General features: G+C 31.9%; 5 protein-coding genes, 1 long non-coding RNA gene and 1 pseudogene across 6 annotated transcripts in view; 5 read left to right on the top strand and 2 right to left on the bottom strand.

Annotated features, from left to right (window-relative positions):
• Nucleotides 1–13,464: 13,464 nt before the first annotated feature.
• Nucleotides 13,465–15,393, bottom strand: LOC121203094 (uncharacterized). The gene has a single exon (XM_041112151.1). The coding sequence runs from the start codon at nucleotides 15,129–15,131 to the stop codon at nucleotides 13,755–13,757; it is 1,377 nt and encodes a 458-aa protein (XP_040968085.1). The 5' UTR covers nucleotides 15,132–15,393; the 3' UTR covers nucleotides 13,465–13,754.
• A 5,659-nt stretch (nucleotides 15,394–21,052) lies between these two features.
• On the bottom strand, nucleotides 21,053–22,907 carry LOC107957543 (ubiquitin-fold modifier-conjugating enzyme 1). Its single transcript, XM_016893076.2, has 3 exons — nucleotides 22,367–22,907; nucleotides 22,231–22,292; nucleotides 21,053–21,466 (listed from the first exon to the last, which is right to left on the bottom strand). The coding sequence occupies exons 1-3, from the start codon at nucleotides 22,697–22,699 to the stop codon at nucleotides 21,337–21,339; spliced, it is 525 nt and encodes a 174-aa protein (XP_016748565.1). The 5' UTR covers nucleotides 22,700–22,907; the 3' UTR covers nucleotides 21,053–21,336.
• Nucleotides 22,908–27,026: 4,119 nt separating this feature from the next.
• LOC107960627 (receptor-like protein kinase 7) lies at nucleotides 27,027–30,803 on the top strand (annotated as a pseudogene).
• A 6,215-nt stretch (nucleotides 30,804–37,018) lies between these two features.
• Nucleotides 37,019–40,800, top strand: LOC107957542 (receptor protein-tyrosine kinase CEPR1). Its single transcript, XM_016893075.2, has 2 exons — nucleotides 37,019–39,671; nucleotides 40,207–40,800. The coding sequence occupies exons 1-2, from the start codon at nucleotides 37,145–37,147 to the stop codon at nucleotides 40,602–40,604; spliced, it is 2,925 nt and encodes a 974-aa protein (XP_016748564.1). The 5' UTR covers nucleotides 37,019–37,144; the 3' UTR covers nucleotides 40,605–40,800.
• A 9,789-nt stretch (nucleotides 40,801–50,589) lies between these two features.
• On the top strand, nucleotides 50,590–53,219 carry LOC107955277 (uncharacterized). Its single transcript, XR_005926452.1, has 4 exons — nucleotides 50,590–50,788; nucleotides 51,008–51,181; nucleotides 51,801–52,554; nucleotides 53,031–53,219. It is a non-coding gene; the product is annotated as an uncharacterized lncRNA (long non-coding RNA).
• Nucleotides 53,220–59,074: 5,855 nt separating this feature from the next.
• On the top strand, nucleotides 59,075–60,143 carry LOC107957541 (uncharacterized). Its single transcript, XM_016893073.2, has 3 exons — nucleotides 59,075–59,308; nucleotides 59,385–59,486; nucleotides 59,644–60,143. Exons 2-3 carry the CDS (start codon nucleotides 59,433–59,435, stop codon nucleotides 60,058–60,060), a joined length of 471 nt encoding a protein of 156 aa, XP_016748562.1. The 5' UTR covers nucleotides 59,075–59,308; nucleotides 59,385–59,432; the 3' UTR covers nucleotides 60,061–60,143.
• A 9,685-nt stretch (nucleotides 60,144–69,828) lies between these two features.
• Nucleotides 69,829–72,089, top strand: part of LOC107960626 (amino acid permease 6) — a 2,779-nt gene continuing 518 nt past the window's right edge. The window contains exons 1-6 of the mRNA XM_016896941.2: nucleotides 69,829–70,201; nucleotides 70,298–70,625; nucleotides 70,723–70,937; nucleotides 71,035–71,180; nucleotides 71,715–71,948; nucleotides 72,061–72,089. The exon at nucleotides 72,061–72,089 is cut by the window's right edge and continues 518 nt beyond it. Of these exons, the coding sequence (XP_016752430.1) occupies nucleotides 70,117–70,201; nucleotides 70,298–70,625; nucleotides 70,723–70,937; nucleotides 71,035–71,180; nucleotides 71,715–71,948; nucleotides 72,061–72,089 (1,037 nt within the window). The 5' untranslated portion in view covers nucleotides 69,829–70,116. The remainder of the gene's footprint in view (nucleotides 70,202–70,297; nucleotides 70,626–70,722; nucleotides 70,938–71,034; nucleotides 71,181–71,714; nucleotides 71,949–72,060) is intronic.

Here is a 72,089-nt window from a genome sequence, read left to right as displayed (position 1 = left end):
CCCAGAGTACCCTAAAACACAATCTGCTCATCGGATGGCCGTATATTCTGATCCTGAGGAGTTGTTCGTGGGCCAGAGATTCGAAAATAAGGAAGAGTGCGTATTTTCCATTAAACGGTATAGTAAGAATATATCAGTAGACTATAAAGTCATCGTGTTTAAACTGACATTATATATTGGTGAGTGTTGGAAGTCGGCGGAAGGCTACAATTGGCGGGTACGAGCTACATTTATCCAAAAGCCGCAGATGTGAGAGATACAAAAATTTGTTGGGCCTCACACATGCACTTCATCACATATGACAAAAGATCATCAAAAACTTGATTCCAAAACTATCTGTACGTGCATCACGCCAATGGTTGAAGACATGCCAACCATTAAAGTTTCGATACTGATTGCCAAAAAACAGACACGATTCCAGTATCGAATGTCATACCGGAAGGCATGGATAGCTAAACAAATGGCAATGGAGCAATTGTACGGAGATTTCGATGCATCTTATAATGAGTTGTAGGGATGGATTGCCACTATGAGGGAGTACGTACCAGGGACTGCCATTGAGTTGTAGATACGACCTTATTACGGCCCGAAGAGCAACTATAACCGAGAAAAAGAATTTTCCAACAGATGTTCTGGATGTTTGATCCATGTGTACGTGCATTTCCCTACTGCAAGCTGTTTGTGCAAGTAGATAGAACATGGTTATACGGTAAATATACACAGATCTTATTTCTTGCGATTGCTCAGGACGGGAACAATAACGTGCTCCTGATTGCGTTTGCCATTGTAGATAAAGAGAATATGGAGCCGTGGGAATTCTTCCTTACAAACCTGTGGAGGTATGTTATTAGTAATGATAGTATTTGCATCATCTCCGATAGAGGGAATGGATTAATTGCCACCATTAGGCGTTCCGATGTGCCGTGGAGATCTGTTTACTACATACAGCACATTGCGTCTAACTTCCATTAAGATTATAATAATACAGTCTGGAAGAGACAAGTTGTGAAAATGGGTAAAGAATAACCTTATCCTTTCAATATATAACCTAATGTTTCATGATGAAACTGTAACTTATATTTTCTTAATACATTCACAGCGTACGAGCTTGAGCCACACATTTTCCGGCAAAGGATGACTTGACTTGAGAATAACATGGAAGGTCAAACGAACACATCTTTCCGACAATGGTTGGGTACCATGGAGCCGTGGCAATAGGCTCAAAGTTTTGACGAGGGCTTTCGTTATGGTCAAATGACCACAAACTTGGTGGAGGGCATCAACGCTGTGTTATTGAAAACACGACATCTTCCGATTTCATCTGTCTTCTCAGCTACATTCTACAGGTTGGCTACCTTGATGCCAAGAATGGGTCAGCAACAAGTCAACCAGATGGAGGCAGGACAGATGTTTGTCGAATATGTCCGGGATGCAATGGTTGCAAACCGTCGGATGGCGAGGTCAATAAATGTAGAAGTATATTCACGACGTAATGAAACGTTTTGCGTTACAGAGACCATCGGTCATCGACCCGGTATACTACCTAGGTCCTACGGAGTTGATCTTCGAGATAGACGGTGCGATTGTAGGAGGTTCCAGACACTTCATTATCCTTGTGCACATGTTGTAGTAACTTCTGCTAAAGTCTCGCTCAATGTAGATCAATTTATCGATGAAGTGTATATGTAACGACCCGAATTTTAAGGTTATCAGAAAAATATATTTTCGGATCTCCATTTCTGAAAAAATGGATTAGTAAATAATTATTAAAAATATTTATGAAGTTAGTCGAGTGGTTAATTAGAGTTTAATGAATTAAATTTAGCTTAATTAGGATAAATGGATAAAATAATTAAATTGAATGAAGTGTGAAAGTTTAATTATAGAATAAAGAAAATTGAGGGGATTAAATAAGCAAATAAGCCAAAGTGAGTGCCAAGTGTGTGATAAAAATATTATACATGTGTGATAAATAATGTATATACATTTGTAATACATGTATGTATTTACTTATTATTTAAGTAAGTATTAATGTATTTATTATTATTAAATTGATATTATATGATAAATAAATAAAAGAAAGACAAGTGTATGAAAATGATTTGATATAAGTGTATAAATAAAAATATACACATTTGTAATACAAGTATTTGATAATAAATAGATATTTATTTAAATATTAAATTATTGCTATAATTATTAATTAATATTAATATTATATTATATTATGAAATAAATTAAAATAGTGATAAATGTGTGGTAATTATAAAATTCATGTGTAATAAATTGAATACATACATTTGTAATATGCATATTTAATTATTAGTAGATATTTATTATTTATAAAAGATATTTATTAATTAAATATTTATATTATAGGATTTTTATGTAATAAATATATTAAATTATGACAAGTGTGTGGATAATAAATGGATACAAATGTAAAATAAATATTTGATATTAATTAAATATTTATTAAGTTAACATATTATATATATATAAAGTAAAACAAAAGAAAAAGAAATGAAAAAAAAATATAGAAAAGAAACAGAATGAAACGAAACAGAGAGCAAGGAAAGAAAGAAAGGGAGAAAAAGGGAAATTTGAGATTTCAAGGTTTGAAAGTTTAAATGTCAATGTGGTACCGGAAATCTCGGCTAAGAAAGGACAAGACAAAGTCAACGGGAGTTAGCTCGAAAATTACGGTTTGTATTTTTATAACCCGAACTTAATATTTAATTACTGAATTTATTATTTATTATGTATGCTAGGTGCATTGATTAAATTATTTGAAATAAAATGAATATTGATTGAAATTGAAGGGTGAATTTAATTAATAATTGTTGTATTTTAATTGAATGTTATGGTAAATAATTAAAGTATGAATTATTGGTATTGTGTTTTTATTGAAATGATTTGATTTGAAAATGTAGTGAAATAATTATGAACATGTGTTTATTGTGAAATTGAATATTTATTAGTGAAAAGTGAAAGGAATTATATTGAATTGAAAAAAAATATAATTAATTAATTAAAATATGAATTAATTAAAAACTGAAAAGTGAATTAAATACCCTATTAACTAGTCGAACTAGTCGGATATAGTTGGCATGCCATAGGATATGAAAGAGTACGGGTTTTTGCCGACTTACTGATCAGGAACTTATGTGCCGACTACTGTTACTGTTACTGTTACCAATTCGGCACTTTGTGTGTCAGATATTGTTACTGTTACTGTTACTGTTTCAAATTTATTCCGATGAGGTACTCTGTGTACCGTACTGTTACTGTTCCGGATTTGTTCCGATGAGGTACTCTGTGTACCGTATTGCTACTGTTACTGTTACTGTTTCGGCTTCAGCCGATAAGGCACTATGTGCCGTACTGGTGTGTTGGTTGGATCCGTGTATCTATCTGAGTCCGAGTCATGTTAATAGGGGTAAATAAAGGAACTGGAAAGATCGACTGTTACTGAATAATTTAATTGTTACTAAATAACTGATTATTATTGAATAATTGATTGTTACCGAATAACTGACTGTTATTGAATAAATAATCGTTCTGATTGACTGGTTATTAATGAATATTACTGATTGATTAATTGCTATTGAAAAATAATAAATGATTTTGAATTTAAAGTAGACCAAAAACATTGGGTGGAAAGTGAATGTTTGAATACTCATTGAGTTTGAATAGTTCAATATATAAAAATTAATATGTTTTATAATTGTTTAAGTGTTCGGATTATAGAAATACCACTGAGTGTATACTCAGCGTACGTTTGTTTCCGTGCGCAGGTTAAGGTTAGACCGTTAAATCAGCATCCCAGGCCGATCCCGAATTCAATGAGGTAAAGTATGTTGAGTATTGGTAATGGCATGTACCTAGGATGTCTTATGAGAGTCATTTAGGTTGTGAAAGTATTGATAAAATAAGTAAATTATGGTTGGCAATGGTATATAGTATGAATTTGAAATTTGAAAGAAAAATTCGTAGTAATTCAAAATTAGTTCCGAATTATTTTACTGTTCATATTAAACTGCGAGGGCCCATTAAAGGGACGACATCTTAAAATTATGATGAGTCTGAACGTTTATATTTAATTAATGTATGTATTGTACTGTACTGACTGGTAATGTCTCGTAACCCTGTTTCAGCGACGGTATGGGGTTAGGGGACGTTACAGTATACCCTCGAACGCACATTGCGTGTATGGGAGAATGAGTTTCCTGTAATTCCTGACCTATCTGCTTGAGAGGTTCCTCCGACGACATTCGAGCTTGTCCTAGACAAAGGGTTACGTAGGAACCCAAAAGGTCGTCCGCAATCATCTAGAATCCGTAACGAAATAGACATTAGAGAGAAATCCGATGGGAAGTTGTGTGGAGTATGCAGATTACCCGGTCATAATCGGAATAAATGCCCGCTCCGAAACTACCATATTGGACAAACGTTGCGATCGGATAGAAATTAAGATTTTGTTAATTACATGTTGGAAGAAAAAGTGCTGCTGAGTAGCATTAAATGGATTTTTTAAGCATTTTAAAATTGATTGTTTTTAATACTCCTCTTTTTTTTGCAATTATGTACTTTAACCCAAGCAAATCCAAAATTCGCCTTCAAAGCACATGTTTCTATACAATTTACATACTTACTCCGAGTGAAGCATGACTATTTGTGTTCATACATACTTAACTCGGATTTATTATGTATTTTATTTACTATTATAATTACGTTCTTCAACTGGGGGAATGATGACTATCCTTTGTAATTAAATGATAAAAAACTCATTACATAAATAGTCATTACATAATTTTCCAAAAATAAATTAAATTGATAAATAAAATGCCAAAAAAATATTACATAAAAAGGGAGTTATTTATATTACAAAACCCCCTAAAATTGATGGTTTGATGGTGTGGTTCTAGGGGTTTATTTTTGTAAAGTCTGACGTTCACGTTGCGGACGACTACGGTGATCAACATTCTCTTAATTTATATGTGGGGGTGTGTGAAACATAGACGAAAAATCATATGTCTCAAATGCCATCTATGAACTTGAGCTGAGAGGAGTAGAATATGGCGATGGATATGAGCCGGGAGAAGTAGAGTATGGCGGTGGATACGGCTCTGGAGGAGTTGAGTACATGGGTGGATACGGGCTGGAAGGAGCAGAGTACTGAGATAAATATGAGCCGGGATGACTGGAGTACTGAGGTGGTAGTGGGCTGAAGATATCAAACTCTGAATGATATCTGTGGCCTGAGGAGCCCGAGAAATAGTTATCGCCCCCTAAATCTGGATGATAAGAACTACCTCCAGAGTGTAGTTCTGGATTTGGTACCTGCTCTAGCTCCGACTTTAGTGCATGATGCGAATCTAGAAGATGTTGCCCAATTCGTGTCTTATGCGGAGGGACTACCATCGACCGCCCACCAAACAAAAATGGTTTCCTATCTCACAGTACCACTGTAGGTACTGTAACGAGGGCTGGAGATCCAAGCCACGATCCATTTGAGGTACCCTCCCAAACCGGTTGTTCCACATCGTAACATATTCTTCATGCTCATCCCCCTAATCAAGCCCATGCCTCCCCCTCCTGGTCATCCCATAGATATCCCCCAATCGTACTGGCGGACTCGGGATATATTGAATGCAACCGAACTGCCGAAGTACTCGATCACTATGATACCACTCTACTATTTGAAAATTGATAACGGGTGCGCTAATGCACCATAAGTTTGAGTGGACGCGGGTAGACGATGGAATAACCGCCATAATTTCTAGAACAGAATACAGCATCCAAATGAACTGTACAGTTAATCACATTTTTTATATTAACGTAGGTCGAGTGAAATAAAATAGTAAAATAAAATTGATATTGGAAAAACTTACCCCCTCTCCAGAATGATTCTTAATCATTAGACGGTATATCAGAACCGTGTATGACCTTCCGATACCCGAATTTGTGCTCCATCCAAGAAAAAAATTGTTAGAACAATATAATCCGAAAAAAAAGTCAACTAATTGTTATAACGCATAAAAATTCATCACTTATTAACGAGTGGAAATATATATGATTGGTGACTAATTGATGCCAAGAATGGCATCTGGTAAAGTGCCCACAATTGCAGTAGTATGAGGCATTTGCCTATGTCCATCACAGAAGGATCTGTCATCCGAAAAAGTTCTCGATACAATATGGCTAACACTGTGGATCCCCAACTGTATGAACGGGTGTTATGCAAATTAGATAAAACGGGTAAGTACATCAAGTGAACAGTACTGCCATTTGATTCCGTCATAAGTACACCCCCTATAAGGTGCATAATGTAAGCTCGAACGGTCTGCATCACCTCCCATTCATTGGCAGTACTCGAAAAATACTCAAAATTGTCCTTTATCCATAAAAACCTCAAACTGGCAAATTTCCCCTCACTTGGTGAGCGTCCAAGTAATTTATAGCAAAGGGTTGCCGACCTAAAGATCGAACTTACGCCCGTGACCGAGTTCCCATCGATGGGGAGCCTGAGCTGTACTACAACGTCTTCTAAAGTGATGGTACACTCCCCGCACAGCAAATGAAATGTGTGGGTCTCCGGACGCCATCGCTCGACTAAAGCAGAAATCAAGTCATATCGCAGATCAAAAGTCCGGATCAATGTTGCTGATTCGAACCCGGCTAACTCCAAGAACGGTATTAGGCGTTCATCTAGCTGAAACCCTATATTATTAACATGACCTCTCAATACGCGGTACGGCTCCTGACATTATTATATTAGCGAAATAGTTAATATAATATAATTTAATTCAACAAATAACATGACTATGAAATAAAAATTTTATTACCATCTCCTTAATAGTACTTGATATGTGATTTGTATTATCAATCAAAGAACCCATTTGTTACAAATCTGCAATTAAAAAAATTGAATTCATTTTTTCTTATTTCAAAAGATACAATAAATTATTTCAAATTTTAGAAACAAACATGGTAAATATCTCATAATTTATCATTTTTTACCTACAATGGAGGCAGTCTCACCTATTGAGGTTGAAATCCCTTCTCTCCGAGTTTTATCAGAGCTGAAGTTAGACGAAGCAGAATAGATCCAATCCCGTTATGACCAACTAAACCTGATTGAACAGAAGAGGCTGAAGGCTATTCGTTATGGTCAAATGTACCAGAAGAGAATGATGCGAGCTTACAACAAAAAAGTTCGCCCCAGGGTATTCCATGAGGGGGACATGGTATTGAAAAAGATTCTCCCTATGTAAAAAGATTTCAGGGGGAAATGGATGCCAAATTGGGAAGGACCCTATGTGGTAAAAAAGGCTTTCTCTGAAGGGGCATTGATATTAGCAGAGATGGATGGCAAGAGCTTGCCTAACCTGATAAATTCGAATTCTGTCAAAGGATACTTTGCTTGAAGCAGTTGAGGTGAAAACCCGTAAAAGGCGCCAAAAAAAAAAGGGGGCCAAGGTGAAAACCCGTAAAGGGCGCCTTGAGACCAAAGGGGTTTTGAATTGAAAACCTGCAAAGAGCAATTCAAGTTTCGATCCAGGCTGGGGCAAGTGATAGTCTCGCTATACTTGAATCGACAAATAAGGGATGGGCTACATCTTGGGGCATCAACAAAATGCTTTAGATCTCTTAAGCACATGCCAAGTTTAGAATGGTCCTCGAGGAGTTCGTGCAGAGAAGCTCAAACTGCGGAATCTGGGGCACTTATTTGTATTTCAAATAATGCATGTTTTTTTGTTTAGTACGTCTTTCGCGAATTTTGACTCGAATAAATTTCAGTTCTGCCTACCTATATAATCTTTTTCAAGCATTTTATATTGAAATAATGATTAATGACCTAACAATGTTTTCAAAAGAGGTTTTACGTATCACTCTGAAAGATTTCTAAACAATACAAGATCCTGAAATAGGACAATTATTTAAAACTCACCGCATCTTCAGGTTATCTTTTATCAAGCTGGACGAAAAGACATATATCAGGGATGTTACCATAGCAAACAACGAGCGATAACAACCCAAACGTTAAAATGATCATTCTCATGACATTAATCATGGCATCCTAATCATCTAGCATAAGCATAAAATCACTCTTCTACAGATAAGATCCCCCAGTGGACAATATAGCAGGATTGATTAAAATGATAAATATCATCAGCCTTATCTTCACTGAGCAGGAGTGGAGCAGGCTAAACATACCAGATCTTATCTTCATTGAGCAGGAGTGAAGCAAATCAAATTTTGGCAAGTCTTATCTCCATGTATCAGCAATGGAGCAGATTTCAGCCACCAGCCTTATCTTCACTGAGCAGGAGTGGAGCAGGCTATATACTAAATCTTATCTTCGCTGAGCAGGAGTGGAGCAGATCAAATTTTGGTGAATCTTATCTCCATGTATTGGCAATGGAGCAGATTTCAGCCACCAGTCTTATCTTCACTAAGCAGGAGTGGAGCAGGCTAAATATACCAGATCTTATCTTCGCTGAGCAGGAGCAAAGCAGATCAAATTTTGATGAATCTTATCTCCATGTATCGGCAATGGAGCAGATTCCAATCATCAGCCTTATCTTCACTGAGCAGGAGTGGAGCAGGCTAAACGTACCAGATCTTATCTTTACTGAGCAGGAGTAAAGCAGATTAAATTACAGCAGATCACATCTCCGTGAAGTAGCAACAGAGCGTTTTGAAGTAATAAGGTGCGGTGGGTTGCGACAAAGAAGACAAGACTCAGCCAGCCTAGGCAAATTTGGCCCGTCTAAAATCTTTGCTCTATTCTCATTACACGACAATGAGCAAAGAGGGGCAGCTGTAGGACCAAATTTATGCCCGGGCCCAAAGCTCACAAACCCAAACCCAAAAACACTACACAGCCCAACTAATTTATGCCATGACCCAATACAAGAAACATAGGCCCAAAAATAAACCCAAACAAGGCCCAAACAAACAGAAATCCAAGGCTGTTGCTTGAGCCCTCGCGCCGCACGCCTCTCACCAGCATCCCACTCCGCCATGCCTCGCGATTTTGAGGTTTTTGCAACTATACCTACAACAGAAACAACAAGAAGCACAGTAACAAAAGGGGACTTGTTTTTTTCGGTTTATTTCCTTAGGCTATAAAAGCCATACGAAAAGCTGTAAAAGGGGAGGTTTTTTTTTGGAAATCAGAAAAATACTAAAATCTTTGAGTGTAATTTTCGTTCAAACAAATAGAAACAAGGTGATGATAGTTTTTTTTCTCTATTTTTTAGTTTACTGTTACGAATCTTTTTTCTTTCCTCTTTTACTTTAAAAAATAAAACAAAGACTCAAAGGGGAAATCGGGGGGGCCTTACCTGTTCTCCGGCCGCCGTTGTGGCTTGCGCGTGGAGAGAGGGTCGCGACGATGGGCGCTTACTGCGCCTTAGCAGAAGGAGAAGGGCTGAGACCTTTTGTTTTCCTTTGATTGCAGCAGATTGCTTTGGGGGTAAGAGGTTTCTTGTTTGTAAAGTGGTGGGGCCTACGCGTTTTGCCCTTAAAGGGTCAATTTGCGCACTAAATCCCCGTGCATTTTCTTGCTGCCCAAATCTACTTCACTTTTGTTTTTGAATTTCGCCCAGCAATTTTGTGCAGCTTTTAATTTGGTCCATATTAAATGCTAGGTTCAGGAATTTGGGTAAATTATATTTTTAAGCCCCCTTGTTTCACGCGCGCTCCAATGTGGTCCTCCCTTCCCCTTTTATTTATATTTTACCCCAGAACTCCCGTTTTGATTCCAATTAAGCCCTATTTTGTTTATTTTAGACATTTTTATCATAAAATTAATTTTTTTGGTATTATTATTAATCTATTATTACTATTTTTTTTACTATCATTTTTTTTAGTTATTTTCCTATTATTTATTATATTATTTTTTTACACTATTATTTATTATACTTATTATATCATTTTCATTATTTTTTTTATTTTCATTTAATTTAATCAATTTGAATTATGTTTCACATTATTATATTATTTATTTATTTATATATTTGTTATATGCTTCGTATATATATATATTTTTTAAAGTAAAACTAATTATTTTATGTATAAATTGTCATTATATTTATTAGATTATTTGTTATATTATTTTTGTTTTTACTAATAATCATTTTTCTGTACTATTTATGTTAATTTTTTTATATATATATTTTATTAAAAGTTAATAATTTTAAATATAGTTTATTATACTTATTATATTTTATTTATCATATTTTATTTATTATTTTTTACCTTTTACTACTATTATTTTACTATTATTATTTATAATTTTATATGTATATATTTTTCGCTAAAGTTTTTTTCAATATAATTATTAATAGACCTACTATATTATTTTTATTATTTTTATATACCATAGTTTTTTTTATCGAATATTTTTATACTAAATTATTATTATTTATTATTTTTCACTTTCACTAATTTAGCATTGTTATTTTAACTTTACTATTATCATTATATATATACAATATCATTCGACATATTATTTTCACTTCTATTATGCATTTTCGTATCGTTAATATCTTTATTGCTATGTTTGTTATGTTATTATATTTATTACTATTATTATAATTATTTTTGATTTTCCTTATATTCACTATATTCTAGGTATTAATTTATACACTGTCAAGTTTATTATTATACTGCTATTTTCATATTGTATGTTATCATTTTTTTGTTAAGTTTCAACCGCCCCAAATTCATTTTTATTCAAAGATTTATCCTCGATTGTTTTCAAAATAAAGGCAATATTCGATATTTAAGATCCTCGGGAGGATTGTGCCCTAACTTACTGGGTTCCAATTTTCCTGGTTGAACCTAAATAATCGAGTACCCTTCTTAAATCTAATTGTATGAGGTTCAAATAAAAACCTATTCTTGAAATTTGGGACATTGCACCCTAACTTACTGGGTGTGTCATCGCGTTATATTGAGGATAGTGATTTCCAAAATCAAGGCAACCTTCGGTATTTGGGAGTTCTGAGAGATTGAGCTCTAACTTACTGAGTTCTAATTTTTCATGAGTCCCGGAGGACCGAATATCCTTCTCTTGAACCTTCATACATGAATTTTAAAAATCGAAGACCAACTTAGTCCCGAAGGTCTGAAATGTTAAACCCTAACTTACTGGATATGGCATTTTCCTCCTTCGAGCTGGGTAGGTCTTTACATTTTATCCAATTTATTCTGGTTTTCTTTTAAATAAAAGGATCGTACTCTAAAGTCTTTTCAAATTTTGACACCAATACATTAACTAATCAAATAGGTACCAATTTTTGGACGTTACGAGGGTGCTAATCCTTCATCGTACGTAACCGACTCCCGAGCTCATTTTCTCAAACTTAGCAGACCAAAAAAATCATTGTTTTAATAGGCCCAAATGTTTTGTTAAAACGATCATTTTTAGGGTGGCCCAATCACACCTCAAAAAGGATTGGTGGCGACTCCATATTTTTAAAGTCGATCCACGTTTTTCAAAACTTAAAAATGGTTTCGACAATAGCTATAAAATTATTTTTTTAAAATATATTACTAAAAAATCACAATACACTAATACACTAAACACTAACAATTTGTAACCTAATCCCATAAATTATTAACAAAACAAATAACTATAACAAAATACAAAAAAACTAATAATTTATAACCTAATCATAAACTACTAACAAAATAATTATACAATTTTTTTAAAAAAATTTACATTGCTAAAAACTCACAAAACACCATAATTTTATAATAAATTACTAAAGTAATGCATTACCCTTTTTTTTTCTTCTTCTTCTTCTCTTTCTCCTTTCTCTCCTTTCTTTCTCACAATGGGTGGCTGCTTCAATATGGGGGGACCATGCTTATAAGGTCCCCATAAAGTTTTTTTTCCCATGAGTGATATGACTCATGCATGGAGAAAAAATGGGCAGCATGCAGGGGCAGCAAAAGTAATGGCAGCAGCATCAGCAGGTGGAGCGGTAGCAGCAGCAGTAGGTGGGACTGTCGCGCCTACCTGACAGGCTCGACCCGTTTCGTGTATTTTTTACCTGTATAAAACCTATATTTTTACATATATATTAATATAAATATTAAAAAAATAATATAATAATAATTTTTTAAACGAAAAAAAATTTAATATTAAAAAAATCGGTTGCGCTTGTCAAGTAGGCACGACCTAAAAAAATATATCATTTTCGTAATTAATTTGGCTGACAACCGATTTTCGTGTATGATTTTTTTTATATAATATTGAGATAAAAAACCCGCAAAAATATCCACTAAGTTATTCTTTTATTTTTATCCATACGAGTATATTTATCACACACGTGTATGATAAATAATTACTTTCAATAATTATTTCTTCACCCATTAATGAGTGCGATAAATTCTAATAAATATGCATTATTTTATATGATATAATATATAATGTACTATTATTTTTAAATATAATATGTTTTCTAATCTATTTTAAATAAATGGGAAACAAGATTCAATTAACTAGTAAAACTTATTAAAAATTAAATCAATATTTTTACTTTCAGGAATAGTCCATTATTTTTTAAATTTAAAAATTTAAATCTATTTATTAATGCTATTAAAAAAATTGTTAAAATTGTTGATTTAACATTTTTAAATTAAAAAAAAACTCAGCTTGATATCTATGTAACAAAAACATATTGTAATGAACTTAAATTTAATAAAAAAATTTAACAATGCCAACTATTTTTAAAAATACATATAATCATTTTGATTAGAATAAAATATTTAAACTAACTAATAATATAATAAATGCTAAAATTAAAGTATAGGTTAAATTACAAATTTAAATGGAATGTAGGAATTAAATTGAAATTTAATCATCAGAAAGATTGAAATTAAAATTCACTCACTATGTTGTGATGTAAAAAAAAGAAAGGGAAAGACAATGGATAGGTTGTGGAAGGCTTTAGTAATTTCCTTTTATATATACTACGAACTGTAGGAAGCAAACGCAAGGTAGACCCAAAGTCTAGTGCAGTGTATTGACAGATCATCAACACAACAGAAGCGGGTATCATCTCAATTTTCTATGCTGCTTGATTTCGTGTGAGTTTTTAACCATTTTAATAATCTGAAAACAGAGAACCAGGCAGGATCATGTTGGTATTGTCACAAAATTCATCCATGTCCTCAAACATTTGTTTGAAGAACTTGATCTTGCCACGACAACTACATGAGCAACGAATCCAACAATAGTAATGCCCATGTATTTTTGTATCGCAAGATAAATATCCATATTACATCCTTGGAATTTGAGTCTTATGGAAAAGAAGCCGAAAACATGCAAACTTGTGAAAATCCCAAAGAAACATGGGGCAACAATAAATATACAATGGTAACCCCAAGATCAGACAGTTCCAGCAGCAGTATAAAATCCCTCCAAACATTGGAGTGCTGAACTAAGAGGTAAGTTTATTTTTATTACTTCCAGCAGTGTTTAAGGATTGGCTTTGCCTAGTTAGCAAGAAGCTAATTTACAGAGGTGGTCAACCATTGTCAAAGATAACGCATTAAACACTAAAACACTCCTCAAAGGACTCTGATAAAATGAATTTAAAAAGGTTCGATAAGAGATTAAAAAATTCACCCGTAAAAGTCTTTGTTCTTATTTAAAGGACTATATTATTATATTTATAACATAATAAACAAAACAATAATAATATCATTTATTTTTTTAAGAAAAATCATACCTAAGAAGTTTGCGGTGGAGCCTTAGCATTCACGGCAACCTTACCGTCCTGATTCAGCGCCGCGACACCACCTGCTGTTGCCGCCGGTGCCATCGCTTGGCATGGTGTTACCGTGTAATAAACCTGTCTTCCTGTCCCATCGTAAGCCACCTGTACATATCTTGACTCAGGAACCCCACCCTTGGGCTGCATAACAGAGGTTGGGACTGCATTGTAAACCGGCTGCTCCCTGTAAACATCCTGAACTACCCGCTGCAACCCGTAGTAAGGCTGGCCAGCGGGTCCAGTTACCTGTCGCAATGTTGGTGGCTGCTGATAAACTCCGGCGGCCGGAATCAGGTAAACCGGTTGGTCAGTTCCTTGGGCCAATGCCATGGCCGTTGCTGGATAACCGGCGGTTGTTACATGTTGCTCCGGGAAATATGGCGTCGGCATTGGCGTTGGCATTGGCGTCGTACCTGATCCTAGAGCTGGTGAAGTGGCGATTTTATCTGGAATTTTGCAATGATCTTGAGTACTGCAGGTTCTAGGATTAGATTCATCCATTTTCCTTTGTAAAATGCCTAGATCTTGAGTAGCAGCAATGTGCATCCTCTGCAATTCCTGGATCTGTCTCTGGATCTCTGCCGGAGACAACTGGTCCGGTGCCACATACCGGTCCTCTGGTCCGCATTCCGATCCCGCTGTCACATCCTTCGCAACAATCTCTTGAACAACCGCCGTCCCCGGAGCAGGGACCGAACCCTGCAAATTCACCTTATCCAAACCAAAGAGGAAATCAGGATTGGCAACCGGCACTGCCGAAGCTGGAGGAGAAACGCCATCAATATTCTGAACCTGCAAAGAATTCAATGCGTCAACGAACCACTGCCGCTCAGACTTGGGTTCACTCCCACCAAACCCCGACGCCACAAGCGTTGGACTCAACGGGAAGAAAAACAGCCTCAACCTGGCCGGTTTGGCAGAGCCACGATGCAACCGATCGTATTCCAACATCATGTGATCAAGATCTTCATCATTCGTAACAGTAATCAACGCGTCAAGATCTTCACCAGGAAGTTGATACTTGAAACAAACCTCAGAATCTCCACCGCACAATGAAGATAACTTAGCTATCATAGCGGAGAACTTGATGTTACGATCAACAGCCAAGATCTTCGTATCTCCACCGACATAAGCAAGCTGATTATCATGTGATCGCGGCTGGATTTTGCCCCCATAACTGCACAAAAACTTGACCCTATAGTTACCATTATTATTAGCAGTAGCATTGGTTGATGGCGGGTCGTCCCATGACTGGTTTTCGGAGTCGATTTCTCGAGAAATAGGCGAAGATTCACCGGATTCCGGATACGAAGAGTAGGAAAAGTTCTCCATTGGAGGAATTTCAAGAGGATTTTTTTGGTCGATTTTTTTGGCTTAGCCTTTAGGGTTCCATTTCAGAAATGAACAACGGCGGAAATTAAGATTTGATTACACTTTAATAACTATGTGGACCCATTGGGGGTTGGGTTGATTGAGAGGGGACATTATTCAAAATCAAAAAGCAAATATTTTTAATTCCCATTTTTATCCTATTTTAAAAAATATAAGAATATGCGTGAAAAATTCCACTCATCTCTATATCATTAAAATCCTCTTCCCTTTTATTCTGCCACTCATTATGCCTCACTTATAAACTTTTGCTACAATTTTTTTCTCTAAATTTGGATCACACATGGCCAGTGACCAATAATTAATGAGTTCGGAAATAACCATAAAGGATCAACCTTTGATGAGATTGATTTAGTAAATGTTCTCTTGAAAAAACCAAGATTCCTAATATCTCAACTGCACACACTATCAAATGAAGAAATAGAAAATTTTGACTACTAAAATAACAAATCCATCCTTTACTCTTCTTATCACACCAAGTTTGTTTACAAATTTGAGAGATTAATGCTAAAATCCTTTATCATAAATTTGGCCATTAATATTTACTTATTTTGTTAAGATGATTTTAATTGTATTTTTGAATCTTTTTTAGCGACAAATTTTTGTTCTTTTCTTTTCAATATACTTTTTCTAACAAATGTAATGATTAAATTTGATGTTTCAAATTTTCTTTTCTTTTAAAAAGTTTCCATCTTTTATAAGTTTGTTTACTGAGAAGTTTTTCTAATAAATTAAAATTTTAGATAATTACATCTATTTTTTAAAATTAAGATTTTTTTTGAATTTAATGTATTGTTTATTTATTTTATTATTTTTCACATATAATTATCTTAATGGGTTATTTAAGTAAGAAAAATGATTATATGAAACTGTGATTCCACTCTATTTCTATCTCTTTCCAATAAGAGAATGATAAATCAAACTTTTCCTCTTGATTTTTATTATTTTTAGTCGAATTTGAATTTTGGTAGTATAAAAAAGCTGAAAATCAGGAGGAAAAAACATTCTCCTATTAAAAAGGGATAGAGATGACGTGGAATTACAGTTGTATTTCATTAAAAATATTCGACATATGAAATTCCGCATCATCACGTTAGTTTTTTTAATGGTACTTTCATTAAATTTGTTAGAAAAAAGCAGATTGAAAAAAAGAAACAAAGTTGATGGCTAAAAAAAGCTCAAAAATACAATTAGGGCCATTTTAAAAAAACTTGCAAACATTAGTGACCAAATTTATCATTAAGCCATTGTAAAATTTAGTACATTTTCTAAAGTAAAAGAAAGAGAATTGGATTGGTTATACAAACTATTTGAAGTAGAGTAAAAAAATTACATTACTTCAAGATTGAACTCACAACAATGCGGTCCAAAGTAGCTTCAATTTCATTATCTTTATTTGGGAGCTCTAAATGTATTCAACAAGAAGTCCATAAATTTTCTTCCCAATTCCCAAATTCTTTTTTAGCTTTTAATTCAAATTATTTGAAAAAAAAATCCCATTCAATAAATATGTAAGAAAGAAAGTTACATTTCTATGAGTTTACAGAAAAAAAAAGTGAAATGAATAAGATAATGTGGATTCTCAAAAACTCTCATTCAAGCATGTTTTTGATATTTGGCATTAAGTAAATGGAAAAGTGTGGTTAGAAGCTAAAGATAATTCTTCGTTCACATATTAATATTAGACTCGAAAGGCACTTATAGATACATAATAAAAAGATGAGAGATTTTTATTCTTAAATAAGATGATACATATTTAATTTTAAAAAGTGTAGAAATTGAATAAATTTTTTATTTGATTAATAGTGATTTAAAAAAATAATAATTTCATTTGGTTTTGTGTTTGACCAACTCTATAACTTACAAGGTAAAATGAAAATTGTAGTTATTTTAATAAGATAGTGACGTCTTTAGTCTTTGCCTTTTAATAACTGGCGTTATGGTTATAATAATTAAAAGATAATATTAAAATAAAGGGAAGGCGGGGGACAACTAAGAACAGAAGGGCTTTGAACCGTATTCCCGGCGGTAATGCCTCCAGCAAATACACCTTTATTCCCTGTTGCTTTTAAAATGGAAGGATTAAATACAAGATGACCTCATTGTATTTGGAATCTACGGTTTAAACACATTCACTATTAAATTCAAATTCATTCTATCCAGGAAATGTGCATGTGTTTTGGGCTAGTTTGGCAATGCTTTTGAGAAGTGATGTGGAAAATTACTTTTAAAAAATTTAGTTTAAAATTTGAGTGTTTAGCATTGCTGTCAAAAAGTGCTTTTGAGAAATAAAATGTTCATTTTAGACATGTTATTATCAAATAAAAAATATACATTTAAATAATATTTAAATTAGTTAATATTATTATATTTTATTAAGAACATAAAAAAATTATTATAACTTCTTGTTAATATTTTAATATATAAAATATAAATTTTAAATATTTTAAGCAATAAATATTAATTATTTATAAAATTTAATTAGAATATTTAAATATTTAAATATAACTATTAAATATTTGTAATTAGTATTTTAAAAAATATTTTTTTTTATTTTTAATTAATGATTTTAACACATTTGTAATTAAGTACCAAGAAAAAAAAAGGAAGTACTATGTTATTGGAGGGGTGAAAAAGTAATTTAGCACTAAAAATGCTTTTGGGTGAGGAAAAGCTAAAAATTTTAGCTTCTCATTTCAGCTAAAAATTTTAACCAAAAGCAGCATGTTCTGCAAAACTTTTCTTCCAGAAGTGCTATTGAAGCTAGAAGTGCTTTTGAAAAACAATGCAGGCTGTACTCCAAATTTTCAATATATATATGTGTGTGTGTTTTCTTTTCAACTCAGTTTAAGCGATGTCAGTCCCTTTTAAGAACTCTTAAATTCGACCAGATTCGTCCACTAGTGTTTTACTTTTGAAAATAAGGGTAAACTCATCACTCGAGTTTACCAGCATTTCTCTTTTCTTAATTTATTTAAAAAATTTATTATTTTAGTCATCCAATTAGATAAATTGTCAAGTTTAATTACTCTTGTTAGATAAATTATTAATTTTAGTCATTCGATTACTAGACGAAATGCTGACGTGACATTCTTCTTATTGATATAATAATAGATTTAGCTCTTAACACTTTGCATATTCTATCAATTTGATCACAATTCTAAAAAAATCAACAAATTTAATCCTCAATATTTACACATTTTGAAAATTTAATCTAAATTCTAAAAATTTTAAAAATATATATATAACTCTTAACTTGAAATATATTTAATTGAATAACAACAATTATATATATTAATATCTTATATTTTTGTATCGTTTTATAATAAATCATATATGTTTTCAAGTTTTTAAGATTATATATTTTTTTGAATTTTTAGAATTTGAATTAAATTGATAAAATGTGCAAAGTGTTAAAGGATTAAGTTTGTTATTATATCAATTAAAAGACGGCCATTTCAACATTTTGTCTAGTGACCAAAAGCCTTTAACGGTAGAGTGACTAAAAATAACAACTTATCTAACGGGAGTGACTAAAATTGACAACTTATCTAACTGGAGTGACAAAAATAACAAATATTTGAAATGGGAGACCAAAATAGGAATTTGAGTGACTAAATAGGTAGTTAACCCTAAAAAAATAAAGGTAAAAGTACCATGGAGGCCTTTGATTAGGAGTCAAATTGCATATTAATCTCTTTATTTAAAAAATGGGCAAATTAATCATTGTACGTTAAATCAAAGAGCAAATTGGTATTTTCTGTTAATAATTTCATCAATTTTTACTATTAAAAACTGAAGTGGCTGACAGAATAATTAGACAGATACACATGTCGTGTCACTAGACCTGTCCATGGGCTGGGCCACTCGACCCGATCTGAAAGCCCACCCGAAAATGTGGGAGGGTTTGCTAAAAATATAGGTCTAAAAAATGGGCTTGGGCAAAAAATAAAGCATGTTTAAAAAATGGGTTGGGCCTCGAGTAAGGCTTTTTTGGCCTGAGCTCGACCCGAATATGTAAAAAAAAATGTTTTTGTTTTTTTACTATTTTCTTGTTATTATTATTTTTTTACTATTTTGTTACCATTTCACTATTACGTTGCACTATTTTGTTGTTATTATTTGGATATTATATAACTCTTGTTTTATTGTTAATTTTGTTACTAATTTAGAGGCATTTGCTTGTTATGTTGCACCTATCTTAGTGTTATTTAGAGGTGTGCATGGGCAGGGCGGCCCGACCAGGCTCGAAGGCTAGCCCGAAAAATGGGAGGGTTTGGGTAAAAATATAGGTCTAAAAAATGGGCTTGGACAAAAAATGAGGCCCGTTTAGAAAACGGCCGGGCCCCAAATAAGATTTTTTTGGCCCAAGCCTGGCCCGATTTTAATATTAAATTATTTTTAAAATATTTTTATTTTTAATTTTAAGTAACTTTAGTACTTTGACTTTACTCTTTTTGTTGTTTTTAATGTTATTTTGATATTGTAAAACTTTTGTTATTAATATAATTTGGTTCTTAATTTATTTCTAATTTGTTTCAATTTTTCAATTTTAATATAATTACTTTTTATTATATTTTTAATTTATGTATTATTTTAAGAATTATTTTAGTCTCATTTTTTATTTGTTTTTTTGTTTTAATATTTGTTTTTATGTTTTTAAATGTATTTTATTTATTATATTTTAAATTTTTTTATTTAATAAAAAAAGCAAAAAAAATTAATATGGTCGGGCCGGGCCAAGCTCGGGCCTACTATTTTTTCCCGGGCCGGGCTTGGACAAATTTCTAGGCCCATAATTCAGGCCGGGCCAGGCCCGGGCCTTGAAAACGGGCAAAAAATTTTTATGGACCCAGCCTGACCCGGCCCATGCACACCTCTAGTGTTATTTAAGTATACATATTTTTAAATTTATTTTCAATTTGTTAGAAAACATTTATTTTAATGTTTTTAGTATTTTTGATCTATTATATATTTTAAAAATTATATAAAAAAATTAACACAGGCCCGGCCAAGCCCGGGTTTTAGCATTTTATTCGGTTGGGCTTGGGCAAAATTTTAGGCCCATTTTTCAGACCGAGTCTAGCAAATGGACCTAAAATTTTGGTTGAATCCAACCCGACCCATAGACACCTCTACGTGCCACATGTACCTCTTTCTATTTACAAGAATCAATTTTTAATAGTAGAAAATTTTTATTTGCCAATTTTTAATAGAACTAGTTTGCTCTTTAATCTAATTTATAAGGATTAATTTACTAATTTTTTTGAATAGAGAAGACAAAATACAAATTAACTCCTAATATAAGGACTTCCACAATAGTTTTACCAAATAATAAAATATTAAAAAACATTTTTATTTTCAATTCAAAATCAACGTTAACTTATTCCAGTAGAAACTGGTGTCATGGCAGCCCTGCCCGCATATCCCGGAGGAATATCCAAGTTTTAAAAGAAGAAAAAGAGATAATGTGTGATGTTAAGTGGGGATTTGGACTTGGGAATAAACCAATAATTTTAAGCCGTCAATGATTATTTGCGTGGGGACAAAACTGATTAATGTATTCATGTTCAAAATTTATCATGACTGAATCTTATTTTGAAAGAAAACATAGGTTCGAAGATGTTAAAACGTATTATCTCCTCTTATTCAAGGGTTAAGAATAAATTATATATAGTTCTAGATATTATATAAATAAGTACAGATATAATCATAAATTAGATTGTTAAAAGAAAATTATCATCATTTAACTTGGCCGATCTTGGATTTTACGCAAAACCTAGGCGCACGCCTTGACAACAATTATAGGAAAAACAATGCGAAATTTGATTCAAATTTCAAGGAGTGGAGAAGCCACCGACGACTTAGGAAGAGAGCTAATCTTTGATAGGCACATTCAGTTCAATCTTTGACAATAAGTATTCAGTAGCAGTATTAGATCCTATTTGTATTTCAAAAGTAAGAAATCAAGAGGCTTCGACATTATCAATTCATCACAAGACAGATTAATTTGTCAATGAAATTGTATAATTATTGCCCGTGCGCTTATTTAGGAAAAACTCAAGCTTCGCCTTTAACATCCAATATGCTAAGACTTGTTCGACGAGGCTGCATAATCCTTATACTTGATCATCCCAGCATCGGCATGCTAAGACTCATTTGATGTGGCTGCATCATCCTTATGCTTGATCATCCCGGAATCGACGAGAATCGGAATCTCTGCAGCAAGCCATGGGGCAAGTCCCAAACACAGTGCATGTGCTATTCCAAACCTAGGACTGCACAAATACAACAATTGAGTAACAGTTCCAGAAAAGGGTGTGCGCTAGATCTGATGGATAGAATTATTGAATAACTGATATTGATAGAGAAGGATGTTAGCAAAATTCATGCAAGAGTGGGAACGGAGGTGGATAAAGCAATCCCAGTCCCTTCTGCCCCATGGTTAGCTCAAAATTGTCCCTATATCTTCCTTAAACTTCATGTATAACTTCAGATTCTATTGTTCTTTTAGATCAAAATCAACATAGTTTAGGTGCTACATATTAGACTGCATCAATAAGAACTAACATTTAGATCATTTGCCTGCATAGGACACATATTGAAAAAATCAAGTTTATCAAAGGACAAATCATCTATCCATGTAAGTCAAATGAAAATGTTCTGACGAAGAACACAGACAATGTCATGTAAACTTCCTCTACTTGATCAAAGGTTTCATTTCCATTACCAGTGTCCGACACATTCTGAATATAGGTACAATGAACATATGGTCATCCAAGTATCCTTTAAATACATGAAGAACTTAAATAAAATAAAATAATCCTATGTTACGACCCAAGTCCAGGCAACATAGAACCGAACATCTAGATTAGTAATTGTACACATTAAGCACACGTCAAATGAAATCTAAAGAGAAGTAAGTATACTTTCTATTTCCTTAGTATCCTTTGATACTGAAAAAAATCATGATAGCATGAAATCCAATGAATTATAATTACCAAATCAGAAAAACAAAAAGGAAACCCTAAATTCAGCATACCAATTTTTTGCCCAAAGTGGCTTGAAATGCACGGTCAGACAAATCTTCCCTCCTCTGTACATCTACCAAAAAGGAAAAAAAATCAGATCAGCAAATCAAGCAATTAACAGAAGAGAAAAGAAGAATCGAATTTCACCTTCTGAGTCTTGCCATCGAGTTCGGGCAACTCGAGCTCGGGAGCAGTGGCCGGATAAGTAACGGGGATATCAAACTGGAGATCGAATTCGTATTTGAGAAGGTTATGGACGTACCAACACTTGCCGGTCCAACGAGTCCCTTCCGGATTGGCTGCGGATATCCGGAACCAATCGTTGTCGTTGGACTTATTCATCTGCGTGTAGGCGATCAAAGCCTTATACTCCTCCTTCAGCCGCTGAGTCCATGCCGCTCCGTCTCTGGGACCCGCCTTCGTCGTCAGTAGCGGGATCTGTGTTAGCGTCGACTTCGTATTCGGGTCCCAGCCTTCCATTTGCGGGTTTCACCTCTTTTGCAAACCCTAGATAATTTATTCCGGGAATCCGAATTCTGACGTATCGCTGCTTGTTAAAGGTCCAGTTATTTTTTTCCGGGAAAATAAATGTTATTATATCAGATCAATGAGGGTATAGATGGAAATTCGATCTTTATTGTGGGAAATAGATACAGTAACATAATTTAAATGCTGTCCCCATAATTCAATATTAATCCGGTTAAAGATTTTTAATTTCTATATTATAAGTTTAGGGTGCGTGTTAATCGTACCAAGTTTTCTATGCATCTTTGAAATCAGGATGACTATTATATGATTATTATATTTCGAATTTGTAATTATTGAGTTTATGGTGAACTATTAAAAAATTAAATTGTAATAATTTAATTTAAATTTTTACTGAGAGAATTATTCTTTAATTAATAGATTATTTTATCACACAAACAAAATTGAGAGAGATGCTTATTTCAATCATTTTTATTTCTCCTCATTGAGTGATGGGGCTCAAGGCTAATATATTTTATCTCTTATGTAGCGAAGTGATCATCAGGTTTTCAATCGACAAATGTCTTGTAATGGGAAGTTTTGAATATAATTTAGCAAAGGTCTTTGTTGCAACATTCAGATAAGTACTAATATTCTGTCGGATTTCAATGGGCATTGTAACGACCCAATTTCTGTTGGCAACAAAAAAGTCAATTTCGGAATTTAATTTATTAAGTTGAGTTGTTTGAAAAGTTAATCCGAGAAGGTTATGAGTTAAATATGAGTTTAAGAAATGGAATTAGCTAGAAATTAAAGTGATTAAGCTGCTATAAAATGGTATAGAGACTAAATTGTAGGAATTAAGAAACAAGTAAATAGTAATTGAGAGACTTAAAATCAAGGATTAAATGTGAAATTAAACCGTTGTTAAAATATGGATAGTGGATTGAAATGATCATGTCTCTTAAATCCCACTAATTATTTCATGAGCTATTATTGATCATTGATAATTATATAAATTTTATTAGAAAATTAAATAAGTATGTAATATAGGCTAGTGGGAGAGAGCTCATCTCGTCTTTCACGTTAGAAACGAAGAAAGAAAAAGAAAAGAGTTTTACCATTTTTCCTCCGTAGCCGTGACCAATTCTAGCTAATTGGTAAGTTTTCTTTCAAATTTTAGTTGAATTATTAAGTAAAGATAATTGATAAATCAAGCCCAAGTGTTGAATTAGTTAATTGCTAATATTTGTGTTAGTTACCATTAAAGGAACCTTAAGATAATATGCTTGAAATTAAGAAGCATATAGTGGAATAAGTTTGTTGTTGTAGTAGATATGTTGATAAATTAGATGGGTAACTTGAAATGTTGTTAAACTAAGTTGAAAGTTATTGGGTATGTTGTTGGGGACCAAATTGAATAGAATTAAAGCTGTTAAAAATTTATGCTATTGGTTGAAAACTTGGGGTCCCTAGTTATTATTTACAAAATTGGATTTTGTTTCGACAGAAAGGATCCGGAGATACAAAGTTTTTGGACATTAGTGTCTTAAGGGACCAAATTGAATTAAATGTATTCATGTTTGATTTTAGTAGCCTTGTGTTTGAATGGTATAATTAACAACGTTTCAATAACCGTATTATCGAACGTAGTTAAAGACAACACTGAAACGCCAAAAGCAAAAGGGAAGGAAAAGGCGAGCATCGAATAAATATCACGATTTGTGCTAATATGTCTCACTTTCAATTTCTTGTTTCGTTCCATATCCTTGAAATCTTGCAAAGAATGATAAAATATTGTACTTATATGAATTTTCATATAAATGTTGATACTATGATGATAGTTGATAATGTATATTATACATAACTAGCATGATTTGAACTTATAAGTGTTGGTGATAAAAAATATAATGCCTTGATAATGTGTTTATATATTTGAGTTATGATTTATGATATATTGGTGATTCTATGATGCTGAACATTGATATATGCTAAAATGTTATTTAATATTGATATTGTCCCATTAAATGATGTTAGATGTAGTTAGGTTGTAGTTGTCACCAATATAGTGATTTACTAGTTCCAATTCCTCAAGGGACATGCGCAAATACTAAAAGTTATTGTTGCCAAGTAATCCGGGATGACAGAATACAATAGTTCAAACAAATACTAAAAGCCATCATTACTAGGCAACCTGTGATGGTAGAATAAAATAGTCTCAATTCCCAAAGGTCGTGAACTTACTCGTTATATAGATCTGAATATCTATTCTAAAGTTTATTGTTGAATAATGGGGGTAAAAATGAGTAAGTTATGAAAAGCGATAGTGATATGACATGTTAGAATCGAATATGATAGATATGGTTGGAATAAGTATTGAATGATGAATGATAAAGATTGAGAAATTGAGATTTATATTAATAAATGATATGTCAATGTACATTACATACACATGAAAGAAAAGGAAAAAAAAATTATAGACATAATATCCTGAGGGTGACATAAATCTTTAATAAATTGGTATGAAAACATTTAATGACTATATACCTTCGTGGTAAATTTTTTAATGTAGAATCTATGATGAAAAGAAAGATTAAAATAGTGTTACTTATTATAATAAAATTGCATAATCGATATTAGTTTAATCTAATTATATATTGAATTTGAATTATATTAGTATCATTAAATGTATAATATTCAACGTACGATTTTGTTTGTTTCTATACATAAATTTAAACAAGTTTTGTTAGATTGAGGATCTCAAAAAGCATTTAGGACTCAACTGCCTATGTTTTTGTTGTCTATATTTGGTCTAAGGCATGTACCTAAGTTGGGTTATATAATTTTATGCTATTTTGGTTATTTGGTGTTGGATGTGTCCTACGGTTGAATTTGGTTATTCAGATTTGATGTCTTTTACTTATTTGATAATTGGTCCATTTATGCTTAGTAATGATACATGAAATGGTATAATGCTATCTTGTTTTGCATGTGTTATGATGTGATAAATGAGTATGTATTGATAGGGTGTAGTTTGGGTTTATGTTAAGCAAATTTTTTTAAGTTGGAATTCATGTTGAATTGTTGTGTAGTATAAGAAAATGACCACTTGGTCTCGAGACATCAAGATGTCTCTGACACTAAGAATAAAAATGACCAAGTTATGTATTTTTGGGTTGAGGTCTTGAGACATGTTGAGCATGTATTGAGACATACATCGTTGTGTCTCAAGACAAGTAAACATCGAAGCTAAATTAGTAAAACAAGGGAAGTGTGTATCAAGATCAGTCTGGAGACATGAGGGACCTAGTCTTGAGATTTGTACCCCAATGTCTCGAGACATAGCATCATCGAAACAAAAATACTAAAATAGGGAAAAATTCTATCTCGAGACATAGACTTCTTGTCTCGAGACACATTGTTGAATTTTGACAATTGAGTTTGGATTCAAGTCCTAACTCCGAGTTTTATTTTGTATAATTTTCATGGCTTGTTGGTTAAGGATCTTTAACATTATTAATGTATGAATATGAATATGATTAATGATTAAATTGATATGAATGATAATCATGAATTATACTTTGTTAATATTTGTCAAGTTAGCTTGAGTTGCTTTGACGATATAACATGGCATCACACATTCGGATCCAAAGACTAGGTCGAATGTGTGGGTGTTACAAGCATCAAGTGAAGTTAGCCTGGTTGAAGAGGTAATTTGGGAATCTCCCACAGAATCCAACATATGTTCAACTAAATTGTCATGCTAAAGCATATTGGCTTTGATTGGAGGTGTGTTGATTCTAGAAAACACGTCTATACGTGAAAAAAAGCAAACAATTTTAACAAAGTGAAAACGCGTTTTACAAGGTTTGTTTTCACTGTCATGCCATATTAGTGAAAACGTGCCTTGTAGGATACGTTTTTTCTTTCTCTCTATAAAAATAACATATATGAGGAAATTAAAAAAAAAACATAATTCTCAAATTAAAAAAAAATATATCAGCAGATAAATCGCCCTAATATTGTAAGGCTAAATAAAATAATTGGGATTTTATTTGAAAATCAGCTTCCAAACGAGATAGGTCAAGTTTTTTATTTTATTAATTTCATTTTCGAGATGATAATATATTATTAACGGGATTTAAGACGCAACTAGGAAGCCGCCAATCACATAAAATTCAGTTTTTGAATTTTTTAAAAAATGCAAATTTAATTTTTAACATCATCAAAAGGCTTATTATAAATTTAGTTTAATTACTATATCACAAAAAATGTCATAGATTTTTTTACATGACCATCGAATGAAGTATTTTTTATAATTTCAAAATGTGAGTTTAATAAAATGGTTTTAACTGTAATAGCAATTAAATTTAAAATTTGAGGTGTTAAATTTCTGAAAATAAAATAGAAAAATTAAATTTCAAATGTATAACTAACAATTTTTTTTTTTGGTATTAAGCGTAATCAAATTTGAATCAAAGTTAGAAATTTAAGTAAAACTTTTTCAACATTAATAAATTCAAGATTATATAAATAATTAGATAGAAATCCGCTACCACAATTTCTAATCACTTGTTCATAAAACACCGGACAGTTGTTTAGTCCTTCTCTTAAAATTTTTAATTCATAAAGAAATATCATTACAATAAAACTAATCCAATTAAATAAAAGAATTTTAGTATTGCATTTAGATATTTTGAGTAACTGTTCAACATAATTCAGCAGAATTCGTATTGCATTTTTTCTTAGAAAAAAAGAAGAAGAAAAAACCCATCTAGGTCAAGTTTAAACTTAAATAGTTAAATTTGCAGTTAAGTATCTGAATAGATTTAGTAACTAACTTTTTTATATTTTGTATACCTATTAAGAATAGATACTAAACACGAATTTAAAAGCTACTTACTGATTAATATCACGAATTAAGCTGGCTTTAAATTCGATGGAACTCAATTTAGCTTCAAAGCTTGGATTTTAATTCTCTCCACCTCTTCTTCCTTTTTGCCTTTTACTTGTCAGAATCCTATTACGTACCTGATGGGGCATCGTTTATTCTTAGTGTCGATCATTGACTTAGCGGGACGACTTTGGAGATAATTGGAAGACGACCAGACCTGAACCTTAGTCTCCACAATGCTTTCTCGGTAAGCAAATTAATGTGAAAGCTCGATCCTGTTTCTTTTCTGTTAATTAAACGTTCGCTGGCATGGCAAACGCCTGTTTTAGCCTGGCGATTTTCTCTCTCTTTATGTCTGCTGTTGTGTTTCAGCTTACTACTACTTTGTTGCGTAAAATGTGATGATGAACTTCAAATATTGTTGTACCTGAGATCGGCTTTCAATGAATCAAGTAGCACTGCTCTTGATTCATGGAAGGCTACCGCCGGTTCTGTTTGCAGCTTCGAAGGAATCACTTGCAACGCAGAGGAGTCGGTTAAGGAAATCGAGCTTTCAAATCAGAACCTCATCGGTGCCCTTCCTTTGAATTTAATATGCCAGCTTCAATCATTGGATATGCTTTCCTTGCGGTACAATTTATTAGAGAATTTCATCGGTGAAGAATTGAGTAATTGTGTAAAGCTTCAATATTTAGATCTTGGAAACAATGTTTTTGAGGGCCCATTTCCAGATCAGATTCTGGAGCTAAAGAAACTGGATTTTCTTGATTTGGGGTATTGCGAAATTAAAGGCAGGATTCCTCGAGCAATTGGAAATCTCACTGAGCTTACTGATTTACAGCTTCAAGACAATGGTTTATCTGGAAAATTCCAGTGGAGCTTGGAAAGCTTCACAAACTCCGGCGGCTTCAGCTTTACGATAATCGGTTACAAGGAAAAATTCCGGTTGGATTGAGAAATCTGACAAAACTTGAATACTTGGATGTCTCAAGGAACCAACTCGAAGGAGATATCTCACTATTGAGGTACTTGTCCAACATGGTAAGCCTACAACTCACTGCGAACCTGTTTACAGGCATAGTTCCGACCGGAATATGGGGATTACCTAAAATGGTTACCATTGACGTTACTTACAATCAATTTGAAGGTCCAATTACATCTGATATAATAAATGCAAAAGAAATTAGGAGACTGTCAACAACAGAGAATCAGTAATCAGGTGAGTTGCCAGAGGAGATTTCAGAAGCTACATCTTTGGAGATAATTGAGCGATGCTGCAATCAGTTTTCGGGGAAAATCCCTCATGGAATTGGGGAACTGAAAAGATTGAGCAGCCTTGAATTGCAATATAACAGGTTATCTGGTTCTATACCGGAGTCGTTAAGTTCTTGTCGTTCTATCACTGTCATAAACATGGCTCATAATCATCTTGCATCTTGCAGGGAAAATCCCTCGTGAAATTGGGGAACTGAAAGGATTGAGCAGCCTTGAATTGCAAGAAAACGGGTTATCTGGTTCTATACCTTCGTCTTTGGGATCTTCGCCATTATTGGACATTCTGGATTTGTCTCAAAATGAACTTTCCGGTAAAATTCCAACGAGTTTATCGTCTCACAGTTGGAGGGTTCTTTATCTATCCAATAATCGGTTAAGTGGTCCTATACCACTGTCTCTTGTCATTGCAGCACCTGAGCGTAATTTCGAAAGGAAACCCTGGCCTCTGTAGTTCAATTATCAAATCTTTCAGGCAATGTCCACCAGACTCTGGCATGTCTAAAGACGTTCGTACGCTTATAACTTGTTTGGCTCTTGGAGGTGCAACCATCTTGCTAGCTTCACCCGGGTGCTTCTTATACTTGAAGAGAAAAAAAGATCATGGCCCTTGTTTGAAGGAAAAATCATGGGCAGTCAAGTCCTTCCATAGGTTAATTTTAACTGAAAATGAGATTTTGGATTCCTTACAGCAACAGAATCTGATTGGCAGAGGAGGGTCTGGGAATGTTTATAAAGCAACACTTTCTAATGGTTTAGACCTCGCTGTGAAACACATATGGCTTACAGATTCTCATGCCAGCCGAAGGAGCCAGAACAGTAAACCAATCCAAAGCAAACGTGACAGTAAAGCAAAGGAATTCGACACAGAGGTGCGGACATTGAGCTCAATAAGACATGTCAATGTGGTAAAGCTTTACTGCAGCATGACGAGCCAAGAGGCCCAAGACTCAAGCTTGTTGGTATACGAGTACTTGCCGAATGGGAGCTTGTGGGATCGGTAGCATACGTGTAGGGAAACGGAGCTTGATTGGGATACCAGATATCATATTGCAGTTGGGGCAGCTAAGGGACTGGAGTACCTTCATCATGGATGTGAAAGGTCAATGATCCATCGGGATATCAAATCAAGTAACATATTGCTGGATGAGTTTTTGAAGCCTAGGATTGCTGATTTTGGACTCGCCAAGATGGTTCAGGCCAATGGTGGTCAAGACTCGACCCATGTCATTTTAGGCACCCATGGCTACATAGCTCCTGGTAACTTACTTTCTTGCTGTTTAGGAGATTATTTGACAGATTCTGTTGGTTAATAAAATTAATGGTAAATTCTGTAGAATATTGCTACACCTACAAAGTAAACGAGAAGAGCGATGTGTACAGTTTCGGGGTCGTATTAATGGAGCTAGTGATTGGAAAAAGACCAACTGAGCCAGAATTTGGTGACGATAAGGACATTGTGACTTGGGTCTTGAGTAAAACGAAGGACAAAGCCAGTGTTTTGAGCATAATAGACCCAAGAATTGCAGATGCTTCGAAAGAATACGCTACCAAGGTGTTGGAAATGGCCATTTTCTGCACCAACACGCTGGCGGCACTTAGACCCACCATGAGAACCGTGGTTCAGATGTTGAAGCGGCAGAACCGCGCCAACTGGTCACCGTTGCTATCGGTTAGGACTGAATAAAAGGAAAGAAGAATAAAGATTGTGATGAAAAGTTCAGTCTACAATCACGAACAACCTTGTAATATGGTAACATCTTTGGTTTTAGCACAAACAGTTCAGTAATTTAAGTATTAGCCAGAGCCTGTAAGCTGTTATGCTTTAGTGATGTTTGAATTTAGCACAAATAGTTAAGTATCTCCAAGAAAATTGTATAGGTTTAAATTACGTTTTGATTATCAAACTTTAAAATTTTACGATATAATCATTAATATTATCAAATTATTTCATTTTCGTCCTTAAAAGCTAATTTTAGTGCCCATTGATAAATCAATTAGGGACTTCAAATGGATAAATATTAATAGGTACTACAATAAAATAGTATGGCCCAACTGGTTTCTTGCATTATAAAATATGGAGTAATAATTGATAAAGAAGGAATATGTAAAGGCTTGAATGAATTTTGAATAAGTTAATGGACTTTAGGGTCAAGAAAAGAAGAGTGCCAGACTTCAGCCCATTCAGACAGGATTTTCAATTATGTGGTACCATAATCACTTAAAAAAATTTTTATGGACCTAAATATTTCCACATTTTGAGACTTTATGAAAAGATAATTACAATTTAACGAGTATTTTCTTTTATTTTAAGTATTTGAAGGACAAGAAATAAACATTAAATAAAAAAACATTATAAAAATATAAATAAAATATTTAATTAACAATTTTATTATCTAAATCTGAATAGTTGATAATAATAAATTTACACTCTTCAAATAGAATCACATTATATAATGTATATCTATATATAGAATATCAAAATTCATCATTAATCAAAATATATTTTATATTAAATTATAAATTCGTTGATTGAACTTTATTTAAGTTAATATCATTACTATTTTATAAGTTCTGAGAATTATCTATAACCCCTTACCAACTCATAAGGAGATAATACATTTTAACGCACTCAAACATATGTCTTCTTGTATTGACAATAATACCTATACCAATCGAATTAAGGCTCAACCAATTTATCATTTAAATATATTAAATACATAAGTTTTATTATTTAATTAAATTTGAATTGAAAAAATAACTTGACTGATGAATATGTGAAAAAGACTAACATACAATAATGAAAAAAAAAACTTCAACTATTACACTTTATTCAAATAACCATTATTCTTTTTTCTTTTAATCAAATAGGCTTCTATGTTGTTCGAATTTTTTCATAGAAAACATTGATTTTAACTAAAAGTAAAAGTTACTTCAATTTTTTAAACCAATCAGCATTTCATGCTTTAAAACTAATTTGGTAGAATGAATTTTACTGATTTTGGTTGATAAAAAATATTAGTTTCCTTTAGTTTTACATATTTCACAATCTTATTGATTATAAAAGTATTTAATCTAAACTTCTAACTATGTGACTAAAACTATTTTAACTAATCAAAATTTTTAAAAAAAATTGAATTTGAATATTGATAATTTAGCTGATTGAGTCCGAACTCAATTGGTATCAGTATTGTTGCTAGTACAAGAGGACATAGTTCGAGTGCGCTGAAATGTATTATCCTCTTATTTAAGTGTTGTGAAGGGTCTATAGATAATTCTAAACATTATATCAAAAAAAAAATTAAGAATCGTAATATTATACTCGTATGAAAAGAAGTAAATTAAAAAATTAAAATGCATAAAAAGATTTTATTACATTAATGGGGAACACTTATGAAGTTAAATGTATAATAAAGAAAATGATTATAAAAAAGTTGACAGATTAGGGCAAACCAAACCCTAGTCTACAGATGGAGAAAACGATAATGGTTGAAAAATTGAGAAAAGAATTGACCTTCCAACAGAATAATTCTTATTCTCCCTTCTTTATCAACAGGATATGATTATAGAAATAACATGAGATTTTGTGGTTAGAAGTAGAAGTCGTCAAAGTTAAAATGGATGTCTATTTCAACACAAAAGCAATGAGATTTTTTTTTTTAGTTTTTGTTTACATATCCGCGAATTCATTAAATCCTCAAATAAATCATCAATTTTCGATACGATTTAAAATTTAATTCAATTATGTAACAATTTTATAACCTCCAACTTTTTAAAATCAAATCCCACCATTAGTATAATAATTTATGTTAATCTTTAAATTACGTAATTTTTTATATAAAATAAATAAGTAATTATGTTTATTTATTTATATATTTATATATTTTTATTTTTATTTTTTACTATATCTTATCAAACACAGTCGCACTTGTATGGAATATAAAAAAAAATCATAAATTGTGTGAGATAATTTTCCAAAATAAATAGGTAAATATACTAAAACGCCCTTAAACTATTATATTTTGTTTAAATAAATCTTGTAATTTGTAATTTTTACCTATGAAAACTCTTGATTTTAATATTAAAGTAAAATATTTTAAAATTTTAAATTATTTTGTGTTTTATGCTGATTTGAATTTGATCAGAATAATTTATTAAATAAAAATAAAATAATATTTTTTGAAAGTAAAACAAAATAATATTTTAAAATTTCTTAAAAGTGCTTATATATTACACTTAACCACTCTTTTAAATTTTATGTTATTGTTAAAATTGTGTAGAATTTCTATTGCATCTACAAGAAATCAAGATAAGAGCCCGGAATTCAAAATAAATTTAGTTTAACACTAAAATCAAAGGCTTTTATGGGTAAAAATCATAGGATATGAATTTATTTAACTACAAAAATAATTTAAGGGTTTGTTTAGGCAAAGTATCTATACTATTATTTAATATCTTGACTAAGTCGGTGTCATGAGTTAACCGAGCACTAACTCGGTTAAAAAGTTATCAAAATGCCCTTCCATAATTAAAACATTCAATTGCATTAGTAAAACTTTCAATTTACAATTTAGCTAAAGTTTTATTTTGATATTTTTGTACATTTTAATTTTATTATGCACACTTTATTACCTTCATCAATTGTATATATCTATATTATTTATAAAGCTCTTCACAAAGTTGGTGTCTTCCATCAACCGAGTCCCAACTCAATTGGGAATTGCCAAAAAATATATTTCATTTGCAAAGTAAGTTATATTATATGTTGGTATTTTAGACTTTTTATATTTGTATAAATTAATAAAAAAATTGTCCGTAATGAGATTTGAACCAAAAACACTGTGCATATAAAATAACTTCATTTGCCATTTGATCTAAAGCAATTTTTAACTTTCATATTTGTTATATAAATTTCTATAAATTTGTGTATATCTATACTATTTATTAAGTGTTTTACCCCTCCCGTAATTAAAATAAGTTATATTATTTGAGGGTAATTTGATCTTTTTTATTTAAACGAATGAATAAAAAATAAATTTGGTGGGATTTGAACTTGGACTAATTGGGTTAGAAAAAACCTTTAATTTACCACTCAATTAAAATTTTCTATTAATATTTTATACATTTTAATTTTTATTATCCACATTTTATTACTTTATATCAATCGTGTATATATATATATTAATGTATTTTATTGAGTTGGTGTCATAAGTTAACTCGACATCGACTCAAGATTGATGACAACACTATGATAAATAATTTTAATATATCTTTTTTTTTTCCATTTTTGACTTCATAAATATTTTATGTGTTATTATTATTAATTAGTTTCAAACCATTTTCATAATTTATTGTATGTTATTTTTAAACGCACATTTGTATTCTAAACTTGTGATTTTCACACGTATACGCATGTGATGGGCTTTTAGTATTAATAATGTTGCTAATTGAATTGGTGTCATAAATTATCACATCACCAACTCAAGATTGATGATAAAATAATGATAAACCATTGTATCCATTTAGTATTTTTAATCTTATATATTTTTATGCTTAAATTTCATTTTACTCACAATTTAATTTAATTTTTCATTTAAATATCATAAATTTGTGGTTTTCATAAATTCTAGTAGTAATTTAAAGTTTTTTTAAAAAAATATATTAGCCAAATAAATATGATAAATGAAAAGGGAAAAAAGAAAAAAAAATAAAAGATAGAAAAGCAGATAATGAAGAATTAGCAAGTAAGGGTAGCAGCAAAATAGGAGATGCCAAATCAACACCAAGTATTTTTTAAGAGAAGTGGGCATCTTTTACTTAGCTATTCATCATTGAGCACATCTGCTACTATATCCAACAATCAGATTCCCCATTTCCCTATCACATAACATTACAACTTCAATAACCCATTAATGAAAAATTTATTAATTTTTTTAAAAAATATCTTTAAAAAAAATCACTATCCATCCGAATAAATACTATTTATTTAGTATAATTGTTGAAGCTAATATTGTAGACTTTTAATATACTATTTATACGAAATTGGGGGAAAAAAACAGTGCATTAATTGTGACTTGGATTCAAAAATTCAATAGGTGATATGCATTAGAATTAAAAGTATCCAAATTGTTTATATCTTACTTTCCTTTTTTAATGTATATTATTATAATCAATTTTGATACACGCGGTGGAAGGCCTATGTCCCAACTTAGATGCCAACATTCCATTGGCTTATCAACGTCAATCCAAAATTTTCTTTTTCACAACAAATGATTCTTTGTGGGTGGAAATGCTGGTAATTTCCCATATTATTGGTTGTCGCTAATTTTATATTGTTTAGATTAGTTTAAAATAAATGATATAATATAACATATTATTCATGAATCAACAAAAGCTAACTATTAGGTCTATTGAATTAACTTATTTTGGCTTTTATATTATATATGTCAAAAAATTAAACCCACACAGTCCTTTACTCTTCTTAATGACAAATTATTTTATCAAACTTTTTCATCACATTAGTTATCGTCTTTTTTCTAATTATTTAATGACATTTTATCAATTTTTTCCATGTCATTAATGAATAATTTTGATAATTCTTTTACTCTGAACTCTTACCTTAAACCTTGAACTCGAACACCAAACCTGAACCTTAAACCAAACTCTAAACCTCAAATCACGAACCTTAAATCTTAAACTCTAAATCTTAAACCTTAAACCCCGAACTCACACCCTTAGGATTCGGGGTTCGAGTTTGAGGTTCAAGGTTTGAGAATCGAGTTCAGGGTTCGGAGTTTGGGATTCAAAGTTTGGAACTTAGAGTTTGGATTTAGAGTTTGGGGTTCAAGATTAGGGTTTTGAGTTTCAAGGTTCAAGATAAAAAAAGTAACAAAAATATGTGACAATAACATGGAAAAAAGTAAGAAAATATCATTAAATAATTGAAAAGGGTTCGCAAAAATAATTTCTCCTTAATTTAGAATTTGGACATTCTATTTTTATTTTTAAGAATTTTAGTTATTTTACTTTTTAAATTTCAAAATTAAAGTCCAAGGGTTAACTCATAAAATAATTTCTCTTTAGTAATTTAGAATTTTGACCCTCTATTTTTAATTTTAAGAAATTAGTTATTTTATTTTTAAATTTCAAATTTTAATTATATTAAATTTATTAGTTTAATATACTATTCACTTAATAAATATGTAATAAAAAAATTGATATAATATAATACTCACTTAAAAATCATATAATAGTAAAACAATGTTAGTAATAAATTTAACTTTCAAAGAAAAATTTTAAACACAAGAGAGACACAAGGATAAAAATCCATTAATTTGCATTACACTAAATTTTCAGATTCAATTTTCATGCACACAAGCTTACTTTTTTTCACTAGTTCTTACAAAATTAATAGATTATTATGATTTATAAATTTAATTAAATGATATGAGATAGGTTGTTTTAAAATCCCCTACGTATACAGACACAGGGACCCATAAAATAAATTGTACATATGTATATTATTGTACCAAGTACAGCATGGGGGAATCATTATGTCATGCCAGAAATGCAATTTGCTTTTATTACAAAAATACATATCCCAAACATTGTAAACATGGTCATGCTTATATATAATATCATACTGATGTGGGTGGCAATATTGGTAACATCACCTGCAGCTTGCACAACATTGCTATTGCAAGGATCGGATACTAGTATTTGTTTAACATAGATTTATTTAATTTTTAATTTTTTTTATGTATTTAAAGAAATTTTGAAACCGTCTATATTCAAACAAAAAAGTATAAAACATAAATTTGAAGGGTCAAATTAACATTAGGCCATGACCATCCAAGGGAAAGCAGGAGTGATCACATCAAGAGGGGCCACATGCAATGCTCAGGATTGGGTTGCAGATTATTCTAATATCTCATCTGTATAAAGTAGAAATATTCTATGTTTACTCTTTATTTTTTTAGAAAAATATTTATATTTAACATTTATGGTTAATATATATTTAGATATAAATACAAAATTTAAATTTTTTAAATATATATTCATTTTAAATACATATTATATTCAATACTTACACTAATATCGGATTAAAGGATATTATTCCTCTACACGAGCTAGTGGGTTATATACATAGAAAAGAAAGCCACTTTATGCAAAAGATATGCACAGTACACACCTCATTCTTATCTCTCTCAATGCAACAGCTTAAAGCCTGCTTTTTCCTTCATCATTGAGGCTCATTACTACTGCACCCATTGATCCCTTCAATCATCTCATTTATGTACTCTCTTCCCCTTCTCTGCAACAAACACCTTAACTGCCACCTCTTCTCCTATCAAATGGCACCCAAAGCTATTTTTCTCCTTCTAGTCTTACTTAGTTTCATGTTTTGTTCTTCTCAAGTTATAACAGATGATCATCAGTTTAAGTTCTTCAACGCCATGAAAGCTTCTCTATCAGGAAAGGCCTTATCTGATTGGGACATGAGAGGGAATAGTTACTGCAATTTCACTGGAGTTACCTGCAATGATAAAGGGTACGTTGAACGCATTAACCTCTCAGCCTGGTCACTCTCCGGAGATTTTCCAGCCGACGTGTGCTCGTATCTGCCGGCTTTGCGGGTTCTTGATATCAGCCGCAACAATCTCCATGGGAACTTTCTCAACACTGTTGTCAACTGTTCTCTCTTGGAAGAGTTCAATATAAGTTCTGTTTCACTAAGGGCAACACTTCCTGATTTCTTCAGAATGACATCGTTACGTGTTCTTGATTTGTCATACAATTACTTTCGAGGCGATTTTCCCATGTCGATAACAAATCTTACCAATCTTGAAGAGCTCTACTTCAATGAAGTTGATGAAATGAACTTATGGCAACTTCCAGAGAACATCTCAAGGCTGACAAAACTCAGAGTTATGGTCTTAACGACATGCAGGTTGTATGGTCCGATCCCAAGATCGATAGGAAACATGACTTCACTTGTTGATCTTGAATTGAGTGGGAATTTCCTTTCAGGTCAGATTCCAAAGGAGCTTGGTTTGATTAAGAACTTGGAACAGCTTGAACTTTATTACAATCAGCACCTATCGGGGGCAATACCTGAAGAACTGGGAAACCTGACAAAGCTCGGAGACTTGGACATGTCGGTCAACATGTTGACTGGATCCATTCCAGATTCTATATGTCGACTTCCTAACCTTCGAGTTCTTCAACTTTATAACAATAGTCTTACAGGAGAAATCCCTGGCGTTATTGCAGATTCCACAAAATTGACACTCCTTTCACTCTATGGAAATTTCCTTTCGGGGGAACTTCCTCAAAACATGGGGAAGACGTCACCATTGATTGTTCTTGACTTGTCTGAAAACAACTTTTCAGGTCCATTGCCAGCTGAGATTTGTCAAGGAGGTAAATTGCTGTATTTGCTTGTCTTAGCTAACAAGTTTTCTGGGAAGTTGCCTGAAAGTTATGCAAACTGTAAGTCTCTTATTCGGTTTCGAGTTAGTAATAATCATTTGGAGGGTTCAATACCAGAAGGAATTCTAGGCCTCCCTCATGCTTCAATCATTGACTTGGGTGACAATGATTTTACTGGCCCTTTTCCAAGTTCAATTGAAAATGCTAGGAACTTATCTGAACTGTTCTTGCAGAACAATAAGTTGTCTGGTTTTTTGCCTCCTGAAATCTCTAGAGCTATTAATCTGGTGAAGCTTGATCTCAGTAACAATCTCCTGTCTGGTTCAATACCTTCAGAGATTGGCAATTTGAGGAATCTCAATTTACTTATGTTGCAAGGTAACAAGTTTGGTTCCTCAATCCCCACTTCACTTTCTTTACTGAAATCACTCAATGTTCTTGATCTTTCAAACAATCGTTTGACTGGGAAAATCCCAGAGAGTCTCAGTGATTTGTTGCCAAATTCCATCAACTTTTCAAACAATCAACTTTCTGGACCAATCCCTCTTTCATTGATTAAAGGAGGGTTGGCTGAAAGCTTTTCAGGCAATCCAGGTCTTTGTGTTCCAGTCCATGTCCAAAATTTCCCCATATGTCCACAGATTTACAACCAAAAGAAGGTAAATTCAATGTGGGCAATCATAGTTGCAGCCATTATCATCACCATTGGAACTCTCCTGTTTCTTAAACGACGTTTAAGTAAACAGAGAGCTGTAATAGAACATGACGAGACCTTATCTTCATCATTCTTTTCATATGATATGAAGAGTTTCCATAGAATATGTTTTGACCAACATGAGATCTTTGGAGCAATGGTTGACAAGAACATTGTGGGGCATGGAGGATCTGGCATAGTTTACAGAATTGAACTGAAAAGTGGAGAGGTTGTTGCTGTGAAGAAACTATGGAGTAAGACGGCCAAAGATTCATTTTCAGAACATCAGATGGTATTTAACAAAGGAATGAAGACTGAAGTTGAGACACTTGGAAGCATAAGGCATAAGAACATAGTTAAACTATATAGTTACTTCTCAAGTTTTGATCGTAACCTGTTGGTTTATGAGTTTATGCCCAATGGGAACCTCTGGGATGCTCTTCACAAAGGATGGCTCTTTCTTGACTGGCCTACTAGACATCAGATTGCCCTTGGGGTGGCTCATGGCTTGGCTTATCTTCACCATGATCTGATGCCACCCATTATTCACAGAGATATCAAGTCAACAAATATCCTACTGGATGCTAATTATCAACCCAAAGTTGCAGATTTTGGAATAGCCAAGGTTTTGCAAGCAAGAGGGAAAGATTCTACCAATACTGTCATTGCAGGCACCTATGGTTACTTGGCACCTGGTAATATTCTGATTCAACTTCACTTCATTAAGATATTATAATTTACGTACGTTACAAACGCAGCTTTATATTTTTGTTTTTACTTTGAGTTTACATGTTGAGACCAATATATTTCATTTATTTTAAGTATTCAAATACATTAGTTATGTTTGATGTATATTTGCGGTTTAATACGAGGACATAATCCTCCAAGGGCCCTCAAAATCTATGAAAATCTTGGAGGTTCCTTGGAAGATGATATCCGATATCAAGTCTAAGAGTAACATAGGTTTCCATTTTAATGTCGCCAATATAGGGTGGATTCTGACTAATTTATCCAATAGAGATCCTAAACACACACATATATATATATAATTTATAGTTCACCTTACACTCGAATATGGATGTTCTTATTAAAATAGATTAATTATTATTTTTTTAAATTTTCATGTGTTTGAAGAGTTTTAAAAAAGTCATAACTACATATTTGATATGGAATCTAGTTTTTAGTTTACTCAAACTGATTGACTAAAATCTAAATGATGACTTTTGACAGAATATGCCTATTCAAATAAAGCAACAACAAAGTGTGATGTATATAGCTATGGAGTGGTGTTGATGGAACTAATAACTGGTAAAAAACCAGTAGAGTCAGATTTTGGAGAGAACAAGAACCTTGTTTACTGGGTTTCAACGAAACTGGACACAAAGGAAGGTGTAATGGAGGCCTTAGACAAGAGTTTGTCTACTTCATTTAAGGATGAAATGATTCAGGTTCTAAGAACCGCCATGCGTTGTACATGCAAGAACCCATCCCAACGTCCAACAATGAACGAGGTTGTTCAACTGTTGATCGAAGCTGACCCATGCAGATTAGGTTCTTGCAAGTTATCAACAAATAAGACCAAAGATGCATCAAATGTCACAAAAATAAAGAACCAACCAGATGTATGATCAAGATCAACGGTGTATGATGAAGTTCTTTTAGGTGAATTAACATAGGTTCTATATAACAGTAGGGTCTCCTAAAGTATTATTGAAAGACCAGTGATAAATGGTTCTCCCTTTCTTTTTTTATTGTCTTTTTAGTTTTACTTTTAGCTCTTGTAAGAACCTAAGGAATTTAATCAGTATAACTGCTTTATGATAACGCATAGCATTAGCATCTGTATTAAATCATTGTATAGCTTTTGATAGCTTTGTTTTCCTCTTCTTTTTTTTTTGGCATGAGAGTTATCTAGAGAAAGGAACACTTCAAAAAAGGAAAGCACAGTGTGAAGGGTACAGGACGATGTGATTTGTAAGAGGCTTTCTTTTTTTACTTAGAAGTGGGTTCTGGTTCTATTTATAAGTGTAATAGTCAATAATTCTGACTTAGATATGAGTATAAAATATATAAGTATGTGTTTCATAAATATATTCAAAATTTTTAAAGGTTTTCTTTATATCCCATGTTCATTTCTGAACAATACTGAATACTAATGTTAAATATTAATACTTCAAGCAAAATAAAACACTAAAGTAATATAGATGCAAATTATCCATCGAGAGAAAGTTGAATTCACTTATTGATTAAAAGCATCTTTGTCCCTACAATTAAGTAAGGGACAGACAAGAAAGCACAAGCCTATATATTGCTTTTTTCCTGTTTCAGATATTTCTTTTCAAGTTTTCATTATTCTGTTGAAGTAAATATAATGCATTGAGGTTCCCATGGTTGATTCACTGTAAATAGTGAGCCATGAAAATCCACTTACAGATTAAAGTACCCTTGGGTTATTAAAGCTATTTTGATGGAGAAACCTTCATTTATAAATATTCTTATATAACATTCAAATAAAATACGAGATAAGAAATAAATAATTAACAGTTTGAAAATCATTCCTAACTTTAATTAAATTTTTTTTGAAGTACTCCTATTTGATTTCTGTGTCTAACATATATCCCAACATAAACATGGAAATCATGTAAAGTGACATAAACTAAACACGCTAAAATCATCATGGAAGTAATACTATACAGCTATAGTTACTAGATCATGACCTAGACATCATTGAGTGTTATTTGCATCAATGAATGCCAAAATACGTGTGCATATACTTGGCAATTGAATTGTGTTGTTGTCAACTTTGTGAGTGGTTTCAGGGACCCAAAGAAGAATAAGATTCATTGGAGAAAAAAAATGTTTTCTTTTGAGCATGGTGGAGAGTCCATATAGAAAAGTTGAAAGCAATGATCAATGAAATTGTTTTTAAACAAAAAGACAAGGTATATGAAAGCAAGCTTGGCCATTTCAATCAAAAGAAAATAATAAAAAAGAAAAAGGAAAAAAAAAAGAAGAAAGCTTGAGGATGATATATGAAGCTGCTTTCCAAGAAAGATATGTCCTCTCCTTGAATGCAAATTAACAAACAGTAGGCATTCAAAACAGTGCACATATTCATTCAAATCAATCATCCTTTGAAGTCAAAACTACATGAATTCTTGTCACAAGTACGGTTTCTATAAGGGTTTTAGCACACAAAAAAAGGGAGGGAAAACACACCTAATGATGACACTTTCACTGAATCACATACCAGAAAGTAGGAGACAATGCCTGTTTTTCACAATGATGGATTGCTGATTTAGTTACCACTCTGTGTATGAAATGACAAATCAGAGGTAGTAAAATCGTAAGTGTGGGCTAAACAATAAGATAAAAAAGGTAGACAATGATGGGAGCGACTGATTGAAACACACAAAAAATGGCACTAACTACGAAAAAGAAAACCTGACCTAGTACGTATCTGATATAGTGTAATGAGTGTGCCCCATGGTGTTAGAACTGGCGGCTCAACCCTGTTGAAGTGGTATTAACAGGGTTAGGCACTTTAATAATAAAGTTCACATTTGAATGCTTCGGTATCTGATCCAGGAAATTGGAACTGGGTGCACTCACAAAAAAAAAAAACACCGAGAAAAGACAAAGAAAATCTGGGTTTCGGGGGAGACTTGGTTTCTTTTTTTTTTTTTCTTATGTTCGTAATTTTGATAACTTAATAATTCTTGTTATATAAATTTTGAGACAGTTTTACTTTAATTACTGTTAGAAGAGACTAAAAAAAAAAGATATTTGAGAAGATATTGACAAAAATAATAGACTTAAAAAATAAATTAAGAAGTAAAAAATTTAGCTCTAAATTAAAATATGAAAGATTTTGAGCCCTTTGGAATAATTTAATCCAGTCTTTTTAAATTTAAAAAGGTATATAGACTAACATAAACAAACTTGATTGAACTATGATTAAGAAAATTTTATATGATATCCTAGTAATGCATCCATGGCAGTGGAACTGGGTGCAAAGAAAAGAAAATATGAGTTTTTGATTAAAACTATGAAGAAAAATGAGTTAATTTGAAATATATATAATTGTATATATTTTTTGATTTTTCAATGTATCTATTGGAGCAAATTCAATAACTAATTTTTTTATTCTATAGGCCTATTAAAGGAATAGATGTTGTTCACGAGTTTTAAAGTTACTTCATACTCAAAATAAGGACCGAACCCTCAATCACTGATTAAAGTAAGAGAGACTTGACAACTCACCTAACTTTTGTGGTTATCTAAGTGTATACTTTAACATGTCATAATTGATGATAACATTTTTTCATTCAAAAGTAAAGAAAAAGGGTTATTTAGATTTAAACTCGAGATTTGATGTAAAAGACTACTTAAGCAAAGTAAATGGTTGACAGTTGATAATAACTTAATGATTTTTATTATACATTTTTTAGATAATTTATGTGTTTATATTTTGTATTATTTTTTCATATGATGTTTTAATCTTTTATCTTAAGCCAAAATCAGAGGGGAGAGAAGTAAACAGCAGACAAGAGCCTTGGGTCGGACAAATCGAATGAGATTCATTTCATTGGGTGTTTTTGGATAACAACAGTTTTACATAAGTTAAAGGCCAAACATAATTCATAAAATTGTGGCCCAAGCTTAAGTTCCAAACAAATTTAATAGTATTTTTTTAGACTTAAATGATAAATTTGGTAAGTAACGTTTGCATATTTTGTCAAAATAGCTCTAATTGTATTTTTGAATATTTTTTTGTCATCAACCTTTGTTCTTTTTTTTTTAATTTGCTTTTTTTAAATAGATTTAATGAATAAATTCAATGTTTCAAATTTTCTTTTCTTTCAAAAGGTTTCAATCTTTCATACGTTTGTTTACTGAGAAGTTTTTTTACCAAGTTAATTTTTTTAGATAATTATGTTTATTTTCTTTTAATTAAGAGTTATTTTTTTAATTTAATGTATTATTTTTATTTTATTATTTTTCACATGTAATTATCTTATTGAATTATCTAAGTAATAAATTATATCTCATTAAAAATATTTCACGTCATCCCCGTTAACATTTTTAACGGTATTTTCATTAAATCTGTTAGAAAAAACAGATTGAAAAAAGAACAAAGGTTGATGGCCAAAAAAGGCTCCAAAATACAATTAGGGCCATTTTGATAAAATATGCAAACGTCAGTGGCTAAATTTGTCATTAAGCCTTTTTTTTAAAGAAAAAGCCCAATAAGGGTAAAAATCATATCAAACTACAAAATATCATCCACTAACAATCGATGGATGAAATCCGGATAATCTAAACCGAAATCCAAAGCATCATTCCTATCTATCAATCAATGTGCTAAACAATGGGTGACACGATTGGCTGACCTGTGAGCAAAAGAAAAACTAGCAACACCAAACGAATTACAAACAACTAGGGCCTCACTAACAATACGACCATAACAAGATAAATCTAAAGCCTCACTATAAAACTTATTAACAACAAAAGGGCAATCATATTTTAGAACGACTTTGGAAAAACTCTTCTCAAGGGCCTTCTTAGTAGCACAAAATAAAGATAGAGCTTCGGTCGAATGAGCATCAAAGGCCTCTACAATTGAGAAAGTAAGTTTGACGATCACCATTCCCTCATGGCCATGAACAACAACATCATAATAAGCAACGCTCGTCTTCGCATTCCCTACTACATCAACATTAATTTTGACCTCATCTTCATAAGGCAAAGACCAACGAGCCACGATCGAACATCTAGGAACCAACAATGCATATAAGAGGTTGTGTACCCAAAACTCATGATGAAAGGACTCAGCTCTCAACACCACATCTTGCAAGGAAACATCCTATCCCTAGATAATGATCATATTCCTAGCCTCCTACAGTTTCCAAAGGAGTACAAGAAAACTATTGAAGGCTTTCTTGTCCATCTTCCACATTGCCTCCTCTAGCTAGTTGATTGCACTATAAAAAGACAATCAGAGCAATTCATTATGAATACTATATGAAATTAGAGCATGCATGGCATCCTCCTTTGGAGCTTCATACCGAGGACACCTAGGATTTGCACATTGAGAGAAAATAGCACATCTCTTAGCGGTTGAGAGAATGCCATGGCCAAATCTCCACCCAAAAAGTCGAATCTTTAGAAGGGTTCTCACCTTCCGAAGTCCCCTCCAAAAAACCCTATGCGGACCCATCCTTAGGGATTGTAGAAGAAATCAATTATAACCCAAATTCATGGTATAAACATAGTTGGGTACAGGCCCCATACTAAGATGTCCTCCTCATGTTTCTCCCCTACAGGGATTTATAATATTGGTTGCCTTTACATTGGTAAAACATAAATTTAATAATAAAAGATTTATTATTAAAAGATTTGTTTAACATAAATCGTAAAACATAAAATTTTTAATCATGTGGTAATGGTTTTGAATCTCATAATTCGTGTTTTAGATTTTATTAGCTTATACGTAAATATTCTTTCGGGGTTACAAAAATATATCAAACACCAAAATTTCAAAAATTTATTTAAAAAATGGAATTTACTACTATTTATTGTTTTTATATAATTTTAAAATTTTAATTTTTTTTATAATTTTAAAACTACATTTAGAATTAACTTAGACAAGTGAATGTCAATGTTCATATGTCTGAAATTCATCCTTAAATTTTTATTAATTTTATGAATTCTTAAATTTTTTTGATGTGGTATGATAACGATCAATGATAGAAATCGTTAATCAAAAATTTTAATTAATATATTTGTATTTATTTGTTAGAATGAAAAAAATATAAATACCGAAGTTATTAAAAATTTATAAGCAACACAAATTTGATTATATCATTAAATTTAGTTATCAGTTTGTTAAAATATCAAAAAATAAATTTGCATCAAATATTTACATAACCGACCAAACATGCATCCATTTGGAAGAATCATATCAAATATTAGTAGCTATGATCTACTAATAAAAGAGAAAGATGAAAAAGAGATTCAGTCATCCAAAATATTGCACTAATAATTATTCCAATCATGAGCCTAACATTGGGCTTAGTAAACGTCGTGATGTTATCGTTTGTTTTGTTTCTAGCTCCTCCTTGCTTGAAACATTCGACTTTTCAGTGTTGTTTTGACCTGGTGACCTCTTTTTGACAGGATTATTGATGTTTCATCAAACAGAACATCTCTACTGACAATGATCTTACTTGTTTTTGGGCATCATAATTTTATAACCTTTTATCCCGATAGCAAAACCTAGACAGATAAACTTCACGGCCCTTGGTTCAAGCTTTCCCTAACTAACTCGAGTATAAGCAGGACAATTGAATACTTTAAGGTTAGAGTAATTAAGAGGATTACCAGACCAAATCTCTTTAGGAACTTTTCAATTCAATGTGTAAAGTGGAGACCAGTTCACCAAATAACTTGCTAGGTTAACTACTTTGGCCCAAAACTCCTTTTCTAAGTCTACGTTGGAAAGCATGCATCGAGCTTTCTCAAGTAAAGCTGCAGGGTACCAACAATGATGCGATGTCTTTCGATTCCTTCTCATTTTCAGAAATTATTAAACTCCGCTAAATAGAACTCGAGACCATTGTTTGTTTTTAACTGCTTTATGGACTTTTCAGTCTGCTTTCTAGTAAGGTATTTCACTGCTTGAAGATCTCGAAAACTTCATTCTTGTGCTTCAAGAAATAAACCCAAACTTTCCTAAAGTGGTAATTGATAAAAGTTAGAAGATATCTGCTAGCTTCTTTGGAGACAACTAGAGCCGAACCACATAAATCAGAATGAATATAGTCAATGGTCTCCTTTTTCTATGCACTGCCAAATTGAAGATGACTTAAGTTTGCTTCCCATAAATGCAATGCTCGCAGAAATCTAATTTTCCAGCTCTGGTACCTTTGAGAAGACCTCTTTTGCTCAAAACAATCATACCTTTTTTTTCTCATATGACGAATCGTATATGCCATAACTAAGTTGATTTAGAATCCGTAAAGAGGTAATTTTTTCGTGTCGTCGCGACGTTAGGAGAGTCATCGTCATGACATGGCAATGATTTTACCTTTGCTTTCGTAATTACTGCTAAACCAGACACCGTTGAACTTGGTAAAATGTATAGGCTGTTGACTTTCTGTCCTATCATCAAAACAAGAGCTCCATAAGCTACTTTTAAGCCATTTGACTTAATGACGATCTTACACCCATTTGAGTCTAGAATACCCAAAGAGAGGAAATTCTTTTTTAAATCAGGCACATGCCCAACATCTGATAATGTTTTGAATATCCTATCATGCATCCTAATCTGAATGGTATCAATGCTAGTTATTTTGTAGGGTGAGTTATTTCTCATAAATACAACTCCCCCTTTAATCGAACTGTATGTGGAGAACCGATCTCTGTTGAGACACACATGGTAGGAACAACCCGAATTCAAGATTTGCTCAGATGTGAACTTAGACCTTTTAGTCATTGACATTAGCAATAAATCATCACCTCTGTCCTCGGCTACATCAACTTTCTAGTTCCCTTTCTCATCCTCTTTGATGGCCCTTTTATTTTTATTCTACAGTTTATCTGCTTTGATGTGACCTATCTTTTTGCAATAGTCACATTGCTTATTGCGATTTCTTGATTTCGATCTCGCCTTAAATCTTTTTTGACCCGAATCTTTAGACTGTTGTCTTCCTCTAACAACCAAAATTGAGGCTTGCCCATCTGACTTGTTTTTTGAACCTAACTCATTGTCGAGTTTATTCTTGCTTAATAAGTTTCCCTTCACGTCCTCAAATGAGGTCTCTCTCTGCTACAAATCAAAGTTTCCTTGAATTTTTGTATAAATGAGGCAAAGAAAAAAGCAATGACATAGCTTGTTCTTTATCATCTATGTTGGCCTCGACATTCTTCAAGCCATTAAGGAGAGTAACAAATTCATTGATATGAGCTCTAATAGACTTATCTTCTGTTATGCGAAATGTGTATAATTGTTGTTTCAATACCAAGCGATTTGCAAGAGACTTTGTCACGTAAATGACTTCCAATTTCCTCCAAAAGGTTGCTGTCATTTTCTCTGTAAGTATCTCCTACAATATATTGTTCATAAGGCATAACTGAATTGTTGACACTGCCTTCTCATCAACACTACATGAAAATAGGGCTTTAGCGGTCGCAAAAATTGTAAAACACAGAGCAATGGCGGCATTTTTGGTAAAACGCCGCTAAAAACAAAGCAATAGAGGCGTTTTAGTAAAAAACGCCGCTAAAAATAGAGCATTAGCGGCGCTTTTGGTAAATCACCGCTAAAGACCAGAGCATTAGCGGCGCTTTTGGTAAAACACCGCTAAAAGTCATATAACCCCTAAACCTTAAAAAATCATAAACACTAATCTAAACCCTTAAAACAATAATTATTAAAATTTATGGTTATACAATATATTAAATATTTTCTTATATAATCGTAAAAGAGATAGTATTGAATTTAAAATATTAAATTAATTATCATTATAGTTTAAGGTTTATGGTTTAAGATATATGGGTTTAAGGTTTATGAGTTAACTCTGGTTTAAGATATATGATTTAGGGTTTAAGGTTTAAGAGTTAACTAGTATTTGAAGGTTTATGATGAATTATGGGTTTAGGGATTATGATTTAAGGTTTAGGGGTTAGGGTTGGAGTTTAAGGTGTAAGGGTTTGGGGTTAAGGGTTTAGTGTTTATGAGATAGGGGTTAAGAGGTTTAGAGTTTAGATAAGCAATAAAATTCTTTTTTAATTATCTTTGTCCCTTGTAATATATATATATTTAGGGTTTAAGGTGATGTTGGTCTAAGATTAGGGTTTATGATTTGGGGTTTAGGGTTTGAGGTGTGGGGTGCGAGGTGCGGGGTTTATGATTTAATTTTTAGGGTTTGGGGATAAATATGGTGAACTACATAACTTGTGTATCTTGGATTTTTTATAATATAAATCTAAATAAGATAAATATAAATTATTATTTTAAAAAATAAATATATCAAGATAGGTTAAATCCCAAAAGCATACATGAACAACGGTTTAGTGTGCAATTGTATACATGAACTTTAATTTGATCCAATTATTGTAAATTATTAACACAATTATTGATATAACATCATTTTATATTTAGGGTTAATGATTTAGGCTTTATAATTTAGAGCACCTTAGAGTTTAGTGTTTATGGGACAGGGGTTAAAGGTTTAGGGTTATGATTAAGTAGTATTTTTTAATTTATATATTAAACGATTTCTTATATAATTGTAAAAGAGATAATATTAATTTGAATATTATATTAAAATTATAATTACAGTTTAAATTATTTAAGAGATAATAGATAAACTTTATATAAATGAAATGGTTTAAGATTTAATCTAAAAATATTTTGATATATTAAAAATAATTCAATTCAAATTAATTCCTCTACACTTAATTTATTTAAGTGAAATTTAAACTTAAAATTGTCATAGAATATAACAAATAAAAATGAAATATAAAAACTAAGAGATTAGTGGCGTTTATTTAAAAAACGTCGCAAAAAAATAGCAGTTTAATGAAAACGGTGTCGTTTTAATTGGATTTTTAGGGGAGTACCGGCGTTTTTTTTTAAAATGCCACAAAAAGCAAAAAAAAGTATAACGTAAACGGCATCGTTTTATATGAAGATTTAGGGGATTAGCGGCATTTTTTTAAAAACGACGCAAAAAACATAGTACTTTAAATTAAACTTCGTCGTTTTCATATGTACTCTAGAGTAATATGGGTTTGAATCATAGTTGTATTAATTTTTAAAAAAAAAGGCAAATTATGCTATTATCCCATGTACTATATGTAAAATGTGTATTTAGTCCTTATATTTTAATTTGATTAGTTTTAATCCCTGTATTTTTCAAATCGATCAATTTTATCGTTTGTACTTTTCAAAATTTAAAATTTTAGTCATGGTGACTCAAATGATAGCAATTATATAATTTGGTTAAATTATGCTATTAGCCTTGGTATTGTGCGTAAAGTTGTAGGTTGAGTTCATGTTATCCAATTAGATTATTATTGGTCCCTATATATACTTTTCGAATTTTAAAATATTAATTTTGACACAAATGACAACCGTTAAATCCGTAACTGGCTTTTTGTGAGTAATATGTTTGTTACATTAGATTTTAGAAATAGCAAAACTTAATGAATTTAATAGCTACCATTTAATTAATACTATAATTTTAAAATTTGAAAATTAAAATGACTAAAAATAACAAAATGAAAGTAAAATGACTAAATCCACAACTTACATATAATTCAACAACTAATAGAAAAAAATATAATTAAAAATATTTAACTTGTTTATATTTAAAAAATTAATAAATATCAAATGAAAATAACATGTATATATTTATAAAAAAATTAAAACAATATCATTAGGTTTAAATAAATTTACTTTAAGTATTTATAAAGATTTAAGGGATTTAAGTAAAATTAAATTGGAGATTTACAAAAAATTAAAATAGTAAACGGCATCGTTTTAAAATAGCAAAAAAACATAATTGTTTACCTTGAACGGTGTCGTTTTCCTTGAAATGTTTGCTTCTTTCTCATGCCCGACAGGCATTCCCCCCAACCCAAAACAGATTTCCCCAATTCTCTAATTTCTTCTAATCCCTAAATTTCCCCCAAAAGAATCAGCAGACACGGTTAAGATTCATTGTCGAGCTAACATACATCTGACTTGAATCGTTTTTCTGTTTTGGAGGTTACTCGTTTGCTTCACCGGAGTGTAAAATATCAGGTAAGTTGTTCTTTTATTTGAGAACAATTTATTTCTTCTTTGTTTAACCTATGGGTTTTGGAGGAATTTCAATCATTTTCATATACTTTCAACATTAGCAAGCAAGGGTATGCATATAAATCTCCTTTTTTGCAAACTCCATTGAAGTTTCTTATCCTCTTTTCTGGGGTAAATATTTATATCTTCCAGTTAAATTGAAGTTTCCAATTCTTTTCAAAGGTGCGTATACCACTGAATTAGTTCGTTCAAAGCTAGCAAGGTTGCAATGGCTATACAATTTAAACTGTATTTCTGTTAAAGGCGTTTGCGTGTTGAAAGTGGTCAATTGTTCACTTTCATGTCTGGCTGTTGAAAGCATGAAGTAGATGAATCGAGAGATTTATCTTCATACTGGTACGTTTGGGTTTTTCATATGCTATCATTTGTTGGTTTATAACTATCTAACTATTTTTCATTGAGATGTTTGACATAAATGAGAACCAAAACTATTAAGATATTCTCAAAGTAAAAATGGGGGTAAAGCAAGGGACGGGAAGGAACACTTGCTTCTTTTGATGTCTGGTTTTATTAAGATATTTTGCGGATGATACATTACAGTGTCAGTTTGAGATGCAGATTGACTAATTCGAGTATCTGTTTTGAAAATCCAAGTTAGGTTATTAGGATTTTATTAATATGTTTGGTGATTAAATGTATACTAAATGTAGTAATCATATGACAAAGTATGTAAATCAAATGAAACTGAGCCTTAGGGGCTGAAGTGGATTCAAACAAGTCGAAGGACCCTAGAATGAATGAATTAATTGACATTATAAATGGTAACTTGGAAATATGATTGATAATAGAATGTTTTGATATCGATATGTTTGAAATGTTATGTTAAAGGAATTGAAAACAAGCCTTAGGGGCCAATTGTGGATTAACGAGTCTAGGACTCAGAAATGTTATGCAATAAATTGTAAAAAGGAGATTTATATACATTCAAGGGTAAAATATTAGTATCTAATTGCAGCTTTTTGGCATATCCTTTTAAGTCGATAACAGCTAGTTGCTGCTATGTTTGGAATAAGCTACTTTAAACTTCCACAAGCTTTATGCAATAAATTGTAAAAAGGAGATTTATATGCACTCAAGGGTAAAATATTAGTATCTAATTGCAGCTTTTTGGCATATCCTTTTAAGTCGATAACAGCTAGTTGCTGCTATGTTTGGAATAAGCTACTTTAAACTTCCACAAGCTTATGATTAAGGGTATGTCTTTTGAGTTTTGATTTTTCATTTTTTTTATCATTCCTAGTGATGATATACTGCAGATTCTGTTATTACAATGCCTTCAAAGGGGATGATTTGATTGATAGAAATCTCATTACTTGTTATTATTGGTTTCCCACTCCAACTAAAAGCACTCTCTCAAGTATATGCATATATTATGGATTACCACATATATAGTTTTTGCTTTCCTACAAGATTGAAATTAAAAAAAAATTTACTTTGAAAAGTTATAAAAGAAAGTTTTTTTTTAAGTCTTCCTAAAATCATTGTTATATGGCCTCCTTCATTTTCATTGTTAGTGTTTGCACCATCGAAAGCTTTCCTTTTATTTCCTTCTCAATACCTCAAAAATATTGATGGCTTAAGCTAATGTATTTAACTTCAAACACTTACCAGATTGCTAGAGTTCAAGATGCTTTGTTGACTGCTTGCAAGCTTGCTAATGTTTTCCCATCTGTGTCAGCTTATGTCATTTTGTTGCTTCACAAGCTAAAGTTAGTTATTATTGATTCTTACAGTTTTTAACTACTTATGAATTTTACTATCTGATTTTGATGGAAGTAGACTTGACAACTTGTGTACCCATCTGTGTTCATTCGTTTATCTCATGATGCGATCATGTTTAAATTATTTTATATTCTTATAAAATTTGATACATAAATAATTTGTATTATATACAATATGCAATATTTCTGTTTTCATGTTATAATTATGTTATTTGCTTGTATCATGGCATAATATAGCAAGTAGCCATATTATGGCAGATAACATTCATTTTTCAGCTTGATTCATTTCTCTCTATAATTAAATTAGCTTATTTGGGAAAATTAGAATCCATTATCTGGTTTTGATGCTTTTAGGAATTCAGATGAGGTTAACCCAAAATATCTATGGCATATATACAAAGGCATATCATATTTTTCTTTTGATTGCTGCTTCACTAAAAAAAAACACTTTCTGTTTGGACCAGATTCAGCATCAGTTACTGCTTCCTGCTCCTCCTGCAACTATTAGTTCAATTGAAGCTGCCATTTAATCTTCGAATTAATATTTGATACTGATATAAATAAAGTTTTTATATTTGCTTAAACTGAAATATATTTGGTGCTACTCTTATAATCTTACATGTGTCTGTATTAGTGAATTAATGTTGTATGTATTTCAGTTACTGCTTCTTGCTCCTCCTGCAACTATTGGTTCAACTGAAGCTGCCATTTAATCTTCGAATTAATATTTGGTACTGATATAGATAAAGTTTTTATATTTGTTTAAACTGAAATATATTTGGTGCTACTCTTATAATCTTACATCTGTTCTAGGTACTATCGAGCACCTGAATTAATATTTGGTGCAACTAAATACACCACAGCCATTGACATCTGTTCTAGGTACAGGTTTCGTTGCTAAATTTTTTTCCTTATTTCTATGCATTTTCACTTTAAATTACTTAACAAATATTACTTTTTTGACTCCAGCCTCTGTTTGCTGGTAAGAGTGGAGTATGAATAAGTATGAATAAGTATGAATTAATTTTATTACCATGTAGCTTGCTTGTCCATTAAAATTACAACAATAGCTGACCTTCTCTCCAACCTTATTTTAAATATTTTAAAGATTCAAAGTATATAGGCTGGAAACCTGACGGGTTGCCTTATATCGAGCTGTAAGATATAATGGATCCTCCCTAGGTGTAACAACGCCACGTATGATGAATCTTAAAAAATTCAAAAAGACTTGAAAAAAGTTCTATCGAGCTCATTTACTATTGAATATTTATATAACCTTAATTTATTTCCAATTTACTTATAAAAATTAAACTACGATTCTTTTTGATATTATTATATTCAAATTACTATTTTTTTATATTAATAATGTTTGATTTTAATATTTAATAATTTTAAATGTATTTGTATAAAAAAAAAGATTTCAAAAAAAGTTCTATGAAGCTTATAAATAATTCTATCGACCTTAAAAAAGATTTAAAAATTTCAACGACTGAAGGGCCACTTATAAATAATTTTATCAATATAATAATATTGATCATTGTTTAAATATATTATAATATAAAAATTAAACTACGATTCTTTTTGATATTATTATATTCAAATTACAATTGTTTTATATAAATAATGTTTGATTTTAATATTTAATAATTTTAAATGTCTTTAAAAGTTATAACTAATTTTTATCAAAATAGTATTAATATTAATCATTACTTAAATAAATTACATAACTTACATAACTCATATAACTTACATAATTTACATAACAACTTACATAACTCACATAACTTACATAATGTACATAACAACTTACATAACTTAACTAATACATGTAGTTTAATCTAATAATTTCCTTAAAAGCATATAGTTTAAAGTTAAAATTTCATAACTTACATAATCTACATAACTTACATAAAACATAAATATATATCATATCAAGACTTACATAATAAATAACTTACTCGTGTAACTTATTGCCAACTTTAGACTTCAACAACTACGAAATGGATAGGACTTGGATGAATTTCTCAAGGGCAAGCAACGAGTATCAAAATGGAGTGCAATATTTTTTAGATTTTGCATTTCACAATTCAAGCCAAGAGAATATGATTCTTTGCCTGTGGAAGAAGTGTGGCAATATCTATTGGCATTATCGTGAAGTTATCTACGAACATCTAATTGTTATGGCTTCATTCGGGGGTATAAAAAATGGATTTTCCATGGAGAGTGTACACCTAGTGGAGCCTCTTCGACGATTAATCCGGGTTATCCTTATAGTGGTTACCGTCAGTATGTTAGAGAATATGACATGGAAGGTATGATGCGGGATGCATTTAATATGCGGAGTGAAGGTTTTCAATCATTTCCACCAAACTATGTTGCATCCGATGATTATAATATCTGTGGGAATACTTTTATGGAAACGAGAAGAAGTGTACCGGATGAACAACCGAATGAAGAAGCGGCGAAGTTCTACACGTTACTTGGTGAAATGAATGAAGAACTTTATGAGGGATCAAAATTTTTGAAAATATCATTCTGTATTTGCCTTTTCCACTAAATGTTTAGGAGGGTGGACCGAAAACTCTTTGACAATGCTGTTAGAGCTTTTGAGAGAAATGTTCCCATTTGCAAAAATCCCTCAATCATGTAAAGACATGAAGAAAATGATAAAAGATTTGGGCCTTGGGTACAACAAAATTCATAGTTGCCCAAATGATTGCATGTTGTATTGGGATGATCGGAGAAATCAACAGTCTTGTCATGTTTGCGGTAAATCTCGTTGGATGAATAGAGATGCAGAAGATGTTAATGAGGATGAATATGGGCCACAGTCAATAAGGAAGCCGAACAAGATTTTGCGATATTTCCTGCTAATCCCAAGGCTTCAAAGGGTATTCATGTCGTCAAAGATAACCGAGTTTATGACGTGGCATCATGATCAACGAACGGATAATGGATTATTAAGGCATCCTGCAGATTCTTTAGCATGGAAATCATTTGACAATAAATTTTCAAGCTTTGCAAGTGATCCTCAGAGTGTAAGGCTAGGGTTAGCATCTGACGGATTTAATCCTTTTAAAATCATGAGCACCTCGTACAATACTTGGCCTGTGGTCCTTGTTCCTTATAATTTGCCTTCACGGCTCTGCATGAAGCAATCTTCTTTGATATTATCTATGATTATCCCTGGAGAGAAAGGCCTCGGAAATGATATTGACATATATCTGCAGCCACTTATTGAAGAGTTAAAACAATTATGGGCGGGTGTTGAGACGTATGATGTATTGAGAAAGGAGAACTTTTACCTACATACTGCTTTGCTGTGGACAATTAATGATTTCTCGGCATATGCGAATTTATTTGGTTGGAGTACCAGAGGATGTTATGCTTGTCCTTGTTGTGCTGCTCAAACGTGTTCACAGTGGTTATATAATGGGAAGAAGTTCTGCTATATGGGGCATCGTCGGTGGTTAGATGAAAATCATAGCTATAGATTTTAGAGGGCTTTATTTGACGGTACTGAAGAGTTGAAAAAAGCTCCTGAGTAGACCATTGGATCTGAAATCTTATTCATGTTAAAAGCTATGGATTTCAGTTACGGGAAGTTGAATCAACCATCTAACAGGCAAACAAATAGACGATCGAGGGATGAATCTGATGATGAATTTGACGATGAGGATGACCCTAATGAGGCGGACTTGTGAAAGAAAAGAAGTATTTTTTTTAGTTGCCTTATTGGGAGCATCACATATTATGCCACAATCTTGATGTGATGCATATTGAGAAGAATGTCTACGAGAACATCGTCCAGATAATTTTGAACGTCGATGGTAAATCAAAAGATAATCTTCAGAGTCGACTTGATTTAGTTCATATGGGAATTAGGCGTGATCTTTATCCCCAAGTACTTCCTAATGGAAAATATTGGTTGCCGCCTACAATTTTTGCAATGTCAAAGGAATAGAAAGAAATGTTCTGCACGGTGTTGAATGATATAAAGGTTCCAAATACGTATGCATCAAATATATCTCGATGTGTAAGTCTTAAAGATTGAAGACTATATTCATTAAAATCACATGACTATCACATCTTGATGTAAGATCTACTTCCAGTTGCTTTACGGTGCTGTATGTCAAAGAAGGTAACGTCCTGTATAATTGAACTATCCAATATAATGAAAGCAATTTGTGGCAAAGTTCTGAATGTTGAAGAACTTGAAAAAGTACAAGATCGAGCCGCTTTGACATTATGCAATTTGGAGAAGATCTTTCCACCTTCCTTATTCACTATTATGGCGCACCTTGTCATTCATCTCCCTCGTGAAGCAATAATTGGTGGGCCAGTTTTCTATCGTTGGATGTATCCAATTGAAAGGTGCTAATTTATTTCAAAGGCATTTACCTTTATACCTATAGTTACTAGTTTTGATAATGTTGTATATAGTGTTTAGGTTCCTAAGCAAATTGAAGTCTTATTACCGTTACAAGCGTTATTCGGAAGGATCAATTACTGAAGGCTACTTGGCAGAGGAGTGTATGACATTTTGTTCTAGATATTTAGAAGATGTTGAAACAAGATTGAATAGACCAAGTAAAAATGCCAGACTCAATGATCCTAACTTGGCCGAAACTTATTTATTTCAAAGTTATGGAGAACCAATCGGCAAAGTTGAAATTGCAGAATTAAATGACCGATCTTGGATACAAGCACATAGATATGTTCTTTTCCACCACTATGCACTTGAACCATTACGCAAGTAAGTTCTAGAATATGATAAATATTCATCTTTTTTTGATTTGTTTATTTTTTAACGAATTAAACATGTTTTTAACATAGTGATACAAACAAATCTTAAGATCTCGTTCACGCTCACGAAGATTACAACATCGCGAGATTAATAGGTTATTCGCAGAATCTTTTCATGAATGGTTAAGCCAAACGGTATACAACTCAACATTTTATTGACAAATAATAATGTTTTCTCATAACATTTACAATTACTCAATTTACTTTTGATTCAATAGGTTTGGAGTGGGAATGTCGTTAATGACTAAGTTAAATGGTTTTCCCAAGGTCCGAATCGAGTAGTAAAAAGATATAGTGGCTTCATGATGAATGGATTCAGATTTCATACCAAATATCACGAGAGATTGAGGAGAACTCAAAATTATGGAGTAGTTGCTAATTCTTTAATTAAAAGTTACGCTAGTGCTAGGGACAATAATCCTGTCGAGGGAAATGTGGAGTATTACAGACTTCTAACCAACATTATTGAGTTGGATTACTATGGAAAATGGAAAGTTGTCTTATTTCGATGTGATTGGGCTAATGCTAATACTGCTCGCGGAATTAAAAATGATCAGTTTGGTTTTACAATGGTGAATTTCTCTCGATTAATTCACATTGGAGAACATTTGATAGACGAGCCGTATGTATTTTCTTCTCAAGTTAAACAAGTTTTTTACTCGAAAGATCCAATTGATGAGGGTTGGTACGTTGTACTCCGAAACACCCCTAGAGACTTGTTTGACATGGGGAATGGAAGTAGAGATGACATCGTTGAAAGATCAGAAACTTTGCCTTTTCTAGAACAAAACTTAAATGAAAATATCCCTAGTACTAGTACACAATTTCAATAAGTTCGTTAGGATGTGGACGAAGATATTTACGATTTATGATGTAGTAAGATTTTATAATTTTTTATTTATATGTAATGTTATAATTTTAACATTGGTCATGTTATATAATTTAACTATTTTATATTTACTATTGTTGTTATTTCTTACTAAAATTTTAACTATTTTATGTGTTGCAGGAAAAATGCCTAGAAGGAGATTAAGAGATCTTAGTATTGTACAGAATACTACAAATTCGAAAGAAGTAAGTACTGAACAGCAGACAGTTGTTGGATCTTCAAGCATGCCGGAGACACTTGACGAGTCTGTGAAATTTCAAAGTAATGTTAAGTTTATTTTACAAATTATATTAAATTTTATTACTGATTTATTTATAAATTTCAATATAGTAATAATATATTATTTTTCAGCTGAAAATGGTGGGACGCGCGGAGGTCGAAGACGTACGCTTCTAACAGATTTGTATAACTTAAATTCTGTCGAGCGTGTCAAAATAACTAGAAACAGCCATGGTCAGCCTGTTGGACAAGAAGCTCGACTTTTAGCAGGCTATTTGGGCATTATAGCACGAAATGCCAATATGTTGCACATCAACTACGAATCATGGCATAACATGCCTGATAGCAATAAAAATCAAGCTCTCTCTAATATTAAGGTAACAAAATGTTAATGTAATTTATAATACTTTGGTTTAAGTTTCATTTATATTTACTTCCTAAACTTGTGTTTTTTAGGAGAGGTTTGCTTTAGAGGTCTCTGATGCCTATATCAAGAAGGCATTGGGTAAAAAATAGAGAAACCATAAAAGCATTTTGAAAAAAGTATTTTAAAAAACCCATAAGCCTCGAAGAAAAATTGCAAAATGTCCCACCGGGAATGCTGAGGTACCAATGGGAAGATGCGGTTCGATTTTGGAATTCGAAGAAAGGAGAGGTATTATGTACTTGCAAACTCTTATAAATTTTTCGGTTTATAGTATTTACTATATACGTAATAATAATTTCATTATGTAGGACCGTAAGCGAGTTGGAACAAGCAGCAGGCAAAAACAGAAATTTACGCACACGGCAGGGTCGAGAAGTTTTGCTTGTGTAGCTCAGGCCGCGGTACTATGGATTTATTAATTCTATCAAGTATTAATGACTTTTTACTATTAAATAATATTTTACTACTATATTGTAGGAAGCCTCGTCTGGTCAAAAAGTTGGACGCCTTCAGCTTTTTGACATTATGCACAGGAAAAAAGATGGAACTCCGATGACATCTGAGGCTGCAGAAATTATGGTATATTTACTTAATAAAATTTGATTCATTATAAATATTTATAATATTTAATTATAATGTTTTAATTCGTCGTTTTTATTAGTTTAATTTAAATAATGTTATGTTGTATTCTTTTTTATTGTATATTTCGTTTCTAACTCTTTGACTGATTTATTAAGAGAAACTAAAAGATAAGAAGGCAGAGTATGAAGCGGCTGCTTCGACTGATAGTTCTGTTAATTTTGAGGATATTGATAACAGAATTATTAATGAAGTTTTGGGTCCTGAAAGGTATGGTCGGGTTAGATTTCAAGGATCTGGTGTTAACACGACCCAATATTTTGGATCCACCTCGCACCAATACATGCCTTCTGGGAGTCAAAGTCAAGCTGAAGTTCAGAGGCTAAAAGATCAAATAGTTCAGATACAAGCTAGCATAGATGAGCAAATTTCTCAACTTAGAGCGGAGGCAGCAGTGCGGGAGGCGGAGGCAGTAGCGAGGGAGGCGGAGCAGAACAGAAAATACAATGAACTTCAGTTACAGCTTCAGTCTATGATGACTATGTTCCAGCAATTTCAAAATCCGCCATCTTAGACATTTGTTTTCTTGTAACTTTTAACATTATTGTAAGAATATTTTGAATATTCATTTACAATTTATATAATATATTTTTCGTATAATTTTGTATTATTTAAATTTACGGGTTTTGGTTGGATTTCATGGTATATTTGTTGTTTTTGGTTGAATTCTTGCAGGAGGGTTGGATATAGGTGCAAAAATACATATTGCAAAACTGGGCAAATTAGCGGCGATTTTTATAAAAGCGCCGCTAAAGGTCTCGGTCTTTAGTGGCGTTTTCTAAAAGAGCGCCGCTAAAAGTCCTGTTCTTTAGCGGCGTTGCATATAGCAACTTTTTTGCGGCTCTTAAAAACGCCGCTAAAGGCAAAAAAAAATACCGCTAAAACCCTATTTTCATGTAGTGCAAGCTCCTTCCATTTTGTCTGATTTGCATCTGCGGGCTTTTATCCTGTAATAACTTTTCAAATAGTTTTGAACTAGAATTGTCGTCATCTGAACTTGCTACAAACTGAAATTTGTGATCCCATCGAACTTCTCAATATCATAACTCATTGCGATCTCTAAACGGGTTGAATGTGGAAATCGAACCAAACTTTGATACCAGTTTGCTGGGTTAAACTCAAATTGTGCAACGAATAAGAACGAAAAACGAGAAAAATCACACAAATATTTACGTGGAAAAACCCTTTCGAAGAAGATAAACCACGGGCAAAAAAAAACTTCACTAAAATGGTAAAAACCAAAAGATGAGTAAAAGATAGAGAAACAAACAAACGCGAATCCAAGAAAAATAAAAAGTTCTCCCAAAATTCCCACTAACTCTCTCTTAATTAGGTTGTTGAATTAATTTCTCTAGGATTGCTAAAAGCCCTATTTATAGGCTAAAATTCATCACGAATCTGATTAGAATATCCTAGAGTTATTAGAGTTAGATTGGGAAAAAATAATAAAGTTTAACTAAGAGAAGAAATCAGATTTAGTGGGGAACACATTGCCACATCGTAACGTGGCATATTGCCTCGTCGGGATGTCTTTCTTTGCATAATCAGGACGTCTTTGTTTCATCTGAAATGCAAGGCACGCTCCACAGCAAATAGAAATATATGAGAGTAATAATCGATAATTGGTTTGATTCTTAAAGCAACAATTTGAAGCATGACATAGTAGTAAGATTGAGTTGATCAACAATTTATTTGGACAAAAATTATAGTTACTTTGAAGAGGCGAAACAACAACCATTTAGAGAATGATCAATATTCGATTGAAGGCTAGTTAACATTCAAATGAATTTGAAATTGAAGTACATTGTGGTAGCAACTATAAAAAAATTTATGGTGCAAACGGTGGCTATTTGGCAGCATATTTAAGAGGCAAACAATGGAGAGATTTAAGGCTTGAAGGCAAATGGCAACTTTATTTGAAGCAAAAATTTTCAAGAAAAACGGTACCAAATAAAACTTATGAAAAAGCGAGAACAATAACTGCAAGTAAATTGAGCAGTGCTAGAAGTAGTGCTTAAGAGTAATGCCAATTGTTTTAGGCATTGGTGAAAAACAAGGTAGAAAAGTAATGAACACCAGATATGTTTACACAGTTCGATTTTCCTACTTCTTCGAGGCTTTACTCAGAGAGATAATCTACTATTTTAACACCTCATAAACAAGTGATTACAAGCCAAATCTAAACCAATCTTCAAAATATGTTCCCATAGTAGTGTTTGAAAATCATGGATGAGCTTGCACGCATCCAAAGTATTAGTAAATATCAATGATTTTATTATAAAAAATTGCCAACTCTATTTATGACAAATTATAAGGTTGAGCAATGCTAGACACCAATATGCATGGCTTGTGATATTGCTCAAGGGACTCCTCAAAACTACCTCTAACAATTTATATGGAGCAAACTTGGACGGTTGATGTCCATGAAACTAACTAAAAATTTGACAAAGATAAGTACATCTATCAATTAATAGTGTAGTTACGGTGAGTAAAGATATCGTTTCCATGAAGACTAAAAGTACTAGTAATTACCGTCTTTCTATTATTTAACCGATAAATTCGAGTGATTGATTAAAAACTAAAAATAAATAAATAAATAAACAAACTAACATGACAAAGAAAAAAAAGGAAAATAACTGATTAACAACCAAGAAGCAAAAGAATATCTAGTAAAGAATTCACCAAGATTTCATCTGCCATTATCAATCTAAATTACACAATTTCTTTATATAGTATCTTGATACGTAGAAATCCTTAAATTATGCTAATATCTTTTTTGAGAGTAAGAGCAACTGACTAATTAAAACCTCTATTATTGCATTAATTCGATTTATGGATTCCCCTGTTAAATTTGACTCTAATATGATAGATTTATATCGTCATATTTCTATGATTGCATACAACACCACTCAATTACGCAAGATCTACTCTTAAACAGGGTCTGTTCCTCCTCTGATTTAAGCACATCAAATATTTATTAATAATCTAGAAATATCAAATTAAGAATTAAGTACACATAATTGAGAACAAGAAACTAAATATTTATTGTGTAAAATAAAAATCAAACGACAGAATCCATCACAGAGTTCATCTCCTTAGGTATTTAGAAAATTAGTTTATGCTTGCAAATAAAAAAAATTCAAAACACAGTATAATCGATTTCACTCGTTTTTAGCTCTTTTTGCTCTCAAATGCTATCCTAAGTAGGAGCATAAAATTCACAATTAACATCAAATAATCACTCAAAAACACATTAAAAATGATATTAAAATATATTAATTTTAACATTTATTAATCAATAATAATCTAGTGGCAAACATAATTTAATTTTGGATATTGAATTTGCATCATTGCATGGCAAGTAGGTGGCAAGGCAACAGTTTAATGAACAACAATGAATAGAACAGAAAAGGCAGATTAATCGGCAAGTAGCTAGTTGATCGGCAAGAAGCAAATTTAAGTAGTAATTGGTCGCAATGATTTGAATGATAAATGGAATTGATCGGTTCGTGTCGAGGAAAGCAAGGAAGACTTGATTGGTGGCAAAGTAGAATTGAACAAATGGCGAAACAACCTTTGATCCGCAAGCACGACAAGAATTTTTGATGCAAGGGAGCAGAGTTTTGAAGTGAATTAAATCACGACACTGATAAAATTGGTGGGGAAGATGGATGGTGAAGGAAAAAAAAAACGAATTAATTTGGTGCATTGAGGACTCCAAATTTAATTCTATTAATTTCTAGTTATTAATAAAAGCAAGTTATCTTAATAATAATTCTAATAAAATAATCTATATTTATTTATATAATATCTCACAAAAATCTTAAAAAACTTTAATAAAAAATTACTAATCTAATTAGACTTAGCGTTAATATGTAGTTTGCCTCCGAAATTGTCCAAAAGCACCTAGTTGAACTTTTTATACCTAGTTGATATTTGAATTTATAATCTGTCATGCAAGTTGATACCTCTGCACTAATACCGTTAGTTTGTGTTGATGTGGTATTGATTACCAATCCAATGGTGACACGCAGTAACCTATTAGTATGACGTATGGCAGATATAAATTATTATTTTTAAAATATATAAATTAATTAAAAAAATATAACTTTTTCACATTAAGAATGAATCTAAACAAATGGTTGTCCAAATGCATTTGATTCTGGACACACATGTGTCCAAATTCATACTAGATGTATTTTTTAGTAAGTTTATATTTTTTAATCTTTTTTTATAAAATATTAGTTTTTAAGGATATTATTATTTTAAAAATATATAAAATATGTAAACTAACTAAAATTTATAAAGTTATAAAAATATATAAATATATAAAATAACTAAAATCACATCTACAATGAATTAGACAAATGATTGTCTAGATTCATTTGAATTTGGATAACCATCTAACTAGGTTATTTTTATGTAAAAACTTTTTTTATTAATTTATATATTTTACAATTATATGCATATTTTTAATTTCAAAATAATAATAACATGACATTTTATAAAATATTAAAAACATACAAGTTTAGTAAAAAAAATACATCTGGAATGAATATGGACAAATGAGCATGTCTATATTTAGATGTATCTTGACAATCTTTGTCCAGATTAATTCTTGATTTGAAAAAAAATTACATTTTTATTAATTTATATATTTTTATTGATTTTTTAAATGTTTTTAATTTATGTCACCGCATGTCATATTGAGAGGTTGCCATGTGTTATCATCGGATTAGCCACTAATATCACGTCAACAAACTAACAGTGTTAATGCAAAGTTGGATAATAATAATAATAAAACACATCACACGCCACTAACCTATTGAAAATGAAAAAAAAAGTAACTTACAAGATCAGTCTCCCTTTAATAGTTGAAATTTTAATTTAATCTTAAAATCAAATTAAAGTTGTAAATAAGTCCACAATCTAAAATTTATTATTTCATCCGTAATTTTCGAAATAATTTATTATAAAAAAATAATCACATTTATCTTGATTTGACGCGAAATTTAGTGTCAAAATTTTAGATGGGTTACAGATTTCAGTTGAAAGTATTATTTCTAGCGGTAAGCTAGAGACTACCTTCGAAAGGAATTGTTTTATGTAAAAACTTTGGTTCTTCCTAAGGCCTAGCTCTCTTCTCTTACCAAAAAAAATAATAATAATAAAACATGATACAAAAACATAAATATAACCAATTTTATATAACATAATTTATTAATAATATCAAATAAAACTTTTATAAATACATAAGAATTTAAACATTACTATGAGAAGAAAAATATAAAATATATATATATGGCAAATTATCATGTCTACTATCCATCCACAAATCATATGACCTTGAGTTGAGTCTTGATTGTCCAAGTAAAATATTTTTCTCAAGATTATTTGTACGATGACATTCCAAATTAATGGCCCGATCCATCATGAGCATGATTTGAAGGCGGTTTCACGTCAATTAGGTTTCTTCGAATCTCTTTAATGACGTTCTTTCCTACAATTATAACCCAAAAAACAAAAGTAATGAAGAATCACAGGAAATAATTAACAACGCAATAGTTTTTTTTTTATTATTATTGAGCTTACCAATAAAGCTAGTGTTTGTGGTTGATGTTGGACGCATGAGTAGGAAAAGTAATAATAGTAATAGTAGAACAAGTATAGAAAGCATAGGGATAAGCCATATCCTATAGGGCATGTTCGATCGCCGAGAAAATTTCTGCCCGTTTTGATCGGATTGGATTGTGATTATTGTGGAGGAGAAGAGAGGACTTCGAAACTCAGTTTTTAATGGCTATAATAAACTCCTAATTTTGAAAAACAAAACCAAAACCCTGTTCTTTTTCTCGTCTATGATTTTTCATCTCCACCATTTTCCACAAGTCCCTTTGCACTTTCCACTGATATATTGGTCGAAGATACGTAAGTCATCTAATAATGTAATTTAGAGTCAATGCCTTTCATGTTTGGGTAACTAATATACTTAGTAATTCTATTGAATTGAGTATAATTGAAGCACTTCAATTACATGTTTTATTTCTTAAAGTGGAAAGTGACATAGCTAATTAAAAACACTTCATTCATATTCATTTATCTTATGGCTTTACAAACCCGTCTATACTTGATTTTAAGTTTAAAAAATTCTTTTTATATGATAACTAATATAATGCTTGTGTTTCACGTCGAGTTTAGTGATTCATGTTTACATGTACTAGATTTTATGACCCGACTATACTCGGGTCTAAAAAATTAATTATAAAATAAAATTAATTTAAATTATAGTAAATATTTATTATTTATCTAATATTTATATTTATGTAATTAAATTTAAATTTGTGTTCTAGTAATTATGATCAATCATGCAAATATAAAATAAACTAAATTACAATAAAAATATCGTATGAAGGTAAATGTACCACAAAACCTCCTGCACTATACGTTGGATTGTATTTTAATCTCTCTATTGAAGAAATGGGCAAATTGATCTTTGTACATTAGATGAGTAAGCAAACAGTTGTAACGATCCAATTTCCACTGGTGTTGAAAAAATCCGATATGGAACTGAATTGCTAAAACGAGATGATTAATTTTGGAACTGAAAACTTACACGTCGTCTAAGATAGTGATAGATTAAATTATTTAGTAAAATTAGAATGAATCGATTGATAATTATAGTACAATGATTAAATTGTGAAAGTATTATCAATATTGAATTTTTAATTTAGAAAATAAAAAAGGGACTTGGTTAGAAATTAAGTTAGGGACTATAGGATAAATTAACCAATTCTATATAGGATTAATGGAATGAAACGATTATAAGCACTAACTAGTAATAAGATATTTATATTGTGATAATAATAGATTTATATTAAGGATTTAATTAAGTTAAATTAAATTAATTAAACTATGTTTATGTTAAAAGTTAGTGGAAGCGAGAAGCATCTTTTCCATTCTCTTCTTCACCGTCCAAGAAAAGAAAAAAAAGCAAAAACCCCTTCCTTCTCATTTTCACCGTTGCCGTACCTTGGTAAGAGTTAGGTGAGTTTCTTTCTTAAATTTTTGGTTAAGTGATGAAAGGTATTCATGACCCCTTAATTAATTTAGAGAATTAGCAAGTTTAGATATAATTTTTATTGTTGGAAAATTTGAGAAATGTGATGTTAGAAGATCAAATTCATGCACGAATAGTTAGGGTGTTTACCGTCCCAGGTGTGGTCTAGGTTTGAGTCACACTAGTCGCATTGTTTTGTTACGGATTTGCCCTCATCTTATAATTCACCAAAAAATATTGAAAACAAGATTAGATTATTACCAAATTATGTTTTACCAAGGACTTATTTGTAAAAGGTGAAAACTTTGGGGTTTGTTAATAAATAATAAAATTAAGTGTTAGATTTTTAGATCAGTAGAGCTGTTAAGGTTATTAAAGATTCAGTTAAAATGGTTATGCAGTTGTGGCTACCGTTAGTAGACCTTGTTGTCATGTATAAAAACCCTTGTTATCTTCATGTATGGTAAGCATTAATCTGACAGTATTGCTTTTCATAGAAAATGTTCCTTTGTGTTTATTGTATTGCATCTTTATCTTTCTTTACTATAGTTTAACAAGAAGTCCCCATACTATATTTATCAAGTAGGATCTAAATTCGATCAGATAAATTATGCAATATAAATATTTTGAATATTAGAGTAGTGAAGGACTAAATTGAATTAAATACATTAATATTTGATTTCATTGAATTGTGTTGAATTATGTGATTAATGACGTTTCTATAATTGTATTATTGAACATAGTCAAAGACAACGTTGGAATGTAAAAGGCAAAAGGAAAAGAAAATTCGGACGTCATTATAATCAATATGACTATGTATCGAGGTAATACTATCTTTTCCCTATAAACTTTGAATAATGGATTCGATTGATGATATTTGAATGATGTGATAAATGTTTGAAATTGTTTTGGATGTGATTATGAATATTTGGACATTGATATTATAATGATGTATGTTATAATGTTAATGCCCCCATTAAATGATGTTAAATGTAGTCTGGTATGGCATGTCATAGGGTCACCGATATAGTATTTACTAGCCATCATTGTCGAGCAACCCGGGATGGTAGAATAAATAAATACTAAAAGTCGTCGTTATCGGACAACTCGGGGTGATAGAATAAAATAGTACTAGTTCACAGAGGGTTGTGGACTTACTTGATATATAGATTCGAATATCTGTCCTAATGTTTATCGTGGATAATAGGGGCTAAAATGAATAAGCATTGAGAATTGATATTGAAATGTGAAATTAAAAATAAAGTTGGAAAAAAAAAGATAAGATTAGTTAAAGTTGTAAATATCAATGTAATTTATGCTTATTATATACATACATACATACATACATACATACATACATACATACATACATGTATTTACTTTAGTTCATTGTTAATGAAATGTATTTGAATTATATTAGCACAATTGAGTATTCAATATTTAGAGTACGATTTTATTTATTTCTGTGTTCAGGTCTTGGATGAGAATTTTCATAAGTTGAAAGTGTCAAAGCATCCATTCTCAACAACTCAGCTCGAGAATCATTTTTCTACCTCTTTTGTTTGTATATATGTGATTGAGTTGGAATAACATGTACCCAAATTGTTTTGGGCTTATTGTTTAAGTGATCATTTTGATATATTTTGAATTTGGCATATAAGGTTTCATAAGATGAAATTTAACTTTTAATTAGCAGATAATTATGCTAGTTTATGCAAATTTGATTATGACAAATAGTTAGTTAAACGATGATACATTGATGGTTATGATTTGATGATGTTTGATAGTATTTATATAACACCCCTCACCCGGAATGAACCAATACATCATGAGTGAAGGATGTTACATTTGGACACTAAGGCTACTTAACTCAAACATCAATTTTAAAACCTTTTTTTTAAAAACATAAATAGACTCTTTGAAGTTATTCAAGTTGTTTCTAGACTTCCTTTAAAGTTTTGTTACAAACGAGGGCCATTCGTGACTTTTTCGGGTCAAAATAGGGTAAACAAAGTTAATGTTGCGACACTGAAAATGGGTGTCGCGACATTGAGGGCAGAATGCTCCAATGTCGTGACACTGGCTTCTAATGTCGCAGCAATGAGGGAAAATTACTCTAATTACATGTCCAATGTCGCGACATAGATTTCTGATGTCGCAACACTAAGGATAAGTTACCTGAAACATGTCTAAAACATCTAAAACAAAGTCTAAACAATCCTACATCATTCCATAACACTTCTAAACATGATAAAATAAAAATCTCCATCAAAACATCATATAGTTCAACATATAGCTCAATCAAAATTTAACTCAATTCATAAGGTTAACAAAATGATCAAGATTCATCAAGTATTTTCTCTAGAAATCTTGAACACATGACCAAGAATTAAACTTACCATTGAAATTCACTAATGTTAACATATAAATTTATGTATTAATAATGACATACGATGAATTTAAACAGAGAATATCTATAAGGAACTCTCAAATTAACATTCTATAAGTCACTTACCAATTTCACTATTAAGACCACTTGCCATTTTAATTTTTAGCCCAATTGTAGCCTCGATAGAACACGTAGGATATGCGGAATGATTTCATGAACTTGAAAATTATACATGAAATTCCATGCAATATGTAATATCATACATAAATTTTAGTTAGTGTAATTTTATACATGAAATTTTAATCTCACAAACCATTAACAAAATTATTGAATTAGCACCATTTCACATTGATATATTGCATACACAAACAACTATATTAATCCAATATGAAAATAAATGTGTATATCTATTACTTTGAATGTGTACAATTAAATCAAAATCAAAGTTATATATATAGATATGGATATTATATATCATTTTACTTTTTCTAAATGAAAAATTTAGGAAAAAATGCTTTTACGTTTGCTTAAAAAAACACTTCTAAAAAAGCAACAAGTAACAAAGCCTTAAATTTGCTCAGCCGGGGTTAATTTGAAGCAGAAGATGTTTCTTTTTGTTAAATTGTTGTTTTTTAGGTTGAGTGGCATCTAGTTTGAGTTTTTTTCCCTTATTTCTAAATTGTTTTGTTTTGTTTTTGAAAACCTAAATTATTGTTTTTTTTTAAAGCACTAAATTATTCTTTCACTTGTCTGCAAAGGGGATACTATCTCTTTTTCAGTTGATATGGTCGATTGGAGCTATTTTACCAACAATTGCAGTTGTACTCGATTTTCTATTTATAACAAATCTGGTTTACCAAATGCCACGCATAGTTCCTAAAACAAACATACGGGCGGAACTGAGGACCGTTTGTATGAGAAGACCTAGAAACCACCATGACGACCGTCGATGGTGCGGCCATTGCCCTAACCCTGTCAACAATTCCACCCTCATCAGTTCCAGGCTTAAGCCTCTATATATGTTCCATATTTCTCTCTAAGCCTCTCACAATTTCTCATACATACAGCCTTAAAACCCAGTTATATTTATTTTCTTTTCCTCTTTTTTTGACCTTGGCTTCATCATGTTCGTCGAGAAAATCCCAGGAGATTATGAGAATGGTGATGTCAACAAGAACTTGGACGATGATGGTCGTGTCAAAAGGACCGGTTAGTTTACCTGAAATATGTTTTATATATATATATATATCCCGGCTTTCCATGTTTTATGTAAATAATATAATATTGTATTATTTTGATTTGAAGGGACTTGGGTAACTGCAAGTGCTCATATTATCACTGCTGTGATCGGGTCAGGAGTGCTATCGCTTGCATGGGCGGTTGCTCAGTTGGGTTGGGTGGGTGGTCCGGCTGCTCTAGTAGTTTTTTCCTTCATCACTTACTTCACTTCTACTCTCCTTGCTGACGCCTATAGGGCTCCTGACCCTGTCCGTGGACAAAGAAACTACACTTACATGGATGCTGTTAGAGCTTACTTGGGAGGAAGAAAAGTCCAGCTTTGTGGATTGGCTAAGTACATGAATCTTACTGGAATAACCATTGGTTACACTATCACTTCATCTATTAGCATGGTGTATGTATAATCATTTTCCAAACTTTGAAATTTCTCTTCTTAAACTAACCCTTTTTAATGTCTTTATTATTATATTATTTATTTCCCTTGTAACCAGGGCGGTGAAAAGGTCGAATTGCTTCCACAAGCATGGGCATCAAGCGAAATGCGAGACATCAAACTACCCATTCATGGTCATCTTCGGCTGCATTCAGATAGTTCTGAGCCAAATCCCCAACTTCGCCAAGCTTTCATGGCTCTCAATCATAGCATCCGTCATGTCTTTCGCTTATTCTTTTATTGGCCTTGGACTCTCAATTGCCAAAGTTGCAGGTAATGCTGAATTACAAACAAAGTTGATCAATAGATTTGGTTCTGTTGTATTGAATTTCATGCAATTAATTTGTGGTCTGAATTCGGTGTGAATAAGGTGGGGAAGAAGATGTGAGGACAACTTTAACAGGAGTGATAGTAGGGGTGGACGTGTCGGGGTCTGAAAAGGTTTGGAGGACACTCCAAGCTATAGGGGACATTGCCTTTGCCTACTCTTTCTCCAACGTCCTCATCGAGATTCAGGCAAGATTATATATTTTCCATTTTTTACTATTTTCATTTCTAAAATTCAGACATTTAACCTCCAACAATCCACGAAAAGCACTTTCCAAAGACACAAAAACATATTACTTATTTGTGCTGATATATAGGCTGCACTATTGGAGCACTTCTTTTCCTATTTCTTGCTATTATTAACAGGCCTGTGTGGTTCTCTCACTTTCCTGATTCTTACAGAAATCCTTTAATTTTTTTTAAGTATTTTGATATATGCTAGAAATTGAGTTGAGACACTGCATTCGTATTGGCCATTTAATTGATATATGGTTACCGTAGGATAGCGAGCGACAAAGATCCTTATGGACCTTTAAGGATTTTAGTGACTGATTCTTATTGGCCATTTGTAGACAAGAAGTTGAAAATACAATGAAGTAGCTCAATTCAAGAGATGAAATTTAATTTCGATTTTTTTAGTTGGCGTCGATTTTGTCAAATGTGCATGTTAACACCGATTTATTTCTATGTTATCTCATTTGAGTGATTATTATTTATTTTCAGGACACAATCAAATGGAGCCCAGTAGTACCAGAGAACAAATCAATGAAGAGAGCAACCGCTATTGGAGTATCAACAACTACTATATTTTATTTACTTTGCGGCCTTGTTGGTTATGCAGCCTTCGGAAACGATGCACCCGGGAATTTCCTTACTGGCTTCGGCTTTTACGAACCCTTTTGGTTAATTGACTTTGCCAACATTTGTATTGCCATTCATCTTCTTGGTGCATATCAGGTAATTTATCTAACCTTCTCGAGATCCGTGTCTTGCATACCATTTAGGCTCCTAAAGCCTAAGGCCCAAGGGGTTGACATGTCTAAGTAACGTTATTGACATATACATCCAGGTTTTTGCCCAACCGTTGTTCGGGTTCGT

This window comes from Gossypium hirsutum, chromosome A05 (assembly GCF_007990345.1).
Source record: "Gossypium hirsutum isolate 1008001.06 chromosome A05, Gossypium_hirsutum_v2.1, whole genome shotgun sequence".
Taxonomy (NCBI): domain Eukaryota; kingdom Viridiplantae; phylum Streptophyta; class Magnoliopsida; order Malvales; family Malvaceae; genus Gossypium; species Gossypium hirsutum.
The sequence above is the reverse complement of the archived record's forward strand: the minus strand, read 5'-3'. Positions and strand labels throughout refer to the sequence as shown.

Excerpts from the sequence above, each read along its gene's own strand:
- LOC107957542 (XM_016893075.2), top strand. The coding sequence starts at position 37,145 with ATGTACTCTCTTCCCCTTCTCTGCAACAAACACCTTAACTGCCACCTC. Across the intron at positions 39,672-40,206 it reads CTATGGTTACTTGGCACCTG|AATATGCCTATTCAAATAAA; the intron begins GTAATATTCTGA and ends GACTTTTGACAG.
- LOC107957541 (XM_016893073.2), top strand. The coding sequence starts at position 59,433 with ATGCACAGGAAAAAAGATGGAACTCCGATGACATCTGAGGCTGCAGAA. Across the intron at positions 59,487-59,643 it reads CTGAGGCTGCAGAAATTATG|GAGAAACTAAAAGATAAGAA; the intron begins GTATATTTACTT and ends CTGATTTATTAA.
- LOC107957543 (XM_016893076.2), bottom strand. The coding sequence starts at position 22,699 with ATGGAAGGCTGGGACCCGAATACGAAGTCGACGCTAACACAGATCCCG. Across the intron at positions 22,293-22,366 it reads TCGATGGCAAGACTCAGAAG|ATGTACAGAGGAGGGAAGAT; the intron begins GTGAAATTCGAT and ends CCTTTTTGGTAG. Across the intron at positions 21,467-22,230 it reads CCACTTTGGGCAAAAAATTG|TCCTAGGTTTGGAATAGCAC; the intron begins GTATGCTGAATT and ends GTATTTGTGCAG.
- LOC121203094 (XM_041112151.1), bottom strand. The coding sequence starts at position 15,131 with ATGGAGAACTTTTCCTACTCTTCGTATCCGGAATCCGGTGAATCTTCG.